Below are 72,089 nucleotides of genomic sequence, written 5' to 3' on the forward strand. Positions count from 1 at the left end.
CTGGCCTCGTTCTGTGTCTTACCAGGCCAGAGAATTTCCTCCTCCCCTCTGTCAGGTGGGTCATTAGCATTTTCACAGACAACTAGGTTCGACGGGGACAGGTGAGCAAAGCCCGCAGGTAAGTGGGGAACATGGAGACCGGGGAGATGGGTCGGAAACAAGAGGGAGTGTGGGCTATATTGGCAGAGAGAAAGGAGAGTCAGGACAAAACTGGGAGGAAAGATCAAACCAGTATCTTAGATGCCTATATACAAATGCGAGAAGTATGGGGAATAAGCAGGAAGAACTGGAAGTGCTAATAAATAAATACAACTATGACATTGTTGGCATCACTGAAACTTGGTGGGATAATACACATGATTGGAATGTTGGTGTGGATGAGTACAGCTTGCTCAAGAAGGATAGACAGGGGAAAAAGGGAGGAGGTGTTGCCTTATATATTAAAAATGTACACACTTGTACTGAGGTAGAGATGGACATAGGAGACGGAAGTGTTGAGAGTCTCTGGGTTAGGCTTAAAGGAGCAAAAAACAAGGGAGATGTCATGCTAGGAGTCTACTACAGGCCACCTAACCAGGTGGAAGAGGTGGATGGGGCTTTTTTCAAGCAACTAACAAAATCATCCAAAGCCCAAGATTTGGTGGTGATGGGGGACTTCAACTATCCGGATATATGTTGGGAAAATAACACAGCGGGGCACAGACTATCCAACAAATTCTTGGACTGCATTGGAGACAACTTTTTATTTCAGAAGGTTGAAAAAGCTACTAGGGGGGAAGCTGTTCTAGACTTGATTTTAACAAATAGGGAGGAACTCGTTGAGAATGTGAAAGTAGAAGGCAGCCTGGGTGAAAGTGATCATGAAATCATAGAGTTTGCAATTCTAAGGAAGGGTAGAAGGGAGAACAGCAAAATAGAGACAATGGATTTCAGGAAGGCAGATTTTGGGAAGCTCAGAGAGCTGATAGGTAAGGTCCCATGGGAATCAAGACTGAGGGGAAAAACAACTGAGGAGAGTTGGCAGTTTTTCAAAGGGACACTATTAAGGGCCCAAAAGCAAGCTATTCCGCTGGTTAGGAAAGATAGAAAATGTGGCAAAAGACCACCTTGGCTTAACCACGAGATCTTGCACGATCTAAAAAATAAAAAGGAGTCATATAAAAAATGGAAACTAGGACAGATTACAAAGGATGAATATAGGCAAACAACACAGGAATGCAGGGGCAAGATTAGAAAGGCAAAGGCACAAAATGAGCTCAAACTAGCTACGGGAATAAAAGGAAACAAGAAGACTTTTTATCAATACATTAGAAGCAAGAGGAAGACCAAAGACAGGGTAGGCCCACTGCTTAGTGAAGAGGGAGAAACAGTAACAGGAAACTTGGAAATAGCAGAGATGCTTAATGACTTCTTTGTTTCGGTCTTCACCGAGAAGTCTGAAGCAATGCCTAACATAGTGAATGCTAATGGGAAGGGGGTAGGTTTAGCGGATAAAATAAAACAAGAACAAGTTAAAAATCACTTAGAAAAGTTAGATGCCTGCAAGTCACCCGGGCCTGATGAAATGCATCCTAGAATACTCAAGGAGCTAATAGAGGAGGTATCTGAGCCTCTAGCTATTATCTTTGGAAAGTCATGGGAGACGGGAGAGATTCCAGAAGACTGGAAAAGGGCAAATATAGTGCCCATCTATAAAAAGGGAAATAAAAACAACCCAGGTAACTACAGACCAGTTAGTTTAACTTCTGTGCCAGGGAAGATAATGGAGCAAGTAATTAAGGAAATCATCTGCAAACACTTGGAAGGTGGTAAGGTGATAGGGACCAGCCAGCATGGATTTGTGAAGAACAAATCATGTCAAACCAATCTGATAGCTTTCTTTGATAGGATAACGAGCCTTGTGGATAAGGGTGAAGCGGTGGATGTGGTATACCTAGACTTTAGTAAGGCATTTGATACGGTCTCGCATGATATTCTTATCGATAAACTAGGCAAATACAATTTAGATGGGGCTACTATAAGGTGGGTGCATAACTGGCTGGATAACCGTACTCAGAGAGTTGTTATTAATGGTTCCCAATCCTGCTGGAAAGGCGTAACGAGTGGGGTTCCACAGGGGTCTGTTTTGGGACCGGGTCTGTTCAATATCTTCATCAACGACTTAAATATTGGCATAGAAAGTACGCTTATTAAGTTTGCGGATGATACCAAACTGGGAGGGATTGCAACTACTTTGGAGGACAGGGTCATAATTCAAAATGATCTGGACAAATTGGAGAAATGGTCTGAGTTAAACAGGATGAAGTTTAACAAAGACAAATGCAAAGTGCTCCACTTAGGAAGGAAAAATCAATTTCACACATACAGAAAAGACTGTCTAGGAAGGAGTACGGCAGAAAGGGATCTAGGGGTTATAGTAGACCACAAGCTAAATATGAGTCAACAGTGTGATGCTGTTGCAAAAAAAGCAAACATGATTCTGGGATGCATTAACAGGTGTGTTGTGAGCAAGACACGAGAAGTCATTCTTCCGCTCTACTCTGCTCTGGTTAGGCCTCAGCTGGAGTATTGTGTCCAGTTCTGGGCGCCGCATTTTAAAAAAGATGTGGAGAAATTGGAAAGGGTCCAAAGAAGAGCAACAAGAATGATTAAAGGTCTTGAGAACATGACCTATGAAGGAAGGCTGAAAGAACTGGGTTTGTTTAGTTTGGAAAAGAGAAGACTGAGAGGGGACATGATAGCAGTTTTCAGGTATCTAAAAGGGTGTCATAAGGAGGAGGGAGAGAACTTGTTCACCTTAGCCTCTAAGGATAGAACCAGAAACAATGGGTTTAAATTGCAGCAAGGGAGGTCTAGGTTGGACATTAGGAAAAAGTTCCTAACTGTCAGGGTGGTTAAACACTGGAACAAATTGCCTAGGGAGGTTGTGGAATCTCCGTCTCTGGAGATATTTAAGAGTAGGTTAGATAAATGTCTATCAGGGATGGTCTAGACAGTATTTGGTCCTGCCATGCGGGCAGGGGACTGGACTCGATGACCTCTCGAGGTCCCTTCCAGTCCTATAATCTATGAATCTATGAAAAAAACTATTTATTCAGTCAGATCTACATCCTCTCTTAAAGCTGGGGGGAGAGGTAGATATGCTGGAGGGTAGGGATATGGTCCAGAGTGACCTAGACAAATTGGAGGATTGGGCCAAAAGAAATGTGATGAGGTTCAACAAGGACAAGTCCTGAAATTAGAATGGAAGAATCCCATGCACCACTACAGTCTGGGGACCAACTGGCTAAGCAGTATTTCTGCAGAAAAGGACCTGGGGATTACAGTGGATGAGAAGTGCGATATGAATCAGCAGTGAGCCCTTGTTACCGAGAAGGCTAACAGCATATTGGTCTGTATTAATAGGAGCATTGCCAGAAGATCGAGGGAAGTGATTATTACCCCCTAATCGGCACTGGTGAGGCCACATCTGGAGTATTGTGTCCAGTTTTCAGCCTCCCCACTACAGAAAAGATGTGAACAAGTAGGAGAGAGTCCAGCAGAGGGCAATAAAATGATCAGGCAGTAGGGGCGCATGATGCATGACTTATGAGGAGAGGCTGAGAGAACTTGGCTTGTTTAGTCTGCAGAAGAGAAGAGTGAGGAGAGATTTGATAGTAGCCTTCAACTACCTGTAGGGGGATTACAAAGAGGGTGGAGCTCGGCTGTTATAAATGGTGGCAGATGACAGAAGAAGGAATAATGATCTCAAGTTGCACTGCGGCAGGTGTAGGTTGGATAATAGGAAACACTATTTCACTAGGAGGGTGGTGAAGCACTGGAATGGGTTACCTAGGGAGGTGGTGGAATCACCATCTTTAGAGGCTTTTCAGGCCTGGATTGACAAAGCCCTGTCTGGGATGATTTAGTTGGGGATTGGTTCTGCTTTGAGCAGGGGGTTGGACGAGATGACCTCCTGAGGTCACTTCCAACCTTAATCTGTGATTCTATGATTCTATAGAGACAGTTCATTTTCACAAGCACACCAGGAACCTGGATTGGGGTACCCACTGTCACCCCTCTCTCTATCCCCAAGAAGTCAGTTGTGTGACTGCTCCCCTCCAGTGATCAGTTACACAGTTCCCTTGCAAAACTTGAGTCACAGGCGGAGTGCCTGGATGGACAGATGCTGAATCAGCCATTTTGTCCTGGGCATCCTGTCTCAAGTGAACAGGGAGGAGACATTCCTGTACTCCCACTGTTCCTTTCCCAGATTCCCCCTCTGCCCTCCTCTCCAAGACAGATACCCTTTGGCTCTCTCTAGGGTGGGATCTGCCCCCTGTTCAGTTGTGAAGGGCTCACAGCTAACAGACTGGACAGCTGTCACACTGAGAGGTGCTCCTCCCCCTCCCTTCCTGAGGTGCTGTTGCCTCCTGCTGCAGTGTTAAAGGAACTCATACCCACCTCCCCGGTGGTTTCTAGGATTCCATCTCCCTTCTCTGTTCTCCCTTCTGGGACACATCTTCCAGTGCCCTCCCTTGAGCCTGCCGTGCCCTCACTCCTCCCCCTCCCTGGAGCCTCCTGCATGCCTCGACAGAGCTGGGAGCAGAAAGAGGGATGATGGGGGAGCGGCAGACGTAATACTTTGTCTCTTTAGCAATGTACATTGGAAAATTCTGGCTCCTTCTCAGGCTCAGGTTGGCCACACCTGTACCACCCAAACTGATAATAAAGCTTCCCAACACTCAGTTTGTATGTGCACTTGAGCCGAAGGCACAAGGATTTTTTGACGTCCTCTACTAGAAGCTCTATCATCTCTCCTGGCAGTGTCTTGTCTTCTTGCTCTATACCCTGCTAACTACAGAAACTTCTGCCCTGTATCTTCCCACCCAAGGTGTTCCCTGCAATTAATGATGACAGCCTTGATGTGCCTCATATGTGATTGTGTAGAGGATAATTTTACAAACCCAGTATGATAAGTGACAGGTGACTGAGGAGTTTCTGTGCTCAGGGTCGCAGCATTCACATGGCTTACGTGCTGCCTGTTTCCTTCCAGCACAGGGCATTTATTCCTCATATGGTCAGTGAAATTACAATGATAGCACCTGCTGGACTCTTCTGATTTAACAGGAGATACAAGTCGAGGATTAGAGGAATGGGGTAAAAGAGAACCATGTTTTCAAACAAATTTATACCCTTTTCTCTGTGGTTTATTCACAATACATGCTGTGTCTGCTCGAAATCAACTGCTAGAGAAGCCATTTCATCCATCTTTTTCACCTTTTTGTCCCATAGACACTGTTTTACATCAAATGTACATATGTTTAAGAAACACTCCTGAGCAACAAGGTCAAACATTCAATCAAACTTGTAACACCTTTGCTCCTTATACAGTTTCCCATCAGATCTTTCAGTTTGTTTACTTATTCCACATTACTCATACCAGCACCCCTCTTAAGATCCCTTGTATTTGCTTTGTGGTTTTTCCTCGCCTTCTGAGTCAGTTGGAGGCCACTTTGCCTCACTACACCGCTTGGTGTCACCCACAGTTAGGGAATTTGAAAGGCAACCCAAAGGGTGTGTCTCCGGACAGCAGTCCGGGTAAAGCAGTTGTCAGTTAGGGTCTCTAACCTGCAATCAGGCAAAGGAGCAAAATGTTTTGAGTCCAAGCCCTTCATCAGGGCAGGGCAGTAAAGAGTCTATGGCTTTGGCCTGTATTCAGGGTTGAGCAGCAAACAGTCAGTTATGAGCCCCTGGCCCTCAGTCAGGGCGGGTAGTAAAGGGTCTATGGCTTGGGCCTGTACCCAGGGCTGAGCAGAAAAGGAATCATTATTATCCCCAAGACCTCAGTCAGGGTGGGCAGCAAAAAGTCTATGGCCTCTATTCAGGGCCGAGCAGAAAAAGGGTCGGGCATCCTAGCTCCATTGGATGGTTGACAATTGCAGGCTCATTAGCCTAGAGAGGGGGGACTTCCACCCCAGGGCTGCAGTGGCAGGGGTAGAGAGATGTGGGCCTTCCTGACTCCATTGCATCCCAGCCCCAACAGTGGTGTGGAATTCCGCCACTGGGTCAGCTGGGAATCCAGCCAAAACACGGTGACTGGATCTCTGGCCACAACGCAATCAGACTAGGGTCTGCTGCTTCAGGCCACTTGCTACCCCCCTGTCGGTTGGCACCTGGCTCCCTAGGGGTTCCTCTGGTTCATCTGAGTAGAAGGCCAGAGGCAGTCCTAGTTGCAGACAGTAAGTAAACCACAAGAGGTACTTCTCAATGATGCTGCAAGCACTGGTGGATCATAAGGGTATGTTTCACCGTCATCAACGTGGGATGGCTGGGAAAGGTATATGACACTCGCATCTTCAGTCACTCTGGTCTGTTTTAACAGCTGCCAGAAGGAACTAACTTCCCAGACCAGAAAATTAACATTGGGGATGTTGAAATGCCTATAGTTATCCTTGGGGACCCAGCCTACCCCTTAATGCCATGGCTCATGAAGCCATACACAGGTACTCTGGACAGTAGTAAGGAGCACTTCAACTATAGGCTGAGCAAGTGCAGAATGGTGGTAGAATGTGCATTTGGACATTTAAAAGTGTGTTGGTGCAGTTTACTGACCAGATTAAACCTCAGTGAAGCCAATATTCCCATTGTTATTGCTGCTTGCTGTGCGCTTCACAATATCTGTGAGAGTAAGGGGGACACGTTTATGGCGGGGTGGGAGGTTGAGGCAAATCGCCTGGTGGCCTATTACACGCAGCCAGACACCAGGGCGATTAGAAGAGCACAGCAGGGTGTGCTGCACATCAGAGAAGCTTTGAAAACCAGTTTCATGACTGGCCAGGCTACGATGTGACAGTTCTGTTTGTTTCTCCTTGATGAAAATCTGCCCCTTGATTGACTCTACTTCTGTGTTAGCCAACCGATCTACCCCCTTCGATCACCACTTTCAGAGGCAATAAGGTCATTATTGTTTCCAAATCATGCATTCTTTATTAATTCATCACACAAATCGGGGTGTGATGGGGTCGGCGTTCCCCGCACTAGCCCAGACAGGGTTAGGCCCCAGGGGTTGACAGCGGAGGTTCCGCCTCCCTGGCAAGACTGGGCATGCTCCACGTGCTCTAGTAATATAAAGGGAGGGAGACTGGCTCATTCTGGGCTGGAGGCCGCAGGGGAAGGACCTGCCAAGGAAGCTCCTGCGGAGGGCCAGCCACAGCCTCTGACCACACCGGGAATTGCAGCCGTCCAGAGCTCACCTGCACCCTGGCGACTGTACGAGACCCTGGAGACGACTGGACCTGTCAAACACAGGGGAATCGACTTCTCATGGGAAACCGCACCACAGACTCAGGTAGGAAGTAACCCAGGGATTGTGTTGGAGTGGTACCTCCCACCCAGGGAAACTCAGGGTGTTTAGGCAGGACCTCCCCACGCTGAGTCAGTTGCAAGCAGCTACGGCACTGTTAGGGTCCTGGGTCGGGACCTGGTGGAGTCGGCTGGGCCCGGGTCCCCCTACTGGGGTAGCCACACCCCAATGCTATAGACTCTGGCCACTAGGCCACGCTACCCTGCACCAAAGGGTCACTTTATGGACTCCCACCGTTAGGTCACACTGCCCTGCAACAAAGTGAGCACTATAGACTCCAGCCGCTAGGCCATGCTGCCCTGCACCGCTCGGTGGCGCTATAGACTGTGACTGATTGTCCACACTGCCCTGGCCCCATGAGCGTGGACCATCACAGGGGGAAAACTCGCAAGGTAGCCTGGGAGGGGTGGGTGAGTAGGGAAGCACTGGGTGGGGTGGTGGAGGAGGGGAGGAGGGAAGGACAGAGCCACACTACAGTTCAAAATGTATTGAATACCAGCCTTCTGTTGCTTGAGCAATCCTCTGGGGTGCAGTGGCTGGGTGCCCGTAGCCTCCCCCTCCTTGCGTTCTTGCGTGTCTGTGTGAGGAGGATATGGAACTTGTGGAGGAGGGCAGGCAGTTATACAGGGGCTGAAGTGGCGGTCTGTGCTCCTGCTGCCTTTCCTGCAGCTCCATTAGGAGCCTGAGCATGTCAGTTTGCTCCCCCATTAGCCTCAGCATTGCATCCTGCCTCCTCTCAGTGTGCTCCTCCCTCATCTCATTGCGTTCATTTAATGCTGTCCTGGACTCTGCCATTGTTTGCCTCCACACATTCTGCTGAGCTCTTTCAGTGTGAGAGGACTTCATGAGCTCTGAGAACACCACATTTTTTTCGCCTTCTAATCTGCACTAGCCTCTGGGACGGAGACGATGGGGGGAGCATAGAAACATTTGCAGCTGCAGGAGGAAAAAAGGGAAGAGTAGCATTTAAAAAGATACATTTTAGAGAACAAAGGGAAGACTATTTCACACTGAATCAAGTCATTCACATTACATAGCACATGTGCTTTTGCTACAAGGTCGCATTTTGCCTCTTATATTGAGTGCCTACTGGTTTGGTGTGAGACATCACACATGCTTGGCTGGGCAACTGAATTCGGCTTGCAGGCAGCCATGGTAAGGCAAAGGGTTTCGGCTTCTTCAACCTTCATAACATGTGGGAATGGTTTAAAACAGCAGTGCTCTCAAGCAAAGCCCACTGGGTTTTAGGGTGAATGTGCAGCAGAATCCAACCCCCCCACACACCCAATTCTATGGGATGATCGCTTCACCCCCCTCACCCCGCATGGCTAGTATCTGGGAAGATCCCGGTCAGCCATGAACGGGCCTCCCCCCACTGTGCGGCTAACAGGGGGGATGATTTATTTTCATCCAAAGGCAAACAGCCAAAGCCTGGCCTATTTGCTGCAAGGTTTTATTCTGCAATGATTCCAGACTACTTGCTACTAGCTTGGCACGGTAAATTAATCATTAAACACACTTGCTTTTAAACCCTGTATTATATTTAGAAAGGTACACTTGGCTTCATGATCCGGGAGCCAGGCTTGGGAGGGTTGGGAGTGTATTGGCTCCTGGGTGATGAACAGTTCCTGGATGCCCGGAAGAAGGGATTCTCTGCTTGCCTGCTGTGCACTATCCTCAACCTCCTCCTCCTCCTCCTCCTCATCATCTTCCTCATCTTCAAACTCATCATACCTGTTGCATGAGACTCCCCACTTGCAGGTGTCCATGGACAGTGGTAGGGTACTGGTAGGGGCCACCCCCAGAATTTCAGACAGCTCATCATAGAACCAGCATGTACGGAGCTCTGTCCCAGAGTGACCATTTGCATCCTTTGTTTTTTTGTAGGCTCGCCTCAGCTCCTTAACTTTCATGTGGCACTACTGTTTGTCACTGTTGTAGCCTCTGTCCATCATGCCCTTGGAGATTTTGGCAAATATATTTCCATTTCATCTTTTGAAACAGAGTTCTGCCTGCATGGATTCTTTTCCCTATACAGTGATCAGATCCAGTACCTCCCATTCGGTCGATGCTGGAGATCTTTTGTGATTCTGGGACTCCATGGTCACTTGTGCTGATGAGCTCTGCATGGTCACCTGGCTGATCAGGTAGCCACGCTGGCCAAACAGGAAATGAAATTCAAAAGTTCGCGGGGCTTTTCCTGTCTACCTGGCCGGTGCATCTGAGTTGAGAGTGCTCTCCAGAGTGGTCACAATGGAGCACTCTGGGATGGCTCCCGGAGGCCAATCCCGTCGAATTGTGTGCACACTACCCCAAATTCGACCCAGCTAAACCCCTAGCTGGGGAGGAGTACAGAAATAGATTTTAAGAGCTTGTTCGTGTGGACGGGTGCAGGCTTAAATCGACCTAACACTGCTAAATTCGACCTAAAATCATAGTGTACAAGGGGGTTAGTCTCCTCTTCCAAGCAGAAAAATCCTAGCCTCTTTAATCTCTCTTCATATGGGACCCATTCAAAACCCCCAATCATTATAGTTGCCCTTCTCTGAACCTTTTCTAATGCGAGTATATCTTTTTTGAGATGAGGAGAACACATCTGTACACAGTATTCAAGATATGGGCATACCACAGATTTATATAAGGACAATAAGATATTCTCCATCATAGTTTCTATCCCAGTTTTCTGAAATCATCCACTCAATATGCAGCAGCATTCAAAAAAGCAAACAGAATGTTGGGAATCATCAAGAAAGGGATAGATAATAAGACAGAAAATATCATATTGCCTCTATATAAAGTCATGATATGCCCATCCCTTGAATACTGCATGCAGATATGGTCACCCCATCTCATAAAGCTATATTGGAATTAGAAAAGGTTCAGAAAAGGGCAACAAAAATTATTAGGGGTATAGAATGACTTCCGTATGAGGAGAGATTAATAAGACTGGGACTTTTCAGCTTGGAAAGGAGTCGACTCAGGGGGGATATGATAGAGGTCTAAAAATCCTGAGTGATATAGAGAAAGTAAATAAGGAAGTGTTTTTTATTCCGTCTCACAATAGAACAACAAGGGGCCACCAAATGAAATTAATAGGTAGCAGGTTTAAAACAAACACAAGAAAGTATTTTTTCATGCAACGTATTGTCAACCTCTGGAACTCCTTGCCAGAGGGTATTGTGAAGGCCTATACTATAATGGGGTTCAAAACAGAGCTAGATAGATTCATGGAAGATAGGTCCATCAATGTCTATTAGCCAGGATGGGCAGGAATGGTGTCCCTAGCCTCTGTTTTCCAGAAGCTGGGATTGGGTGACAGGGCATGGATCACTTGATGATAACACTGGTCTACAGCCAAAATGCTTCTGAAATAAATGTAGTCAAACTTTACTAATTCGGGGTCACTGAGAACGAAAATGATGCTTAAAAATGTTGATTGGCTCTAGTTTTCAAGATATGCTATTGCGTCAGTATATACGACCCTTGACTTGGGAATGGCGGAGGATAAGTGAGTTATAAAGGGAAGGGATCTCAATTTAAACCAGAAATGACTAAAATACATCTTTGACTGGATCTATGAATAAATCTATGACTGGGTTTGGACAGTACTTGCTTTTTAGGCAAAACAATGAATGATGCAATCTGAAGCTGGTATTGCATCATCCATGATATGAATTGCATCATGTTATTCCTAGAAGTCATGGATGATGCAATCATAACGAAGCTTACATTACTCTGCTGAACAAATTGCCCTATATCAGCTCTAGAAATCATACAGTATCGTGCTCTCTTATTTGTCAGTGTTTGATTTTGCAAAGGGACACATTTCTGTTTAGCCAAAGTGAGCAGAGATGCCTCGTACTTGTGTGAACTGCGCAGATAACTTCTGCTATGTTTGTGGTGAAGTGAGTTTTGCATCAAAAAGCACAGTATAACCACTATGGTTAAGAAAGCCTATCACCTTTATTTTGGCTGCAAAATTGGAGATCAGGACAAGAGATGGGCCCCGCACATATGCTGCAACACTTGTGCAACAAATCTTCACCAGTGGTTGAACAGGAAAAGGAAATCTATGCCTTTTGCAATGCCAATGATTTGGAGAGAGCCAACAGATCATACCAGCAATTGTTACTTCTGCATGGTGCCTCCAGTTGGGAAAGGTGTGTCAAAGAAGAAAAAGTGGACTGTGCATTATCCAAACATTCCATCAGCTATACGCCCAGTTCTGACCTGAACCATCAATGTCACAGGACCCACATTTTCTCCCATCCTCCTCCTCTGAACCACACCTCATAACACAAGGTGAACTGAATGACCTTGTCAGGGATTTGGAACTACCCAAGAGTAAGGCAGAGCTGTTGGGCTCCAGACTACAGCAGTGGAATCTCCTGGCAGGTGATGTTAGGGTTTCCACGTTCCGTGACCGTCAAAAGGATCTTGTCCCATTCTTCTTCATGAAAGGTGATCTTGTAGCCTGCAACAACATCGATGGTGTGATGGCAGCCCACAACATCGTTCATGATCCAAATGAGTGGAGACTGTTCATTGATTCATCGGAGACGAGTCTTAAAAGTGTTTTACTGTATAATGGCAATGTTTTGCCATCAATTCCAGTTGGTCATGCAATCCATATGAAGGAAACCTATGACAATATGAAACAACTTTCAAGGTGCATAAACTATGACCAACATCAGTGGCAGCTTTGTGGCAATTTGAAGGTTGTTGCCCTCTTGCTTGGTCTGCAGACTGGATACACAAAGTACTCCTGTTTTCGCTGCGAATGGGATAGTCGTGCAAGAGATTCCCACTACATCAAGAAAGATTGGCCACTCCGACAGTCATTGGAGCCTGGGAGGAAAAGTGTTCAGCATCCACCACTTGTTGAATCAAGGAAGATTTTGTTACCACCCTTACACATCAAGCTGGGTCTGATGAAGAACTTTGTCAAGGCCATTGACAAAACACAAGCAGCTTTCAAGTACCTCCATGGAAAATTTCCAAGGTTAAGTGAAGCTAAGATAAAGGAAGGTGTCTTTGTTGGTCCTCAGATTTGTGAACTTCTTTGAGATGATGCATTTGACCATGCACTGCGTGGCAAGGAAAAGACGGCATGGAAAGCCTTCCAGTTAGTGGCAATAAAATTTCTCGGAAACAACAAGGCAGACAACTACAAGTTGTTGGTGGAAAACCTCCTCAAGGCATACAGAAGCCTTGGTTGCAACATGTCACTAAAGATACATTTTTTGCACTCTCATCTAGATTTTTTTCCACCGAACTGCGGAGCTGTGAGCGACAAGCACGGCGAGCGATTTCACCAGGACATTGCAACAATGGAGAAACATTATCAGTGCAAATGAGCCCATCAGTGCTTGCAGACTATTGCTGGACAGTGACAAGAGATGCTCCATTTAATGAATACAAGAGACAAGCCAAGAAGCGCCGAGTAGACACTGAATAGGACTAAACTATGTACATAATAGTTTTTTGCCTTTTGTTTCATAATAAATTTTATTTATATAACCCTTTTGATGATTTTTAAAGTGTTACATAAACAGGACAGGTGAAATATTATCATGTAAAGCGACCATAAACACATGAAAAGACCTAGGTTTACCATTTATGATTAAAACTCTACTATCTACACAATATACATAGACATAAAATGTAAACACTTAAATATCTTAGAAACAGTAGCCAATCAGTTGTTTTAATTGTCATATTTGAATTCAGCGCATCAAAATACATAATAAATAGCACATTTTATCTCTGAAGCAGACGACTTCTCAAAAATTGTAGACCAGTGTAACCTGTCCGTTCATTCCCTTTCGGGCACCTGCCATTGGCCACTGTCAGAGGACAGGATACTGGGCTTGATGGTCTGACACAGTATGTCCATTCTTATGTTCTTATCTTCATGGCAAATCCCAAAGGAATTTAGCCTCCTTAGAAACCGAATGCTGCCCTGATCGATCTCTGGGGATGTGCTTAAGAGGGTCTCGCTACTTCCTTTCAGTTGTGTCGGAGAACTAGCCTGGCCGTGGGGGATTTGCACTGCGGCAGTTGTAGAGGCAAAACATAACAGTTTCTCACACCTGGTTGGTGAGCAGTAGCGAGTCTCGGGCTCCGGTCTTCAGACAGGAGCTGAGCAACTTCTATAGAACGAGCAGGCACCGGCCCTGGGTCGGGGCAGAGTAACAAAGATTCAGTCCCTCCGGCCCTCGGGCAGGAGCTGAGGAAAAATTTATATTCAGCAAGACCAGGCCCTGGGTCTCTGGAACTCAACCATCTCATGGTCACTGCTGTTCCAATCACATCATAGTTCCTTGACTGTGCCAGGACTTCCAATTCTTCCTGCTTGTTTCCCAAGCTTCTTGCGTTCTTGTACATGAACCTAAGATAACAAGCTGATTGCCCTGCTTTCTCAGTATGAATCAGGAGGGTTCCCAACTCATAACATCCTCCTTGTGTTTCCTCCTGGTATTCTACTTCCCCACTTACCTCTGGGCTTAGGTCCCCATCCCTCGGTGTACCTAGTTTAAAGCCCTCCTCACTAGGTTAGCAAGGGTGTCTGCAAAGATGCTCCTTCCTCTCTTCGTTAGTTGGAGCCCATCTCTTCCTAGCAATCCTTCGTCCCAGAACAACATCCCATGTGGAAGAATCCAAAGCCCTCTCTCTGACACCATCTGCATAAACACGCATTCACCTCCACAATTCAATGGTTTCTACCTGGGCCTTTTCCTTCAACAGGGAGGATGGATGAGAACACGACTTGTGAGTCAAAGTTTTTTATCCTTCTTCCCAGAGCCACGTAGTCTGCAGTGATCTGCTCAAGGTAATTCTTGGCAGTACTATTGGTGCCCACGTGGAGAAGTAGGAAATGATGTGCTGCAAGGTATCAAATCAATGCAGTGTGTGATTCTACGGCCCTGATTATTGCCTTTTGGTAGAAGTACACTGGGGATAATAAATAATAATTTTCATGTAATGCATGTAGAGGTTGTGGTTCAGAGTGAGGAAGTGACTCTACTCTCCCAGTAGGAAGGTCACCCAGAGAATCCATGGCAGAGCTTGCACTCTTTGCTCTGAGCTCACTGTTGATGCTTTATCTATAACTCATTCACGTGGGTCAAATCCTCAGCTGCTGTAAGTGGGTGCAGCCCCATGGAAATCAGGGGAAAATCCCTCACTAGAGAAATAAAGGGAGAGAGAACATCACACCTCTTTGCTGTTGCATGGAACATATGAGCCAGGTCTGAGAGACACAAATGGATTGGCAGCTAGGGAATCATGGGCGATGTTCCTGGCTCAAGACACTTCCCCTTCTGGTGCCTTAGTTTTCCCATCTGTAAAAGGGGGATACCTCCTGGAAGTAGTGAACAATAGTCTGTAAAGCATCTACCTGTGGTTTCCATGTGACACCGTGCCACAGCTCTGGAAGGGGAGTGGGCTCCAGTGTGGGGGGGGAGATAAATCTTGGGACTACATAAGAACATTGGCATGCCCATATTGGGTAAGACCAATGCTCCATCTAGCCCAGTATCCTCTTTGCCGAGAGTGGCCAATGCCATGTGCCTCAGAAGGACTGAACAGAAAATGGAAATCATCAAGTGGTTCATGTCGCCCACACCCAGATTCTGGCAAACAAAGGCTAGAGACATCATCTCTGCTCATCCTGGCGAATTAGCCATTGATTGACCTTATCTAGCTCTTATTAGAACCCTGTTACAGTCTTGGCCTTCACAAGACCAGCGTTGCTCAATTTGACTGTGAATAAATACTTTATTTTTTTTTCTTTCAAAGCTGCTGCCCACAGTTCTTCTGTTATGTAAAGGAGTAAACAACATTTCCTTATTCATTCCCCCCCCCAAATAATGCATGATTTACAGACCTCATATTCCACCTTCATCATCTCTCTTTCAAGATGAAACATTCCAGACTTTTTAATGTCTCCTCATATGGAAAATGTTCCATACCCCTTATCATTTTTGTTGCCTTTAGCTCTGTCTTTTACAATGCCCCAAAAGAGCGATGAGAGAGAGGAAGTGTTGTTCAGCCCTTCAAAACCAAAGAGACTGGATGAGTCAGGAGAAGCTGGGGCAGAAGAGAGGCAAAAGGGTGGCAGAGGGGACTCTTCACGGGCAGGACTATGGCTGTAGCAGAAAGACAGACTCCAGTTAAAGAAGAAGCCATGAGTTGCAGGAGGGACAAAGTATGCTCCAGGGACTTGTGGACAATGAAATGGAAAACATAATCCCAACTATACATATAAAATGAGGGGGTCTAAGCTATCTGTTCCACTCAAGAAAGAGAGCTTGACTTCATTGTGCATAGTTCTCTGAAAACATCCACCCCTTGTGCATCACAGAATCAGTTAGAAAGTGAAAGATAATAAGACTGAAAATATCATATTACCTCTTTATAAATGCATGCTAAGACCACACCTAAAATACTGCCTACAGATCTGGTCTTCCCATCTCAAAAAGATATATTAGAATTGAAAAAGTTATGGAAACAGGGAACAGGAATGGTTAGGGGTATGGAACAATTACCATATGAGGAGAGATTAATAAGAATGGGTCTTTTCAACTTGGGAAAGAGACGACTAAGGGGGCATATGAGAGATGTCTATAAAATCATGAATGGTGTGGAGAACATAAATAAGGAAATGTTATTTACTCTTTGTCATAACACAAAAACTAGGGGTCATCAATGAAATTAATTAACATGTCTCTATCTCAAGAAAGGGAAAGGGAGATGGAAGGAAGAAATCAGCCCCTAAATGGTGAGGGAGGGGAGGCAAAAAAAACACCCCATGAGGTTCATCTAAGAACATGGGAAAATAGACAGCCCCTGGTTGGCAGCAGTATGGAAGGTGGAGGGGACACAAGTGAGTAGGACTTCTCTGCCCCTCTCCCCCGATAGTTCCTGTCTCTGCTCTGTAGCTGCGGCTAGGGCTTGGGGCAGCCTGAACTGAGGGCTTCTTCTGCCCCTGCTGCCAGGGCAGCTTGAGCTCTTCCCCTTCCCCAGCGGCTCCTACTGGGGCTGGAGGCTTGAACTCCTGCCAGCTGTAGCTGAGGCAGCCTGGGCTCGGGGCTTCTGGCCCTTTCTCCTGAGCTGCTCCACACAAATCACATGATGATTCCCATGTTCTGTTCATTCCCTCTGAAGCACCTGGCACTCGGCACTCTCAGAAGACAGGCTACGGGGCGACATTGACCATTGGTTTTATCCAGTTTTGCCATTCTGATCTTCTTAGCTAGACCCCAGATGTTTCTGCTTCCTGCTTCCTTCTGTAACAAACTATACCCCACTCTCCTCCTAGAGCCAAGATAGATCCCAGAAGTCCTGATGGGGTCTCTCTCTCCACAGAGTTAGTAACAATGTAAGAATAAACATTACAATTTTAACATTTACCAGTGTCCCTTAAGTGACTTGCCATAAGATGTGAGAACATACTGGTTTTAGAGATGACTGGATCGCAGATGACAAGGGGAGGGGAAGACAGGAGCAAGTGAGAGGGGCAGCACCTTGGGGAGAAGACACACAGCAGGGTTGAGGTTTGACAGAAGAGGTGAGGCAAGATTACAATTTTAGGGATCCAGCTATCAGCAATTAGAAAGGTCACAACCCAGTGTAGTGTACATACACTGACTCCCCAGTTCAACACATTGACACAGCACATTAAGGACAGGAAAGCTTTTAATCTCACCGTGCCTGTCCAGGAAGTGATTCAGGGAAGAGGCCCCAGCACCATGCACCAGCCAGCTCTGCACAGAGCTCAATCTGAGAGCCAGAGCACAAGGAGGAAACATTTAGGTCTCTCTATGAGTAAGGAGCTGGAGCAGCCTGCCCCGGATCTGTCTGGTCCTCACCCCGTAAATGATGGGGTGTAGCACAGGGGGCACCAGCGAGTACACACTGGCAATGAGAACGAGGAAGTGCAGTGGTACATTTTGGCCAAACCGGTACATGAGAGAGGAGAAAAAATCTGGAACGTACAAAGCTAAGATGGCACAAACATGAGAGATGCAGGTCCCAAAAGTTTTGAGCCGGGCATCCTTTGTGGGGAGGCGGAAGATGGCCCGGAGGATCTGAGTATAGGACACGACGATAAAAAACACATCCATTCCGATCACAGAGAGAAGATCAAACAGGCCATAGTAACTACTGATGCTGATGTCAGCGCAGGCCAGCTTCACCACAGCTATATGCCCACAACAGAAGTGGGGGATGATGTTGGTTCTGCAATATGGCCACTGCCTCGCCAGGAAGGGATAGGGTAATGTGACTATGACACTACGCAGCACCACGGCCAGGCCTATCTTGGCCACAACAGAGTTTGTCAGGATTGTGGAATATCTCAGAGGATTGCAGATGGCCATGTAGCGATCAAAAGCCATGGCCACGAGGATTCCAGACTCCATCCCTGAGAAGGAGTGAATGAAGTACATCTGGGTGAGGCAGGCACTGAAACTGATCTCCCTGGAATTGAACCAGAAGATGCTCAGCATTTTGGGAAGGGTGGATGTGGACATGACCAGGTCGCTGATGGCCAGCATGCAGAGGAAATAGAACATAGGCCCATGGAGGCTTGGCTCCCTCTTCACGATGAACAGGATGGTGAAGTTCCCCAACAAGGCTATGGTGTACATAGCACAGAAGGGAATGGAGATCCAGATATGGGCTGCCTCCAGGCCAGGAATGCCAAGTAGGATGAAGGTGGAGGGATTGGTGAAGTCGGTTGTGTTCGAATCCGACATGGAGTAGGGGAGAAAGAGTCCAACTCTGACTCATAAGGGTGTCTCCTGCATTTAGTATATGCTCCCCTGACTTTCTCTGTTTTCCCAGAATCTCGGGTGATGGTCGCAGTAGAAATGCCTGAATGGAGAGACAACGTTAATATGAGACCCTGCATTCAGTAGTGGAGGCTGTTCTCATAGGAGAAGCAGATTGTGCTGAGAGAAACATTCCAACTAGAACATAACTCAGGGAAAAGACCTGGGTGCCATTGATAGGAGCTCATGATAAACACTTGCTTATTCGCAGCAGTGGACAAAACAAAACAATGTTCAGATCACTAAGATATGGGATGGAGAATAACAGGTTCATGGTACGTGTTCAGTTTGGGTCAACCAATCTCTATTAAGGGTATAGTATGTGTAAAAGGAATTTCCAAGGCAGGCTTTGAGAATGGGGGAGCACAAGTGACAAAGATGAAAGCATATGATATAGGAGATAAAATAAAAAAGGAAACTGATTTACATTCAAATGGACAGTTCTGAAGCATTACTATAGATAGACACTAAGGCTTGGTCTACACTACCCCCCTAATTCGAACTAAGGTACGCAACTTCAGCTACGTGAATAACGTAGCTGAAGTTCGAAGTACCTTAGTTCGAATTAGTTCGAACTTACCTTGGTCCACACTCGGCAGGCAGGCTCCCCCGTCGACTCCGCGGTACTCCTCTCGGCGAGCTGGAGTACCGCAGTCGACGGCGAGCACTTCCGGGTTCGACTTATCACGTCCAGACTAGACGCGATAAGTCGAACCCAGAAGTTCGATTTCCAGCCGTCGAACTACCGGGTAAGTGTAGCCAAGGCCTTAGTGGTCCAAGAGGACTATTTCCCCAAAACTGAGGAAAATTATCAGCAGAACTGATTGGGAGGAAAAATGTAGACAGAAAAATATGAATGCATACTGGTAATTCTTTGATAACAGTTTATTAGATAGCAGAAAACTGATGATTCCACAGTTAACAAAGTAAACAGCTTTGGGTAAAAACCCAGATCAGTAGCAAAGTGAAGGCAGCAAATGTCGGGGGGAGGGGGAGAAGCAATATGTAACAAAGAGGAAAAAGGGAAAATAGATAGCCAAGAACAGAAATTGGAAATTAAGAAAATTCATAAGGGACGTTAAGATGTCAGGGAAAACTCACAAAAAGGAGTTTATTATGTATATTAACATCAAGAGAAATCCTGGAAAAGTTTTATGGCAATTCCTGTGTGAAATGTAAAGTATTAAAAAATAAAGTGAAAGTTTTTGTTTGTTTGTTTGTTTTTGTTTTTATAATAGAATTGACTAGGTTAAGAAACAATGGAAAAGCTGGTATGGGATTAGATAAAAAAAAAGTCTAGAAATGTAAATAATGCCAGTCACCAACATGGTTTATGCAAAACAGATCTTGTCAAATAAACCTGATTTCATCCTTTTATGAGAGTACACATTGGTTGATCAAGGGTACACATTTGGTGGATCAAGGGTACCACGCAGATGCAACGAACCTTGATTTCTCAGAGGCATTTGATTTAGTAGTGGAAAATACTGAGTTGGTGAGTTGGAGCAGGGGAAGGATTTTACCTTTGCACATAGGATTGGTGAAATAAACTGCATCCAGTTCGGGGATCCACATTTGAAAAAAGATGTTGAAAACTTGGAGAGGGTGCAGGAACGAGCCACAAAAATTCTTGGAGGATAGAGAAAAAGCCGGACTGTTAGACTTGAAGGTACAGAGCCCTTAAATTATCAAAAATATGATCAAGTGGAGACTTTCATATGGAGAAAATCATGTAATCTACCAGGCAAAGGCTGAGCGAGTCCAAAGGGCTGGAAGCTGAAGCCAGGTAAATTCCAGCTTGAAATTAGGGCCAAATATTTAGCACTGATGGTGATTAACCATTGGGACACACTGAAAAGGGAAATGTTGGATTCTCTAATTCCCCCTGTTGGCAGATCCAGACTGGATGTTTTTCTGGAAGATCTGCTTGAAGGGTTGTTTACACTTAAAATGCTACAGCGGTGCTGCCGTAGCACTTTACTATAGACACTACTTACACAGATGGAAGGGTTCTCCCCTCAGCACAGGTAATCCCCGAGATGTGGTAGCTAGTTCTATGGAAGAATTCATCTCATACTGTCTACACCAGGGCACAGATTATCCAACAAGTTCTTGGAATGTCTTGGAGACAATTTTTTGGTCCAGGAGCTGGGGAAAGGTACTAGGAGAGAGGATGTTCTAGATTTTATTTTGACATATAAGGAGGAACTAGTTGAGAATTTGAAAGTGGAAGGCAGCTTGGGGGAAAGTGATCATGAAATGACAGAGTTCATGATTTTAAGGAATGGTAGGAGGGAGAACAGCAAAATAAAGACAATGGATTTCAAGAAGGCAGACTTGGACAAACTCAGAGAGTCGGTAGGTAAGATCTCATGGGAAGCAAGTCTAAGAGGAAAAACAATAGAAGACAGCTGGTAGTTTTTTAGAGAGACATAATTAAGGGCACCAAAGCAAACTATCCCACTGCAGAAAAGATAGGATGTATGGCAAGAGACCACAATGGCTTAACCAGGAGATCCTGAATGATCTAAAAAACAAAAAACGATCCTACAAAAAGTGGAAAAAAGGTCAAATTACTAAGGAGGAATATAAAAAAATACACCTGTACCCCTATATAACGCAACCCTATATAACACGAATTCGGTTATAATGTGGTAAAGCAGTGCTCTGGGAGGGGGGGGGGGGGGGGTTGCACACTCCGGTGGATCAAAGCAAGTTCGATATAACACAGTTTCACCTATAACGCGGTAAGATTTTTTGGCTTCCAAGGAGAGCGTTATATCGGGGTAGAGTGTAATACATATATATAGGGGCAAAATTAAAAAGGCCAAGGAATAAAATGAGATCAAAATAGCTAGAGACATAAAAGGTAGCAAGAAAATATTCTACAAATATATTAGAAGCAAGAGGAAGACCAAGGACAGAGTAGGCCCGTTACTCAATGAGGGGGGAAAGACAATAACAGAAAATGTGGAAATGGCAGAGGTGCTTAATGACTTTTTTGTTTCAGTTTTCACCGAGAAAGTTGTTGGTGTTTAGACTTCTAGCATAGAGAATGAAGGTGAAAGCGGGATAGGTTCAGATGCTAAAATAGGGAAAGAACAAGTTAAAAGTTACTTTGACAAGTTAGTTGTCTTCAAGTCACCAGGGCCTGACAAAAGGTATCTTAGTATACTCTGAAGGAACTGACTGAGGAGATATCTGAGCCATTAGCTATTATCTTTGACAAGTGATGGGAGTCAGGGAAGATTCCGGCAAACTGGAAAGGGCACATATAGTGCCTATCTATAAAAAGGGAAATAAGGGAAACCCAGGCAATTACAGACCAGTCAGCTTAACTTCTGTACTAGGTAAGATAATGGATCATATAATTAAAGAATCAATTTGCAAGATAATACGGTGATAAGTGACAGTCGTCAAACCAACCTGATAGCTTTCTTTGACAAGGTAACAAGCCCTGTGGATGGGGGGAGAAGTAGATGTGGTATATCTAGACATTAGTAGAACTTTTGATACAGTCTCGCATGACCTTCTCATTAAGAAACTAGGGGAAAACAACCTAGATGGAGGTACTATAAGGTGGATGCATAACTGGTTGAAAAACAATCCCAGAGAGTAGTAATGAATGGTTTACAGTGATGCTGTAAGGGCATAACAAGTGGGGTTCTGCAGGGATCAGTCTGGGTCCGGTTCTTTTCAATGTCTTCGTCAACAATTTAGATCATGGCACAGAGAGTACACTTATTAAGTTTGCAGATGAATCAAGCTCGGAGTGGTTCCAAGTCTTTGAAGAATCGGATAAACATGCAAAATGATCTGGAAAAACTGGAGAAAAGGATGATTGGGGTCTTGAAAACATGACCTATGAGGAAAGACTGAAAGAGCCTGGTTTGTTCAGTCTGAATAAGAGAAGACGGAGGGGGGACATGATAAAAGTTTTCAAATACCTAGAAGCTTGTTACAAGGAGGCAGAAAAAGTGTTCTCTTTAACCTTTGAAGAGAAGAGAAGAGGCAATGGACTTAAATTGCAGTAAGGGCAGTTTAGATTGGACATTAGGAAAAATGTTTCAAAAAATGCAAATGCAATGTTTGGTTATATTATCTGAAGTATAACATGCAAGTCATGGTACGTGATAGCATTCCTCAACTTCCTTGTGAACTAGGTCTCAACTGGAGACTAAGACAAAACAAATCCTGCATCTTTTCAGGGGCATAGACTAGCTATCCTTTGCGTTCTCTTATAACTCTCTGGCTCTATCATTCTATGATGTAAAATCCTAAGTGTAGACCAGGTCTTAGTCACACACAAGTTTTTCGGTTCAATCCAGAGGTAACAGAGTGAAATTTAATGGGCCTGTTTTTTACAGGAGGTCAGACTGGATGATCAAATTTAAAGTCTGAACATATAAGATTAAGAAAAGGTAATTGCTAACATAATTCCTATTGGCCTGTAGATCTCCTTGCTGCTAGGAGAAAATATGTGTTACCCATGTTGAAAAATTCTCATTATCGTTCTAGCGAGGAGCCCTAGCACCTCCAAGCTTTCCAGCAGATAAAAGTCAGATAACAGACCCTGTCCCTCTGCCCTGAAATGCAAGAGGAGGGGGTGACGGTGTCTGTGCATTAACAGACAGTTGGCTCCTGACATCTGTACTCAGTTCTTCCTCCAAGGGAGTTTTGCCTCACTGGGACCTGAGCAAAGTATAGGTGGTGGTCTCAGAATTTGGCCTTGTATTGCACATCTACTAACACCTTTCATCCTGAAGGATTCACTGTGCCACTGAAATGCACCACCTTGAGGCTGGAGTCCATCAGGTGGGATGCACAGGGGTGCACATAAAAGAGTGACATTTTGGTCAGTTATTCTTTAGCAAACTCATCACTTATTGCAAGGGCCCTGGGATTATTCCTGATTTTGCAGAGCAGAAAGGACCACAGACTTACTCTCTATCCCACCACAGCAACATTGCACAGTGTTTGTCGATCAGGTGAACTCCTCAGCAAGAGATGGGTACCTATGAATTCTGAGAAAGATGTGTCCTCCCTGGCAAGCTGCAGCAGCATCCCACCCTGAGAGACAACATGGGGATGTGCAACATTTATAATATAGCTCTGTGTAATCACAGTGGGGTTTGCTCAGCCTCTAGAGAAGAAGGGAGACTCTGAATGTAAATAGGTTGTAGACAAGCATGTCTTCGCTTCTGTGCTAATTATCCAGCTTTAGAAGTAAACAGTGATTAAGGGACCTTCCCAAAGGGAGATGAGAACTCTTGGGCTCTGTGCTCAGTCAGAGAGGAATTGGCTGCTCTGCACGTTTGTGTGCATATATTTAAAAATTATAGTTGATGAGTAAGAAAACTAGGGATAATGCCTAACTCTCCAGAGGATCTGATATCCTGTAAATTCTCAGGATAGATGGGTAGATAGTAGACAGAGAGTTCTGCAGAAATTTGACTAAAAGAAGACACAAGCAGTTAGAGCAAACACATAGGGCTGTCGCTAATGGATCAGAGATCAGTACTTCTCATCAGTAACTATCATTATACTGTGTAGCACCTTTCATTCATGGATCTTCAAAACATCTAGAAAAGGAAAGTCATCATGAAACATCCCCACTTCAATGATTGGTAAACTCATGCATGGCGAGACAAGACTTTTCCAAGGTTACATAGAGACGGACAGACAGAACCCAAATTTCCTGACTTCCCTTCCATAACCACAGTCTCTGTCAGTCAGTGACCACATGAAAATGGGGAAATGGACTCACAGTCTTTCAGGGCCTGTTCACTGGAGGGAGGGAACATGTAATAACATAAGAACATAAGAACGGCCGTACTGGGTCAGACCTAAGGTCCATCTAGCCCAGTATCCTGTCTACCAACAGTGGCCGATGCCACCGGCCCCAGAGGGAGTGAACCTAACAGGTAATGATCAAGTGATCTCTCTCCTGTCATCCATCTGCACCCTCTGACAGACAGAGTCTAGGGACACCATTCCTTACCCATCCCGGCTAATAGCCATTAATGAACTTAACCTCCATGAATTTATCCAGTTCTCTTTTAAACGCTGTTATAGTCCTAGCCTTCACAACCTCCTCAGGCAAGGAGTTCCACAAGTTGATTGTGCACTGTGTGAAGAAGAACTTCCTTTTATTTGTTTTAAACCTGCTGCCCATTAATTTCATTTGGTGGCCCCTAGTTCTTGTATTATGGGAATAAGTAAATAACTTTTCCTTATCTATGTTCTCCACATCACTCATGATTTTATATACCTCTATCATATCCCCCCTTAGTCTCCCTTTTCCAAGCTGAAAACTCCTAGCCTCTTTAATCTCTCCTCATATAGGACCCCCTTTTAATAATTCCTAATATTCTGATTGCTTTTTTGACTGCCTCTGCACACTGCGTGGAAGTCTTCGGAGAACTATCCACGATGACTCCAAGATCTTTTTCCTGATTTGTTGTAGCTAAATTAGTCCCCATCATATTGTATGTATACTTGGGGTTATTTTTCCCAAAATGCATTACTTTACATTTAGCCACATTAAATTTCATTTGCCACTTTGTTGCCCTATCACTTAGTTTCATGAGATGTTTTTGAAATTCTTCACAATCTGCTTCAGTGTTAACTATCTTGAGCAGTTTAGGATCATCTACAAATTTTGCCACCTCACTTTTTACCCCTCTCTCCAGATGGTTTATGAATAAGTTGAATGGGATTGGTCCTGGAAAGACCCTTGGGGAACACCACTAGTTACCCCTCTCCATTCTGAGAATTTACCATTTATTCCTACCCTTTGTTCTCTGTCTTTTAACCAGTTCTCAATCCATGAAAGGACCTTCCCTTTTATCCCATGACAACTTAATTTACGTAAGAGCCTTTGGTGAGGGTCCTTGTCAAAGGCTTTCTGGAAATCTAAGTACACTATGTCCACTGGATCCCCCTTGTCCACATGCTTGTTGACCCCTTCAAAGAACTCTAATAGATTAAAGGGGTAGCCGTGTTAGTCTGGATCTGTAAAAGCAGCAAAGAGTCCTGTGTCACCTTAGAGACTAACAGACGTGAGCTTTTGTGGGTGAATACCTACTTCTTTGGATGCTGCCTCTAATAGATTAGTAAGCCATGATTTCCCTTTACAGAAATCATGTTGACTTTTGCTCAACAATTTATGTTCTTCTATGTGTCTGACAATTTTATTCTTTACTATTGTTTCAACTAATTTGCCCGGTACGGACGTTAGACTTACCAGTCTGTAATTGCTGGGATCACCTGTAGATCCCTTTTTAAATATTATCGTTACATTAGCTACCTTCCAGTCATTGGGTTCAGAAGCCGATTTAAAGGATAGGTTACAAACCCTAGTTAATAGTTCCGCAACTTCTCATTTGAGTTATTTCAGAACTCTTGGGTGAATGCCATCTGGTCCCGGTGACTTGTTAATGTTAAGTTTATCAATTAATTCCAAAACCTCCTCTAGTGACACTTCAATCTGGGACAGTTCCTCAGATTTGTTACATACAAAAGCCGGCTCAGGTTTGGGAATCTCCCTAACATCCTCAGCTGTGAAGAGTGAAGCAAAGTTTCCATTTAGTTTCTCCGCATTGACTTTATCGTCTTTAAGCGCTTCTTTTGTATCTCAATCATCCAGGGGCCCCACTGGTTGTTTAGCAGGCTTCCTGCTTCTGATGTACTTAAAAGACATTTTGTTATTACCTGTGGAGTTTTTGGCTAGCCATTCTTCAAACTCCTCTTACTGCTTCTTTTACGTGGTTGTTAAGCCACGGTGGCTCTTTTTTAGTTCTTTTACTGTGTTTCTTACTTTGGGGTATACATTTAAGTTGGGCCTCTATTATGGTGTCTTTGAAAAGTGTCCATGCAGCTTGCAGGGATTTCACTCTAGTCACTGTACCTTTTAATTTCTGCTTAACTAACCTCCTCATTTTTGCACAGGTCCCCCTTTTGAAATTAAATGCCACAGTGTTGGGCTGTTGAAATGTTCTTCCCACCACAGGGATGTTGAAAACTATTGTATTATGGTCACTATTTCCAAGTGGTCCTGTTACAGTTACCTCTTGGTCCAGCTCCTGCGCTTCACTCAGGACTAAATCTAGAGTTACCTCTCCCCTTGTGGGTTCCCGTCCCAGCTGCTCCATGAAGCAGTCATTTAAAGTATTGAGAAATTTTATCTCTGCATTTCGTCCTGAAGTGAAGTGTCCCCAGTCAATATGGGGATAATTGAAATCCCCCACTATTATTGAGTTCTTAATTTTGATAGCCTCTCTAATTTCCCTTAGCATTTCATCGTCACTATCAGTGTCCTGATCAGGTGGTCGATAATAGATCCCTAATGTTATATTCTTATTAGAGCATGAAATTACTATCCATAGAGATTCTATGGAACATGTGGATTAATTTAAGATTTTTGCTTCATTTGATTCTACATTTTCTTTCCCATATAGTGCCACTCCCTCCTCCCCTGCACGACCTGTTCTGTCCTTCTGATATATTTTGCATCCCGGAATGATTGTGTCCCATTGATTGTCCTCAGTCCACCAGGTTTCTGTCATGCCTATTGTTGTCAGATGCTACCGGTGTGGTGCTCTGCTTTCTCCTATGTTGATATCACTCGGCTGCGTGCGTGTGTTCCCTCTGTGTGCTGCCCTAGCTCTGCAGATAGCTGACACAGCAAACCCGACGAGAACCCCCAATAACCACAGAGTCTAGTAAGATGCAAAGTCACATCAACTAGGTTTATTGCGACCTCGGACACAATTGCAGTTCCCCGTAGATTACTTAGTCTACTGGGCATACTACTAGTAGATGCCTCTTGGCAATGGACCCGGCTCAGTCAGTGGTGGGACTTTCCACTGCCCCCTCGTCCGGACAAAGACACCACCCCAGAGATGCATTCTTATACACAGGTACAAACAAGTTACACATCACTCCTGACGTATTGAGGTGCAACCCCTCTATGCAGCAAGGTACAACCCCTCTACGTAGTAAGGTGCCGCCTCTCACCTTGTACATGTTGGTTCAATCAAAACAACTCTATCCATCATTTTACCCTTTTGCCCCTGTCATTGGGATGGGTCGGCCTTTTCCATGTTATCTGTGGAATGTTCCGGTATAGTGTATCTTGGTACCATGTTTATACTGTAACTATGCTAAATGAATATATATTTATGCAACATTAGCCCTTTCCTTGCCAGCTTCTGTGAGCAGGGCCTGCCTCTGGCTCACAGCTTAGCTTTGCTTTATGTTAGCAAAGTCTTGACCATTACTTTAGTTCAGGCCTTAGGCCTCATACCTGGCCTCTGATACCAAGGTTTATATCTCAGGGCCTCCTCTTACTACATTCCCCCACTTTTTGTCTTTTTACGGGGAGGATGTTTACCCCTCATCCTGGAAAAGCATAATGCATGGACTAAAGATAACCCAGTGGGCTAAACACTGTTATGCGGTTACCTTCTTTTACTATCCATACACTCATGCCCCATCCGTCTGTTTAGTCTGCACATTCCCTCGTACGACTGGCAGACAGATTTTATTATTCAATTATTTTTTAGTCCCTTATGGTGGACCTGGGAATGTTAGGCCCGGGACCATGACTGAGGACTGTAGTATTATGATTGAGCCTTAGAGGCACTCCCAAATAATTAATATATATGAATTATATGGATATGGCATATATATTTTGAGTGTGTATGGGCATATATGTATACTATGTATGTGTACATATGATACCACCTTATATCCAAGCATAACCATGTTTTTCCAGTCCAGTGTTGTACTCCGGCCCTTTTACTTTGGTGACACAGATAGAAACACACTCCTATTAGGGCAATTCTAGTTATTACCTATCTTATCATTAGTAGTAGGCTGAGTGTTTTGAAATATTGGGATAGGGATTGTGATATTGTGTCCCACAGTGCTATGTATATGAAAAGTAAAACAGAAATTTCACTACCACTGAGGCCTTTATATATAAATATATTGTATTTAGTTACTACACAGTACTGTCCATTCATGTTATAGGTTACCCTTATGGCTGGTTGTCACCCTCTGGTTAGCTTCACTGGGCAGGAAATAGAAGTGGCTAGCTTTTCTGTTCCATTGGTTGCATGGCTCTGTGATACACCAGTAGTTGATGCAGATTCAGTTGTTTCTTATGGAGGCTGTCTTCCAGATAACCTGCTGAATGGACAGTAACTAATTTATCAAATATTGCTGTGTCAGGATTTAGTATTGGTACCCAGACACTGAACAAGATTGTTTTGAATAACGTGTGCCTTAGTTAGGATGCAGTGTCACTGACCCAAATTATGACTGGTATTAACAGGCAATTTGTTTACCCAATTTGTAGTTACTATGTAACTTTTTGTTTGTTTACCACTTTGTTTTTTCTTTGCCTTCACGTTGTTTGCTGCCATTTGTTTATTACTTTTTACCTGGGTGTTGGTTAAACAGTTTAGCAAGGTTATGCACATTGTAAATGTTGTACAGCAATAATACAATACAGCAATAAGACAACAGTACAACAATAATATAGTAGTACAGCAATAATGCAGTTGTTTTTACATAGTAACCAAGTTGAAGTTAAATGACGGCTTATCCTGGTCCAGCTAGTGTTTTTTAGCTGATTGTTAACTTAATTGTCCATATATGGTAGGTAGAGGTGTATTTAACCAGTCTCTTATTTATAAAGCACTTCATTTTTCTTTTCTTGATGCTTGGGGTTTTTTTCTCTATATACTGATATTTTCTGATGTCTTCAGGGTGTGATCTTTTCTGGTGTCTTTGGTCTGTGGGCTGCAACTTAAACAGCTAGTTAGTTAACATAATAAAGGGTTTTTGTTTGTTTGTTTTTGTTTTCAGTAACCCAAACTTAATACACAGTTTAACTTAGTTTGTTTACAATGTAATTAGAACAATGTAATAGGGACCAAGCCTTTTATAACACAAGCTATACTTTTGCAATTGTTGTATAAACATTCATTTTCATTTGAAGTGCATTACTAATATTTTTATACGAAATGTAATGCTTAACGGCTAAAATAAATGCTCACAATCTTCCATGAGAAGCTGTATTGCTTTCCCTTGGTGAACAATTTGTTTCAGCAAAAGAGTTAACAGAATTTTTACCAAGCGTTTTAGAGTTAATTTGCTTGTGATACCAATTTCAGTCTTGTTAACTGTTTAGAAGCACAACTTTAACAACCACTGCTTCCCATTAACATAACATAACAAAAGAAAAGCATAAAAAATTAAACCAACTATAAAATTTAACCAAAATAAATTTCAAATACAGTATTTTGAGGGTATTTGAGGGTATACTTTCATGATGCTTTGTTATGTTTGGGAGCCAAAGGTGGAAACCTGTTCAAATTGTTTGGTTAGCTTTCTGCATAAATTGTTATTTTAAAACATTTTGGTTATGATATCCGTATAACTATATTTAAAAGTGCAAACAAGTTTATAAAAAGCCCAAACAAGAAATTAACATTTTATTAATATTATCTTTAGCTTAATGTTGAGGTTTCCCCTTACATTTTTTCTTTGAATAACAAATAAAAAAAATCTTAAAAAACAAAACAAAACTGTGATTGATAAGAGAATTATTTTTGTATGCAATTGAATTATTTGTTGAGGCAAAAATATATGTACATATATTTGTAACTGAAACCTTTTTGAACTTTGCACAAAAAATTGGTGCTAATAATACTATGATTATACCCTAACCATGATTTTAAAATAGTGTGGTACCACATATACATAAATTTTAAAAGGGTATAAAATTGACTTTTGTTGCAACAAAATAAAAATAATAAAAAATAGTCACGTGACACACACAACATACAACACAAGATAACACACATGACATACAGGACAAACTTACAATTAAAAACAAATGGTGCCAGAATTCTATTAATAACTATACAAAATAAGGCAAACAAAAAAAATAAAAAGGGTTAAACATTTGAATAAACAAATTATTTCCTTATTTAAAATTTGTAACATAAATTGGTAAAAAATATATTACTATTTGCCAAATGCATTGTATTAATTTGGTAACAAGGAATTTTGCATTACTTTATATTTAACATTATTTTAAACCTCTGCTGTATGGAAATAAGAAAAGCCCATGTTTCAAATATTAGTGACTGGCTAGGATTAGAAGCAGAGAGTGCATTTCTGTTGCTTGGCAACCATATCTTCAAGAATGCATCAGCCCGAGCAGATTTCCCTTTTACGTTTCAAACAACATCCTGTATTAAGTAAAACAGTATAAAACAGACTTATTATTACAGAAAGATCGATTGTTTACGTGATTATAAGTAATAGTGTAAAGAACAAAGTTGAAATCTGAGAAATAAACAACATCACAATCTAAGTTCCATACACTAGACAGGTTTTGAATCAAACAGTGTGTCACCCTGATGGGACAAACGATCCACCAATCTTCCATACACAGGGTAGAAATCCCGTCATCCTGGGACCACAGCCCCAGTTCAGTCCCAGGTTCTAACGTCTTTCGTGTTGAGTTGTGGGGGAGTGAGGCCAAGTGATGATGTCGCTTCCACATGTTATAGCTTCTGCCATGTAGAGGGAGCTTCATTTTTCCAAGCAAAGGCCCCCAGCACAGTTAGTGGAAAAGTACAGGCACAAGATGGAGTTCAGTGTCCCAGGAGCTGGTCACATGCCCTTGGCTGCTTTCAGAACTTTAGGTACAAAAATGACTCTGTGGCTGCAGCTATGGCTCAGGGCAGCCTGAATTCTGCCATTCCACCCAGGCAGCCCAGGCTCTTCCCCTCCCCCAATGGCACCTACTGGGGTGGGAGGCTTGAACTCCTGCCAGATGAAGCTGAGGCAGCCCATGTTCAGGGCTTCTGCCCCCTTCTGCCAAGCTGCTCCACATGAATCACATCCTGATTGCCATGTTCTGTTCATTCCCTCTGAAGCACCTGGCACTGGGCACTCTCAGAAGACAGGCTACTGGGCTACACTGACCACTGGTTTTACCTAGTATGGCCATTCTGGTCTCTTATTTAGATTCCAGATGTATCTGACTCCTGCTCTAAGCCACTATACCCCACTCCCCTCCCAGAGCTGCGATAGATCCCAGGAGTCCTGACAGGGTCTCTCTCTCCACAGTGTTAGTAACAAATTGAGAATAAACAATAAATTTTAACAGGAATCTGTGCCCCTTAAGTGACTTCCCATAAGATGTGAGATCATAATTATTTTAGAGATGACTGGGTTGCAGCTGACTAGGGAGGGGAGACAGGAGCAAGTGACAGGGGCAGCACCTTGGGGAGAAGACACACAGCAGAGTAGAGGTTTGACAGAAGAGATGGGGCAAGCTTGCAATTTCAGGCACCCAGTTAAGATCAATTAGAAATGTGGCAACCCAATATAGTGTGCAAAGACTGATTCCCCAGTTCATCACATTGACACAGCCCAGTAAGGACAGGAAAGGGTTCAATGTCTCTCTGTCTGTCCAGTAAGTGATTCAGGGATGAGTCCCCTGAACATGGACCAGCCAGCTCTGCACAGAGCTCAATCTCAGAGCCAGAGCAACAGGAGAAAACATTTAGGTCTCTTTATGAGTAAAGAGCTGGAGCAGCCTGCCCCGGATCTGTTTGGTCCGCACCCCGTAAATGATGGGGTGTAACATCGGAGGCACCAGCTGGTACACAGTGGTAATGAGAATGAGGAAATGCAAGGGCACATTGTGGCCAAACCGCTGAATGAGAGAGGAGAATAAATCTGGGATGTACAAAGCTGAGATGGCACAAAGATGAGAGATGCAGGTCCCAAAAGTTTTGAGCCGGGCATCCTTTGTGGGGAGGCGGAAGATGGCCCGGAGGATCAGAGTATAGGACACAGAGATAAAAAATAAATCCATTCCGCTCACAGAGAGAAGATTAAACAGGCCATAGTAACTACTGATGTGGATGTCAGCGCAGGCCAGGTTCACCACAGCTATATGTGCACAATAGAAGTGGGGGATGACATTGGTTCTGCAATATGGCCACCGCATGGCCAGGAAGGGATAGGGTAATGTGATTATGCCACTGCGCAGCACCACGGCCAGGCCTATCTTGGCCACAACAGAGTTTTTCAGGATCCTGGAATATCTCAGAGGATTGCAGATGGCCACGTAGCGATCAAAAGCCATGGCCACAAGGATTCCAGACTCCATCTTTGAGAAGGAGTGAACAAAGTACATCTGAGTGAGGCAGGCACTGAAACTGATCTCCCTCGAATTGAACCAGAAGATGCACAGCATTTTGGGTACCGTGGATGTGGACATGACCAGGTCGCTGATGGCCAGCATGCAGAGGAAATAGAACATGGGCCCGTGGAGGCTGGGCTCCCTCTTCACGATGAACAGGATGGTGAAGTTCCCCAATACGGCTATGGAGTACATAGCACAGAAGGGAATGGAGATCCAGATATGGGCTGCCTCTAGGCCAGGAATGCCAAGTAGGATGAAGGTGGAGGGATTGCTGAAGTCGGTTGTGTTAGAATCTGACATGGTGTAGGAGAGAAAATGTCCAACTCTGAGGCATAAGGTGTCTCCTGCATGTACTGTATGTTCCCCTGACTTTCTGTGTGTTCCCAGGATTTCGGGTGATGGTCGTAGTACAAATGCCTGAATGGAGAGACAACGTTAATATGAGACACTACATGTACTAGTGGAGGTTGTTCTCATGGGAGAAGCAGATTGATCACTCTTCACACACTGAAAAATGACATTTTCATGATTCTGAGAAAATAAATGTGAACAATGACCCTACTAAATCCAATTCCATAATTTTATTCTGCTCCTTGCATTAATAATTTGTACACTTTGTGGTGGTGGGACCTTAAGAGGCACAAGCAGGAAACACAAGTGTGGATACTGCTTATCTATAATTGTTCCTTAATGCAATGCAAGCCTGGATAGGGAGTCCTTACTGAAGGAAGTTCCCCATTCATCCAGCTGCTGAAATTCAGAGAGGGCAAAAGAAAAAAAAATTTCGAAGACATGTGCTGTGAGAAACATCCCAACTAGAACATACCTCAGGGAAAAGACCTGGGTGCATTGATAATACCTCAAGAGAAACACCTGCTCATTTGCAGCAGTGGACAAAACAAAACAATGTTTAGCTCCCTAAGTTATGGGATGGAGAATAACATTTTCTGCATATGTGGTCAGTTTTGGTCACCCAGTCTCTATTAAGGACAGAAAAGTCTGGGACTCTTTAGTTTACACAAGAGACAACGATGAGAGCATATGATATAGAAGAGGAAAATAAAATTGAAACTGATTTACATTTAAATGGACAGTTCCCAACCATTATTATTGATTGACACTTAGTGCTCCAAGAGGAGTAATTCCCCAAAGTTGAGGAAAATTGTTAGCAGAACTGATTGGGGGGGAGAATGGAATTTAGAGAGAAAAATATGAATGAATATTGGTAATTATTTGATAACAGTTTATTTGATAGCAGAAAACTTATGATTTCACAGTTAACAAAGTGAACAACTTTGGGTAAACACTCAGTTTAGTGGTAAAGTGAAGGCAGCAATTAGAGGGAGGGAGGGAAGCAATATGTAACAAGGAGGAAAAAGAGAAAGTAGCTAGCCAAGAATAAAAATTGGAAGTTAAGAAAATTAGCAAATAACATTAAGACATCAGGAAAAACTCCATGTTTGGCAGGGCTATGGATCACAAAGAGGAGGTTATTAAGTATATTAAGAACAAATGAAATCCTAGAAAAGATTTATGTCAATTCCCGTGTTAAATGTAAAGTATTAAAAATAAAGGGAATGTGTTTTTTTAATAAAATAATTTATAAGGTTAAGAAAGGATGGAAAAGCTGGTATGGAATTAATTTAAAAAGTCTAGAAATGTAAGTAATGCCAATCATCATCAGGGTTTATAAAAAAAAAGAGATCTTCTCAAATAAACCTGATTTAATCCTTTTTTTGAGAGTACACATTAGTTGATGAAGGGTACACATCTGGAGGATCAAGGGAACAATGCAGATGCAATGTACTTCGATTTCTTAGAGGCATTTGATTTAGTAGTGGAAAATATTGAGTTCGTAAATTGGAGCAAAGGAAAGATTTTACCTCTGCACATGGGATTGGTGAAACAAACTGCACCCAGTTCTGGTGTCCACATGGAAAAAAAGATGTTGAAAACTTGGAGAGGGTGCAGAAAAGAGCCACAAAAGGTATTGGAGGATAGAGAAAAAACTGGATTGTTAGACTTGAACGTGTATATCTCTTTAACTTATCAAAAACATGATCAAGCGGAGACTTTCATGGGGAGAAAATCATGGGTAATATTGGGCTCTGTAATCTACCAGAGAGAGGCTGAGCAAGATCAAGGGGCTGGAATCTGAAGTCAGGCAAATTCCAGCTCGAAATTAGGGCCAAATATTTAGCATGAGGGTGATTAACCAATGTTTATTTCGGTTTTCACCAGGATGGTTGGTGGTGTTTGGACACCTAACATAGAGAAGGCCAGTGAAAATGGGGTAGGTTCAGATGTTAAAATAGGGAAAGAACAAGTTAAAAATTTATTGGATAAGTTAGATGTCTTCAAGTCACCAGGGCCTGACGAAATGCATCCAAGAGTACTCTGAAGGAACTGACTGAGGAGATATCTGAGCCATTAGCTCTTATCTTTGAAAAGTGATGGGAGACAGGGGAGATTCCAGAAGACTGGAAAAGAGCACATATAGTGCCTATCTATAAAGAGAGAGGAACCTTGAAAGGTCATTGAGTCCAGCCCCCTGACTTCACTAGCAGAACCAAATACTGATTTTGCCCCAGGTCCCTAAGTGGCCTCCTCGAGGATTGAACTCACAACCCTGGGTTTAACAAGCCACTGAGCTATCCCTCCCGCCGTGCTTCAAAGTGATGCTGAAAGGGCATAACAAGTGGGATTCTGCAGGGATCAATTCTGGATCCAGTTCTTTTCAATGTCTTCATCAATGATTTAGATCATGGCATAGAGAGTACACTTATTAAGTTTGCACATGATACTAAGTTGGGAGGGGTGCAAGTCTTTTTAGTATCGGATAAATATTCAAAATGATCTGGAAAAACTGGAGAAAAGGATGCTTAGGGGGCTTGAAAACACAACCTATGAGGGAAGATTGAAAGATCTAGGTTTGTTTAGTCTGAATAAGAGAACACTGAGGGGGGACATGATAATAATGTTCAAATACTGAAAAGGTTGTTACACGGAGGGAGAAAAACTATTCTCCTTAACCTCTGAAGAGAAGACAAGAAGCAATGGACTTAAACTGTAGCAAGGGAGGTTTAGGTTGGACACAAGGAAAAATGTTTCAAAAAAGGCAAATGCAATGTTAGGTTATATTAGCAAAAGTATAACATGCAAGTCATGGTACTACTACTCGGTGTGGGTTAGGTCTCAATTGGAGTTATGTGTCCAATTTTGCACACCAATTAACAGAAAGGATGTAGAGAACCTGGAAAAGATCCATAGGCAAGTAACAAATGTTATCGAAGGGATGGAATGTAAGCCAGACAAAGCCCTGAAATGCAAAGGAGGGTGTGACAGTGTCTATGCATTAACACACAGTTGGCTCCTGATGTCTCTACTCAGTTCTTGCTCCAAGGGGAGTTTTGCCTCACTGGGGCCTGAGCAAAGCACGGGACGTGGTCTCAGAATTTGGCCTTGTATTGCACATCAACTAACACCTTTCATCCTGAAGGATTCACTGTGCCACTGAAATGCACCACCTTGAGGCTGGAGTCCATCAGGCGGGATGCGCAGGGGTGCACAGAAAAGAGTGACATTTTGGCCAGTGATTCTTTAGTAAACTCAGCACTTACGGCAAGGGCCCTCAGATGTGTCATGATTGTGCAGAGCAGAAAGGACCACAGCCTTACCCTCTATCCCACCACACAAACGTTGCATAGGGTTTGTCGATCAGGTGAACTCCTCATCAAGAGATGGGTACCTGTGAATTCTGAGATGGAAGTGTCCTCCCTAGGAATTCTCCTCAGGTATCCGTGACCCATAGCTCTCTAAACCCAATATTTGCAGCATCTTCCAATTCCAAGAGCCAACAAACTGTGTGCACAGTTTATAATATAGCTCTGTTTAATCCCAGTGGGGTTCGCTCAACCTCTAGAGAATAAAGGAGGATCTGCATGTAAACAGGCTGTAGACAAGCAACTATCTACTTCTGTGCTAATTATCCAACGTTAGGAGTAAACAGTAATTAAGGAACCTTCCCAAAGGGAGATGAGAACTCTTGGGCTGTGTGCTGAGTCAGAGAGGAATTGGCTGCTCTGTACGTTTGTGTGTATGTATTTAAAAATTATAATTGATGAGAAAGAAAATTAGGGATAATGCCTAATTCTCAGGATAGATGGGTAGATAGTAGACAGAGAGATCTGGAGAAACTTGACAAAGAGGAGACACAAGCACTTACAGGAAACACATGGGGCTGTAGCTAAGGGATCAGAGATCAGTACTTCTCATCACTAACTATCATCATACTGTGTAGCACCTTTCATTGATGGATCTTCAAAACACCTAGCAAAGGAAAGACACTATGAACCATCTGCATTTCATTGATCAGTACACTGATGCATGTGGGGACCAAGGTCACACTAAGAATGACTGACAGAAGCCAAGTTTCCTGACTTCCTTTCCATAACCATGGTCTCTGTGTCAGTAAGTAACCACATGACAACAGGGAAATGGAAACATGGTCTTGCGGGGCCTGGTCACTGGGGGGGAGGGTGACAGAGTTCCCTGGGGTGCAACCTGGAATTGGGGACAGCCGAGCCCTCTGACATGCCAATCTGGGCCCCCTCACACTGTGAGGCTGTGATAAGCTGCAATACTCTCATATCTTGTGTTTACACAGCTATACAAAGACAGGGACACACATTGTTCCAGTTCCATGAATGATTTCAGATGCCATCCATGAAACAACAATAGAGAGGCTCCTGCCAGTTCGCCTCAGCTCCCCAGCCTAGGACCCAAGAGCTGTACCATGTTACCCTGGCCAAAAGCCTGCCCAGTATCAGTTTATTTCCCAGTTTGCCCCTCCCTCAATGTGGAGAGGACAATACAACAGCCTAAGGGACATGATTCAGACCCGGGTCTGGGTTTGCAGTGGGATAGCAAGTCTGGCTCAAACCAGGCAGGTACTGAAGTCCCAGGCTGCCAGGGCAGGAAAGCAGGGGCAGAAGTAGTCTTGGCACATTGGGTGGTAGCTCCCAAGGGGGGTTCTGTGATCCAACCCGTCCCAGTTATTATACCACGGCTTGTGTTAGAAAAGTTTGGTTTGTTCAATATCCGTTGTGTCTTTCAACTCCTTCCTAAACCTTAACATGTATTTAACTGCTGGTTTTCCTTTCCTTTCCCCACAGTGTCTCCTTCAGTAGGGATCTCAGTCTAAGGCCTGGTCTACACTAGTCGGTTATTTTGGAATTAGCAGAGTTTATTTGAAAAAAAAAAAAAAGATTCTGTCCACACGACCAAACCTTTTTTTTCCATTTCAAGAGCTCTTTAATCTGATTTCTGTACTCCACCTTGGCAAGTGGAGTAGCGCTTAAATTGAGATCGCAATCCCGGGTTAAAGGTATTGTGTACTCAATTCGACATTATTGGCCTCCGGGAGCTATCCCAGAAAACTCCCTTGCGACCGCTCTGGACAACACTCTGAACTCCGATGCACTAGCCAGGTGGGAAGGAAAAGCCCCGGGAACTTTTGAATTTCATTTCCTGTTTGCTCACCATCAGTAGAGGTGACCATCAGCACAGTCCACCATCACAGGTGACCATGCAGAGTCCACCATCACAAGAGATCACTTACAATAGCCATGTATGGCTTCTTGTTGATTACTCCAGCATGTACAAAAGCTTTCTCCCAAAATCATGCCTGTTTCACCTTTTCATAGGTTTCCCATCAGAACCAAATGTTTTTGTCATAAGATTTGCCATTAGCAACTAACTTTGCATTGTGAGATTTAACAATGACATGAAATCTTTTATCACAGGTAGGCATTTCCAAGTATTGTTATTGTGATGGTGCCACCCATAAGGCTTTATGGAAAAATGATTTTATAGGACTAGGACGTGTTTTATACATATGCTCTGTAATATATCTCTGTAAAGGTCATGATCTAGTGAATCTATTGATCCTATTTGTATGCATGTATCATTTTTGTATTGACTATTGGCTGCATACTCGTTTAATTCTAAGTAGGCTGTATTGAAGTAGTTGGTCAGCGTCCTAAGACTATTCTCAGTAAGTGCCCCATCAAGAAACACTTAAGCCAACAAGGAACTTGGCGACACCAATCCACATCTGGGCTTTCCCAGGAATGTGGCTTGGCTAGTAAGGAACTCAGTCATGCATACACATGTGACTTGCCCAGTTGACTCCAGAACTCCATCTTGGAGCTGGACTTTGCATACAAGAGAGGAGGGAGTCTCCACCCACAAGAGGAAGTCTATTTAAGCCAAGGGGAGACCCCCTCCATTTGTCTTCAACTGGCTAAAGAGAGAGCCTCACCACCCCCAAAGATACCTGAAAGAGACTGGAACAAAGGACAGTGTCTGCAAGGGGTGGGAGTGATTGCTGGACCCAGGCTAAAAGGAAATCAATCTGTAAAAGGGAGCATTCTGGAACTGGTGGGGCTCTTATCTATATTCAGTTTGATTAGACATAGGTTTGCGTGTTTTATTTTGTTTTGCTTGGTGACTTGCTTTGTTTTGTCTGTTACTACTTGAAACCACTTAAATCCTACTTTCTGTATTTAATAAAATCACTTTTTACTTATTAATTAATCCAGAGTATGTGTTAATACCTGGGTTGGCAAAGAGCTTTGTATATCTCTCTATCCGTGTTATAGAGGGCAAACAATTTATGAGTTTACCCTGTATATGCCTTATACAGGGTAAAACAGATTAATTTGCGTTTAGATTTCATTGGGAGTTGGGCATCTCAGTGTTGAAGACAAGAACACTGGAGACCACTCAGTTCCGGATTTGCAGATGAGCCCCAGCATGGTCTGAATGGGAGGTACTGGATCTCATCGCATGCTGGGGAGACGAGTCTGTTATGGCAGAACTATGTTCCAAAAAATGGAACCCAAATACGTCCACTAAAGTCTCCAGGGCCATGACGGAAAGAGGCTACTCCAGGGATACAGAGCAGTGTCGTACAAAAATCAAGGAGCTCAGGCAAGTGTACCAAAAAGCCAGGGAGGCGAACGGGTGCTCTGGGTCACAGCCCCATACATTCCGCTTCTACCATGAGCTGCATGCAATTATGGGGGGTGATGCCACCACTACCTCACCACTGTCTGTGGACTACTGCAAGGGGTGAGTTGAGAAGTGGAGTGGAGAAGGAACTTCTGGTGAGTTATAGCCTGATTGGAGCCAAGCGGTGGGCGACGGGGGAGGGAACCCAGCCGCTCTGAGCTGTTCGTGTTTAGTTTAAAGGGCTCATCCCTGCTCACAGCCTCATCGGAGCCACGTGGTGGGTGCGCGCTGTGTGCGTGTGTGTTCTGTGAAACAATCATCCCAGAGAGCCTGCAGGCCCTCCTTTTTTATGGCAAGCCCACCAGGCATTGCTTGCTATGGGAAAGGGGGCCCAGCAGTTTGAAAGCATTGAAATGAATGTAGAAGAAGCAGAACCCTGTATGCCCCTAGGCCGCCTGCAAGCTGAATTCTGTTGCCCGGCTGTGTGTGATTTCTCTCAGACCAGAGTTCCTGAAGATGGGAGCGTCATGCACTTTTCCCAGCCAACCCACGTTGATGACGGCGAAACATCCCTTGTGATCCACCAGTGCTTTCAGCACCACGGAAAAGTACCCCTTACGGTTTATGTCCTGGCCGCCCCCGTGTGCTGGGGCCAAGATAGGGATATGGGTTCCGTCTATAGCCCTGCCACAGTTAGGATAACCCCAGCGCATTAAAGCCATCCACAGTGGTCTGCACATTTACCAGAGCCACTGCCCTTGATAGGAGCTGGTCAATGATTGCGTTGGCTACTTGCAGCGCAGCAGCCCCTACAGTAGATTTGCCCACTCCAAACTGATTCCCGACTGATCGGTAGCTGTCGGGCGTTGCAAGCTTCCACAGTGCTATGGCCACTTGCTTCTCAGCTGTGAGGGCTGCTCTCATTTTGGTGTCTTTGCGCTTCAGGGCAGGGGACAGCAAGTCACAAAGTTCCATGAAAGTGGCCCTACGCATCTGAAAGTTTTGCAGCCACTGGGAATCATCACAGATCTGCAGCACGATGCGATCCCACGAGTCTGTGCTTGTTTCCTGGGCCCAGAATCAGCATTCCACAGCATGAAACTGGCCAAACGTCACCATGATCTCCCAGTCACCACATGCCGTGCTTCTAGGAACGTCTGTGTCCATGTCCTCCTCGGTATAGTAATCGTACTTTTGTCGCTTCCTTGCCCAGTTTTGCAGGTACTGCACATACTGGTGGATAATGTGTGAGGTATTTACAGTGGTCAAAACTGCAGTGGAGATCTGAGCGGGCTCCATGCTTGCTATGGCGCCTGCATGGGTAATCCAGGAAAAAGGGTGTGAAACGTAAGGGAGCTGTTCAGTTCAAGATGGCCAATAAAGGCAGTAAATGTTTGTCTTCTGTAGCTTTCACAGCGGCGGGAAGCTCGCTGGAGCTGCAAGAGCGGGACAGAAGAGTTTGCGGCGGAAGCTTTGCGGCTCATTTCACGATGGCAGAAAAATGGTGGGGAATTGTTGCCTTCTATAGCTTCCGTGGGAGCCCAGGACAGACAACATGGAGAAATTAGGTAGTGATGCAAGAGCGGGAGAACAGAGTTTGTGGTGGAAGCTGTGCTTCTTGGTTCACGGTAGCTGAAAAAAAGGCGGGAAATGGTTAGATAAAAGAGTAGATAGAAAGACGAGAGGACATGCGAGGTGGATTCATAGTACCAGGAGACTGGCGGGGCACTGTACTGCATCATCTCCTGGAAGTATGGTGTCTGCTGTAGCTTTCACGGAGGGAGGAGCGAGTGACGACACACACCCAGAAACACCCGCGAGAATGTTTTTGCCCCATCTTGCACTGAGAGCTTAACCCAGAATTCCAATGGGCAGCGGGGACTGCAGGAACTATGGGATAGCTTCCCACAGTGCATCGCTCTCACATTCAATGCTAGCCTCGGTACTGTGGACGCACTCTGTGGAATTCACGTGCTTTAGGGAGGACACATAGCACAGAATGTATAAAATCGCTTCCAAAAATTCAAATAGAATAAGTTCTAATTAATTTCGTACTATAGACGTACCCTAAGATCATCTTTGGGTTCTTGGTTTGCCAGTGTCCAGTGAGATAAAGATGTAAGCAGACTTCCCGTGCTGGCTAGGCCCCTCTGGAGCTGCTTCAAAACCCAGGGTATGGACATGCAAAAAATCCATCTCTTCTTCACCTTGGTCACTGACTACTGTGGAGCAAGAGTACCAAATACACTCTTTAGATTTTGAATATGTAAGTCCCAAGTGTTGCAAAACTGTAATTATAGTGTACCCACAGGTGTTCTTTTAAAGTTCTGTGTACCTTTTAATGCTGTGTAGATCAGCCCTCTTTGTATCTGTGCACATTGTTAACCATTCTGCTTTTCTAACTGGGGATATCTCAATAGAGATATTCATCAATGCCATGAGACACTGTTCCTCAGTTTCCAATTCCATACAGCAGACCAGGTTTATCATAGTTTCCCTGCTGTGATAAGCTTTGAGCCTGTTTACTGGTATTAGCTGAGAAGCAGTATCCCCTAGGGATTCTTGTTTACTACTCCTAGAGTTAGACCTGCAATAGAGGCTCCCTATGGGATGGGGAGCAAGCAGACTACGGACACAGTGTTGGTATATAATACTCTAAATGCTCTTTATTGATGACAAAAAAAGCCTTACTCACTCCACATTCACACCCCAAACATACTATTCCAGAGTCCAAAGGTCCGAATGGTCCTGATGGCCAGTCGAGATTCCCTCCGATCATAACTTCATAAGATACGGAGACCTGGTGAAAACCACATCTCTATCCACATGGGGCTCTGGATCAGTAAACGACTCTGATTTGTGGAAATCATAGGCAACCATTTATAGTCCATTCTGTCGTGTCATCGGTTCTTTGCCTTTGTTTCCTAGGACTTTTACCCACACAATTACAAAGAGACAATCGTGGGAGGGCTGCCAGGCTCCAAGGGGTGCCATTTCCTCCAATTCTTACACTATTTTATATCAGTCCCGCTGGTGTTGTTTCCTTTTCTGCATCAATGACCTATAACTTATTTAATGGATATATATATATCACAATATATATAGTGGACTTTTTCCATGGGCATAACCCTCGGTTGGGAAGCAGTACCAGTGAGGGCTAGCCAACATGCAAAGTGACCTTACATCCTTACCTCTTGTCATAAACAGATAGTTTAGGGTTAATGCCTCTTTTACCTCTAAAGGTTTAATAAGTTCACCTAGCCTAGCTGACACCTGACCAGAGGAACCAATGGGAGGACAAGATGGTTCAAAGGGAAGGAGGGAAGTTCCCTTTGTCTGTCAGTTTTCACTTTGGACCGGAGTGGGAAAGTTCCAGAATTCAGCCTCTTATTAAGTAGTGAGTATTAGTGAAGGAAATAAATAGGTTTATGTTTATTTCTTTGTAACCTGTCTTGTGCAATTAGAAGAATAGTCAAATTGGGTATTTGGGTATTTTTTGTGTAAGTTTTTGCCCAGGGGAACATCCTCTGTGTTTGGAATCTGTTGTCTGTGAGAGTAGCTGGTATGCTAATCTCTCCCAGAGGTTTTTCTTTTACCTTTCTTTTCTTTAATTAAAAGCCTTTTTAATAACGTGATTGATTCTTCCTTGTTTTTACATCCAAGGGGTTAGATCTGGATCCACCAGCAGTTGGTGGGAGAAAGAAGGGGGGATGGTTAATTTCTCATTGCTTTAAGATCCAACCGGTTTGGATCTGTGTTCATCAGGGAATTGGTGAAGAGTCTCTCAAGGCTACCCAGGGAAGGGAATTAGTGCTTGGGAGTGGTGGCAGCCAGACCAGATCTAAGCTGTTAATTGAGCTTAGGGGTTCACATGCAGGTCCCCGACATCTGTACCCTAAAGTTCAGAGTGGGGAAGTGTAAACGTCCGGTGCGGGGGTCGGGCCCTTTCAGGGGCCGTCGGGGGCCAGGCCGCCTCACTACACGGCCTGGATCGGTCTCAGGGTTCCGCCCCTCTGGCAGGGACTAGGCCAAAGGTACACGGCCTCTGCAATGAGCTCCTGCTCTCCGTCAGGGTCCGGCAGTAACTCAGGCCCGGGCTCCGGTCCTCACTGCCGGAGCTGGGGATTACAAAGTCAGTCGAGCCCCCGCGCTAGCTCAGGGCGGGGCAATAAACAATAGTGCGGGTGCTCAGCTCCGTGGATCAGGAGCTGAGCCCTGACAAACTCAGGGCGTCCTAGGCCCTTATTCAGGGGAGGGCAACCCCCAATAGTCCAGGGCGCTCAGAACCTTCCTTCAGGCTGAGCAGTAAAGTCAGGGGTTCAGGCCCGGCCCTCAATCAGGGCGGGGCAGCACACAATAGTCCAGGGGGCTCAGAACCTTCCTTCAGGCTGAGCAGTAAAGTCAGGAGTTAAGGCCCGGCCCTCAGTCAGGGCGGGGCAGCACACAAGGGTTCACGGGGCTCAGAACCTTCCTGAGGGCTGAGCACACACACAATTAGTAGGCCCAGGCCCTTAGTCAGGGCGGGGCAACAAACAATAGTCCAGGGCTCAGGACCTTGCGTCAGGAGCTGAACACTAACAGAGTCAGTAAGCCCAGGCCCTTAGTCAGGGCGGGGCAACAAACAATAGTCCAGGGCTCAGGACCTTGTATCAGGGGCTGAGCAGTAACAGAGTCAGTAAGCCCAGGCCCTTAGTCAGGGCGGGCAACAAACAATAGTTCAGGGCTCAGGACCTTGTATCAGGAGCTGAGCAGTAACAGAGTCAGTAAGCCCAGGCCCTTAGTCAGGGCGGGCAACAAACAATAGTTCAGGGCTCAGGACCTTGTATCAGGAGCTGAGCAGTAACAGAGTCAGGACGCCCCTAAGCCCTTAGTCAGGGCGGGGCAACAAACAATAGTTCAAGGGGCTCGGGTCCGTGGATCAGGAGGTGAGCACTGGCAAACTCAGGACGCCCCAAGCCCTTAGTCAGGGCGGGGCAACAAACAATAGTCCAATTGCGATGCCGGAGCGCTGGCTGGAGGGGGAAGCTGCCACCCGTAAGTGGGGTGGCAGGGGGGACACAGGCCCACCCACTCCACTGTGTCCCAGCCCGGGGCCCTAAGAGCGGCAGTCAGTCTGCCGCTGTGTCGGTGGGGTCCTGACCGCAACACACCGACATTGGCTCCTCTGTTGTAGCCAGACTGGGGTCAGCTACCCCCGGGCTACTTTCCATTTCCCCCTCCATTGGTACCTGCTCATCGCTGGGCTCGGCAGCGGGGTCCCACACCATGGGTTCCTCAGCTCGCAGAGGGTCGTCTGGGTCAGGCTGCTCCTCCGGTCTCGGGTCAGGGGGGCGCTCGGGCTCCCCCTCGAGGTACCGTGCCCGGGGCAGGCTCGGCCACTCCACTTTGGGGTACCTTGCTCGGGGAAGGCTCGGCCAATCCGCATCGGGGTACCTGGCTCTGGGGAGGTCCGGTCGGCCGGCGTCCGGGTATCTGGCTCTGGGGAGGCTCGGTCCGTCCGCGTCCGGGTACCTGGCTCTGGGAAGGCTCAGTCTAGCCGGAGCTCGCACCGGCACGTCTGGCCTCTCCGGCCGCTGGGCTCCAACTGAGTGCTGGGGCCTGGCTTTTATACTTCCTGTCCCGCCCCTTGACTTCCGGGGGGCGGGAACAGGTGGCGGTGGCTCCGCCCACTTGGGTGCCAATTCAGGCTCCTCTCCCTCAGGGGCCGTCGGGGCCCAGGCCGGAGCTTTCTGTGCTCCCTTCTCCCTCCGTCCTTCCCTGGCCCTCCCCTGTTGCTGCTTGCTGCTCTCCTTGTTGCTGCCGCTGCTGCTGCGTGAGTGAGTGCGGAGGGGGGGGCCTTGCCGGCCTGCCCCCCCCCCTCGCCCTCGCCTCCGGAGGGAGAAGCATCGGCCCCCCAACGCCAACACCGATACCATCTGGGGGCCCACCTGCCTGCTTGCTTGCCTGCCTGGCCGGTTGCCCGTGGGCTTCGTGGCATCCTTCCGGGAGTTCTGGCTGGCCTGGCGGGGGCAGCGGCGCGCCTTTCCCTCGGCGCGGCGGTGGTGGGATGTGGGGAAGGTCCGCGCGCGGCTCTTCTGCCGGAACTACGCCCGGGGCGCCAGCCGGCGGCGAGATGCGCTGATAGGGCAGTTGGAGCGGGAGGTCTTGGAGCTGGAGAGGCGTCTGGCCTCCGGCCCCGAGGATCCACCCCTCTGTGCGGCGTACCGGGAGAAGCGGGAGGAGCTCCGGGCCCTGGAGGACCACCGGGCCCGGGGCGCGTTTGTTCGATCCCACATCCGTCTCCTTCGGGAGATGGATCGCGGCTCCCGCTTCTTCTACGCCCTGGAGAAACGGAGGGGGGCCAAACAGCATGTCACCTGCCTCCTGGCGGAGGACGGCGTCCCCCTCACAGATCCGGAGGAGATGCGTGGCAGGGCCAGGGCCTTCTACGCCGCTCTTTTCTCCCCGGATCCGACCGACGCCGAGGCCCGCAGGGTGCTCTGGACCGGGCTCCCGACGGTCAGCGCGGGCGACCGAGACCGGCTGGAGCTGCCTCTTTCTCTGGCCGAGTTCTCGGCAGCCCTCCGGCTCATGCCCACTAACAAATCTCCGGGCATGGACGGGCTGACCGTGGAGTTCTACCGCGTGTTCTGGGCAGGGCGGGGTCCTCCCTCTCTCGTGCAGGCGAGCCGTGCTCGCCCTGTTGCCGAAGAAAGGGGACCTCCGCGATTTACGAAATTGGCGTCCCGTCTCGCTCCTCAGCACGGACTATAAGGTCGTAGCGAAGGCCATCTCGCTGCGGCTGGGGTCCGTGCTGGCGGACGTGGTCCACCCCGACCAGACCTACACCGTCCCGGGCCGGAGCATCTTTGACAACCTGTACTTGGTCCGGGACCTGTTGGAGCTGGGACGTAGAGATGGTCTGTCGTTCGCCCTCCTGTCTCTGGACCAGGAGAAGGCGTTCGACAGGATGGACCACGGGTATCTCCTGGGCACTCTGCGGGCGTTCGGCTTCGGGCCCCAGTTTGTGGGCTTTCTCCAGGTGCTGTACGCTGAGGCGGAGTGTCTGGTCAAGCTCAACTGGACCCTGACCGAGCCGGTCAGCTTCGGGCGGGGAGTACGGCAAGGGTGCCCCCTCTCGGGCCAGCTGTACGCTCTGGCGATCGAGCCCTTCCTCTGCCTCCTCCGTCGGAGGTTGGCAGGGTTGGTGCTCCGGGAGCCGGAGCTGCGGCTGGTCCTGTCGGCGTACGCCGACGACGTGCTCCTCGTGGTCCAGGACCCAGCGGATCTGGTGCGGGTGGAGGCCTGCCAGGCCGTTTATTCGGCCGCCTCCTCCGCCCGGGTCAACTGGGTCAAGAGCTCTGGCCTGGTGGTCGGGGACGGTTGGCAGGCGGTCTCCCTCCCACCCGCGCTTCAAGCCATTCGGTGGAGCGCGGGTCCGCTGCTCTATCTAGGCGTTTATCTTTCCGCCACGCATCCTTCTCCGTCGGAGAACTGGTTGGATTTGGAGGCCAGGGTGCGTGGGCGGTTGCGGAGATGGACGGGACTACTCCGGTGTCTCTCCCTGCGGGGGAGGGCACTGGTGCTGAACCAGCTCATCCTGTCCATGCTCTGGCACCGGCTCAACACCCTGAGCCCGGCCCCGGAACTCCTAGCCAGGCTCCAGAGGATAGCCCTGGAGTTCTTCTGGCCTGGACTGCACTGGGTCTCTGCAGGGGTTTTGAGTCTTCCCCTGGAGGAGGGGGGACAGGGCCTGGTCTGCCTTCGTAGCCAGGTCCATGTCTTCCGCCTCCAGGCCCTGCAGAGGCTCCTTTACGGTGCGGGTAGTCCGGCATGGGGCACGTTAGCGCACGCCTTTCTCCGCCGCCTCCGAGGACTCCGATACGACCGGCAGCTCCTTTTTCTTCACCCGAGAGGTCTTCCGCGAGACCTCTCGGAGCTACCGGTCTTCTACCAGGACCTTCTCCGGACCTGGAAGCTTTTCTCGGCGACCAGGTCCACTGTGGCCACCGAGGGTGTGGATCTCCTCGCGGAGCCCCTGCTGCACAATCCCGATCTCCGTGTGCAGGTGGCGGAGTCACCCTCGGTGAGCCGGAGGTTGGTCCTGGCGGAAACCACCAGGGTCGGAGACCTCCTGGACTACACCAGAGGGGACTGGGTGGATCCCCGCGCGCTTGGTCGGCGCATGGGGCTCTCCACCCTCGCGACCCCTCTGCGTGTACTCCAGGAGGTGGGCGCTGCATTGTCACCTCTTGCTCTCGGCTTCCTGTGGCGGGCCCTGCGGGAGGGCGCTCCCCGCCCACCCCTCACCCCGGGCCCTCCGGACCTTTTTCTCGGGCCCTTGTTTCGTGAGCCCCCCCGGCTCCCCCGTTCCCATAATCCGAGCCGGCTGCACACTTTGCAGCTGGTCCGGTTTCGGACCGCGTCCAGAGACCACCTGTACACGCTCGTGCTCCACACGTTGCATCACCTCACCCTCGTGTCCCGCCCCAACACCAAGTGGAGGGACTATCTGCTACCTGTGGAGGGTGAGGAGCCCCGGTGGGCCAGCCTTTATTCCACCTTAGTTCCGAGGCCCGCCGGGGACATTGGTTGGCGGCTCCTTCATGGGGCCGTGAGCACGGGCGTGTACTTGGCGCGGTTCACCCCTATTCCTGAGGCCTGCCCATTTTGCGGCATTAGGGAGACCCTGGCGCACGCTTACCTTGAGTGCGCCAGGCTGCAGCCCCTTTTCCGGCTTCTCCAGAACCTCTTGTTGAGGTTCTGGCTACACTTTTCCCCGCACTTGTTTATTTATGCGCACCCTGTCCGTGGCCCCACTAAGTCGCGGGACCTCCTCGTCAACCTCTTCCTGGCCCTGGCCAAACTCACCATCTATAATACCAGGGAGAAGATGTTGGACGAGGGGGTGCTCTGCGACTGTGGGGCCTACTTTCATACCTCTTTGGTCTCACGTCTCCGGGCGGAGTTCCACTGGGCAGCGTCCGCTGGCTCCCTTGCCACCTTCGAGGAGCAGTGGGCGCTGTCCGGGGTTCTCTGCTCGGTGTCCCCATCTGGTTCCCTGATTTTAAACCTATGACCGTCACCTCGCTCCCTGTTTTTTTTTATTAGTTGTCCCACGTAATCATTTGGTACTGGGTCCAGTGGTCCCTCCCGCTAGTCTGGGGGAGGGGCCTTTCGTAGTGGGCGGCTGAGCCCGCCCACTTCCCGGTTCGCCAATACGGCCTCACTACAGGAAGGAACCCTGACACCTCTTCAGACCCTTGAATACCAAGTACTCAATGATGATCTTGAACTGAGATCCCTACTGAAGGGGACACTGAGGGGTAAGGAAAACCAGTAACTAAACATATGTAAGGTTCAGGAAGTAGTTGAAAGCTAAAATGCATTTTCAACCATATATATAGTGATTTATATATCCATTTAATATGTTATAGGTCACTGAGGCGTGGTATAAATGATGCATGCATGAAATGAAGCCACTCAGTGTAATATACATAGAATGACTCCCCAGATCATCACATTGACACAGCACAGTAAGGACAAGGAAGGGTTTGATCTGCGTCTGTCTGTCCAGTAAGTTTGTGACGAATTGGGACTATTCTTAATGTTTCCTCTGAATATTGTAGGGGTGGCTCAGTTTCCCCTATACATTTCTTAAGTCTCTAGGTGGTGGGATAAAGGCCAGTGTGCATAAATGGCCAACACTCAGTCTTCTGGCAACTAATGGCTGGGGCCCTTCCCCGCTTGTAAGGTGATAGCTAAAGGTGTTGTAGAACAAAGGAATGGGGTGACCTCCTGTCCTTGAAAGGAACAAAGGAGAGGAGAAGGGGCAGGAGGGGAAGTCAGTTTGGAGCTGGCTGGGGACGTGGACTGGGCACAAACGTGGGTGTCCGTCTGGCTCACTGCCCCCCAAAATGGACTCGGCTTAGGGGTCCTATTCTCTGTACCTACAAGCTCTGTTTTAGACCGTGTTCCTGTCGTCTAAATAAACCTTCTGTTTTACTGACTGGCTGAGAGTCATGGTGAATCGCAGGAAGCCAGGGGTGCAGGGGCTTGAGCAAGAGCACAAGGAGAAAATATTTAGGTCCCTTTATGAGTAAGGAGCTGGAGCAGCCTGTCCCGGATCTGTTTGGTCCGCACCCCGTAAATGATGGGGTTTAGCATGGGGGGCACCAGTTGGTACACACTGGTAATGAGAATAAGGAAATGTCGTGGCACATTGTGGCCAAACCGCTGAATGAGAGAGGAGAAAAAATCTGGGATGTACAAAGCTGAGATGGCACAAAGATGAGAGATGCAGGTCCCAAAAGTTTTGAGCCGGGCATCCTTTGTGGGGAGGCGGAAGATGGCCCGGAGGATCAGAGTATAGGACACGGTGATAAAAAACACATCCATTCCGATCACAGAGAGAAGATCAAACAGGCCATAGTAACTACTGATGCTGATGTCAGCACAGGCCAGCTTCACCACAGCTATATGCCCACAATAAAAGTGGGGGATGATGTTGGTTCTGCAATATGGCCATTGCCTCGCCAGGAAGGGATAGGGTAATGTGAGTATGCCACTTCGGAGCAGCACAGCTAGGCCTATCTTGGCCACAACAGAGTTTGTCAGAGTGGTGGAATATCTCAGAGGATTGCAGATGGCCACATAGCGATCAAAAGCCATGGCCACAAGGATTCCAGACTCCATCCCTGAGAAGGAGAGTACGAAGTACATCTGAGTGAGGCAGGCACTGAAACTGATCTCCCTCGAATTAAACCAGAAGATGCACAGCATTTTGGGTACAGTGGATGTGGACATGACCAGGTCAGTGATGGCCAGCATGCAGAGGAAATAGAACATGGGTCCCTGGAGGCTTGGCTCCCTCTTCACAATGAACAGGATGGTGAAGTTCCCCAAGACGGCTATGAAGTACATAGCACAAAAGGGAATGGAGATCCAGATATGGGCTGCCTCTAGGCCAGGAATGCCAAGTAGGATGAAGGTGGAGGGGTTGGTGAAGTCGGTTGTGTTAGAATCTGACATGGCGTAGGAGAGAAAGTGTCCAACTCTGAGACATAAGAGTGTCTCCTGCATGTACCATATGTTCCCCTGACTTTCTGTGTGTTCCCAGGGTCTCGGGTGATGGTCACAGTAGAAATGCCTGAATGGAGAAACAACATTAATATGAGACACTGCATGCACTAGTGGAGGCTGTTCTCATCGGAGAAGCAGATAGATCACTCTTCACACATGGAAAAATTACATTTTCATTATTCAGAGAAAATAACTATGAACAATGACCCTACTAAATGCAATTCGATAATTTTATTCTGCTACCTGCGTTAATAATTCCTGCACCTTATGTTGGGGGAAACTTAAGAGGCACCATCAGGAAACACACGTGTGGATAGTGTTTATCCCTCATTGTTTCTTAATGTAATGAGAGACAAGATAAGGAGTCCAATCTTAAGGGAGTTCCCTATTCATCCAGTTCAAAATCAGAGAGGGGAAAAAAACAAATTTTTGCCAAGACATGTGCTCAGAGAGACATCCCAACTAGAATATATCTCAGGGGAAAGAACTGAGCGCCATTGATAGCAGCTCAAGAGAAACACCTCCTCATTCGCAGCAGTGGACAAAACAAAACAATGTTCAGATCTCTAAGATATGGGATGGAGCAGAACATGTTTTGGATATTTGGTCAGTTTTGGTCTCACAGTCTCTATTAAGCATACAAGAGTCTGGGACTCTTTAGTTAGTTTGCACAAGAGACAAAGAAGGGAGCATATGATAGAGGAAAGGAAAATAAAAAATGAAACTGGATTACATTCAGATGGACAGTTCCCAACCAGTACTATTGATAGTGCTCCAAGAGGACTAATTCCCCAAAGCTGAGGAAAATCGTCAGCAAAACTTATTGTGAGGAAAAATTTAGACAGAAAAATATGAATGAATCTTGGTAGTTCTTTGATAACATTTTATTAGATAGTGAAAAACTAATGATTCCAGAATCAACAAAGTGAACAACTCTGGGTAAAAACTCAGTTTACTAGTAAAGTGAAGCAGCAATTAGAGGCTGAGAAGCAATATGTAACAAAGAGGAAAAAGGGAAAATAGTTAAGAAGAATAGAAATCGGAAGTTAAGAAAATTGATAAGGAATGTTAAGACATCAGGGAAAACTCCTTGTTTGGCGGGGTTATGGATTACAAAAAGGAGGTTATTATGTATAGTAAGAACAAAAGAAATCATAGAAAAATGTTATGTCATTTCCTGTGTTAAATTTAAAGAATTAAAAAATAAAGGGAAAGGTTTATTTATAAAAGAATTGACAAGATTAAGAAACAATGGAAAAGCTGGTGTGAGATTAGTTTAAAAAAAATCTAGAAATGTAAGTAATGCCAGTCACCAACAGGGTTTATGCAAAACAGATCTTGTCAAATAAACCTCATTTCATCTTTTTATGAGAGTTCAAATTGGTTGATCAAGGGTACACATTTGGTGGATCAAGAGAACAACACAGATGTAAAGAATCTTGATTTCTCAAAGGCATTTGATTTAGCAGAGGAAATCATTGAGTTGATGAGTAATGGGCTTTGTAATATACCACAGAAAGGCTGAGCAAGAGCGAAGGGCTCAAAGCCAAAGCCAAGGAAATTCCAGCTCGAAATTAGGGCCAAATATTTAGCAGTGAGGTTGATTAACCATTTTTTATTTTGGTTTTCACCAAGTTGGTTGGTGGTATTTGCACACTTAACATAGAGAATGCCAGTGAAAATGGGGTAGGTTCAGATGCTAAAATAGGGAGAGAACAAGTTAAAACTTACTTGGACAAGTTAGTTGTCTTCAATTCACCAGGGCCTGGCAAAATGCATCCTGGAATACTCTGAAGGAACTGACTGAGGAGATATCTGAGCCATTAGCTATTATCTTTGAAAAGTCATGGGAGATTCCGGAAGACTGGAAAAGACCACATATAGTGCCTATCTATGAAAAGGGAAATAAGGGAATCCCAGGCAATTACAGACCAGTCAGCTTAATTTATGTACCAGATAAGATTATGGAGCAAATAATTATGGAATCAATTTGCAAACATCTAGAAGATAGTAAAGTGATAAGTGATAGTCTGCATGGATTTGTCAAGAACAAATCATGTCAAACCAACCTCATAGCTTTCTTTGACAGTGTAACAAGCCCTGTGGATGGGGAGAAGCAGTAAATGTGGTATATGTAGACATTAGTACAGCTTTTGATACAGTCTCACATGACCTTCTTATTAAGAGTTTGCAATTCTAAGGAAGGGTAGAAGGGAGAACAGCAAAATAGAGACAATGGATTTCAGGAAGGCAGATTTTGGGAAGCTCAGAGAGCTGATAGGTAAGGTCCCATGGGAATCAAGACTGAGGGGAAAAACAACTGAGGACAGTTGGCAGTTTTTCAAAGGGACACTATTAAGGGCCCAACAGCAAGCCATTCCGCTGGTTAGGAAAGATAGAAAATGTGGCAAAAGACCACCTTAGCTTAACCACGAGATCTTGCATGATCTAAAAAATAAAAAGGAGTCATATAAAAAATGGAAACTAGGACAGATTACAAAGGATGAATATAGGCAAACAACACAGGAATGCAGGGGCAAGATTAGAAAGGCAAAGGCACAAAATGAGCTCAAACTAGCTACCGGAATAAAGGGAAACAAGAAGACTTTTTATCAATACATTAGATGCAAGAGGAAGACCAAAGACAGGGTAGGCCCACTGCTTAGTGAAGAGGGAGAAACAGTAAGAGGAAACTTGGAAATGGCAGAGATGCTTAATGACTTCTTTGTTTCGGTCTTCACCGAGAAGTCTGAAGGAATGCCTAACATAGTGAATGCTAATGGGAAGGGGGTAGGTTTAGCAGATAAAATAAAAAAAGAACAAGTTAAAAATCACTTAGAAAAGTTAGATGCCTGCAAGTCACCAGGGCCTGATGAAATGCATCCTAGAATACTCAAGGAGCTAATAGAGGAGGTATCTGAGCCTCTAGCTATTATCTTTGGAAAATCATGGGAGATGGGAGAGATTCCAGAAGACTGGAAAAGGGCAAATATATTGCCCATCTATAAGAAGGGAAATAAATACAACCCAGGAATCTACAGACCAGTTAGTTTAACTTCTGTGCCAGGGAAGATAATGGAGCAAGTAATTAAGGAAATCATCTGCAAACACTTGGAAGGTTGTAAGGTGATAGGAAACAGCCAGCATGGATTTGTGAAGAACAAATCATGTCAAACCAATCTGATAGCTTTCTTTGATAGGATAACGAGCCTTGTGGATAAGGGTGAAGCTGTGGATGTGGTATACCTAGACTTTAGTAAGGCATTTGATATGGTCTCGCATGATATTCTTATCAATAAACTAGGCAAATACAATTTAGATGGGGCTAGTATAAGGTGGGTGCATAACTGGCTGGATAACCATACTCAGAGAGTTGTTATTTATGGTTCCCAGTGCTGCTGGAAAGGCATAACGAGTGGGGTACCGCAGGGGTCTGTTTTGGGACCGGCTCTGTTCAATATCTTCATCAACGACTTAGATATTGGCATAGAAAGTACACTTATTAACCAAACTGGGAGGGATTGCAACTGCTTGGAGGACAGGATCATAATTCAAAATGATCTGGACAAATTCGAGAAATGGTCTGAGTTAAACAGGATTAAGTTTAACAAAGACAAATGCAAAGTGATCCACTTAGGAAGAAAAAAATCAGTTTCACACATACAGAATGGGAAGAGACTGTCTAGGAAAGAGTACGGCAGAAAGGGATCTAGGGGTTATAGTGGACCACAAGCTAAATATGAGTCAACAGTGTGATGCTGTTGCAAAAAAAGCAAACATGATTCTGGGATGTATTAATAGGTGTGTTGTGAGCAAGACACGAGAAGTCATTCTTCTGCTCTACTCTGCACTGGTTAGGCCTCAGCTGGAGTATTGTGTCCAGTTCTGGGTACCGCATTTTAAAAAAGATGTGGAGAAACTGGAAAGGGTCCAGAGAAAAGCAACAAGAATGATTAAAGGTCTTGAGAACATGACCCATGAAGGAAGGCTGAAAGAATTGGGTTTGTTTAGTTTGGAAAAGAGAAGACTGCGAGGGGACATGATAGCAGTTTTCAGGTATCTAAAAGGGTGTCATAAGGAGGAGGGAGAAAACTTGTTCACCTTAGCCTCCAAGGATAGAACAAGAAGCAATGGGCTTAAACTGCAGCAAGAGAGGTCTAGGTTGGACATTAGGAAAAAGTTCCTAACTGTCAGGGTGGTTAAACACTGGAATAAATTGCCTAGGGAGGTTGTGGAATCTCCATCTCTGGAGATATTTAAGAGTAGGTTAGATAAATGTCTATCAGGGATGGTCTAGACAGTATTTGGTCCTGCCATGCGGGCAGTGGACTGGACTCGATGACCTCTCAAGGTCCCTTCCAGTACTAGAATCTATGAATCTATAAACAAATTAGGGAAATACAAGCTAGATTGACCTACTATAAGGTGGATGCATAACTAGTTGTAAAACCGCTCCCAGAGAGTAGTTATCAATGGTTCACAGTGATGCTGGAAGGGCATAACAAGTAGGGTGTTGCAAGGATCAGTTCTGGGTCCCGTGCTTTTTAATATCTTCATCAATGATTTAGATCATGGCATAGAGAGTACACTTATTAAATTTGCAGATGATACTAAGTTGGGAGGGGTTGCAAGTTTTGGAGAATTGGATAAACATGCAAAATGTTCTGGAGAAACTGGAGAAAAGGATGATTAGGGGTTTTGAAAAGACGACCTATGAGGGAAGACTGAAAGATCTAGGTTTGTTTAGTCTGAATAAGAAAAGACTGAAGGGGGACATGATAACAATTTTCAAATACCGAAAAGCTTGTAACAATGAGGGAGAAAAACTGTTCTCCTTAACCTCTGAAGGGAAGACAAGAAGCAATGTAAAAAGTAAAAAACTTAAACTCCAGCAAGAATGGATTAGGTTGGACATTAGGAAAAATGTTTCAAAAAAGGCAAATGCAATGTTTGGTTATATTAGCAGAAATATCACATGCAAGTCATGGTACGTGATAGTATTCCTCTACTCGGTGTGGGTTAGGTCTCAATTGGAGTAATGTGTCCAATTTTGCACACCAATTAACAGAAAGGATGTAGAGAACCTGGAAAGGATCCATAGGCAAATAACAAATGTTATGCAAGGGATGGAATACAATCCGTATGAGCAAACCAAATAAACTAAGATGTTTACTTGGAAAAGAGGAGATTAATGGGGGACAGGATAGTGGTCTTCAAACATGTGAAAGGCTGCCATAAAAAGGTGGTGGAAAGTTATTCTGTCTTACCACAGAGGGGCAGGACAAGAGGCAATGGGTTCAAATTTCAGCATAGCAGATTTAAATTAAATTTCAGGAAAATCTTCCCAACTTTAACTACAGGAGACCAATGGAACAGACTCCCAGAGAAGTCATGGAAGCTCCCTCTATGGAGGTTTTCCATAGATGTGTGAATAGCCATCAGTCTTAGATGACTAAGACAAAACAAATCCTGCATCTTGTCAGGGGGATAAACTAGCTGTCCTTTGCGTCCACTTATAACTCCATGGCTCTATAATTCTATGATGTAAAATCTTAGTGTAGACCCGGCCTTAGTCACACACAAGTCTTTTGGCTCAATCCAGAGGTAACTGAGTGAAATTTAATGGGCCTGTGTTTTACAGGAGGACAGACTGGATGATCAAATGGTCCCTTCTGACCTGAAACCCTATGGATCTATTGATAAAGAAAGTAGATCAGGCATTTCTATTTAATGTGTCTCATAACATGAACAAGGGAACATTTAGTTAAATTGAAAGTCTGAACATATAACCTTGAGAAAAGGTAATTGCTACTGTAATTCATATTTGGCCGGTAGAACTCCTTGCTACCAATATTATTGGAGCAAAGAGCATAGAAAAATGGGCTTTACAAATGGATTGGCCATTGGAGGTGGTGCTGGTGGCATCACCTGTAGTTAAGGCTGTCTGACAACTTCCATTAGAAGACCTCTTTTTAAGTTGCTTATAAGTTTGCCAAATTTTACGTGTTTAGACTGAAAGTTCTCATGCTTGGTATCTGTTTCAATCAGAATTGTTTTTTTTCAAGTTTCAGGCATAACAGCCAACTTTTCGAATGAAGTTAGGAGAAAGTATGTGTTACCCATGTTTTAAAAAATCTCATTATTTTTCTAGTGAGGAGCACTAGCACTTCCAAGCTTTGCAGCAGATAAAAGTCAGGTAACAGCCCCTGTCCCTCTGTCCCATTAACAGACGGAGCCCTGAAACGCAAGAGGAGAGGGTGACAGTGTCTGTGCATTAGCACACAGTTGGCTCCTGATGTCTCTATTCAGTTCTTGCTCCAAGGGGAGATTTCCTCACTGGGGCCTGAGCAAAGCATGGGCTGTGGTCTCAGAATTTGGCCTTGTATTGCACATCTACTAACATCTTTCATCCTGAAGGATTCATTGAGCCACTGAAATCCACCACCTTGTGGCTGGGGGTCATCAGGTGGGATGTGCAGGAGTGCACAGAAAAGAGTGACATTTTGGCCAGTGATTCTTTAGCAAACTCACCACTTATGGCAAGGGCCCTGGCATGTTTCATGGTTGTGCATAGCGGAGAGCACCATAGATTTATTCTCTATCCCACCACACCCACGTTGTAGTGGGTTTGTCAATCAGGTGAGCTCCTCAGCAAGAGATGGGTACCTGTGAATTCTGAGACAGAAGTGTCTTCCCTGGGAATCCCCCTCAGGTAGCCGTGTTCCACACCTCTGTCACCCCAGCATCTGCAGCAGCATCCCACACCAAGAGCTGACACAGGGGTGTGTACAGTTTATAATATAACTCTGTGCAATCCCAATGGGGTTCACTCAGCCTCTAGAGAAGAGAGCATCTGAATGTAAACAGGCTGTAGGCAAGCATGTATCCACTTTTGTCCTAATTATCTATCTTTATGAGTAAACAGTAATTAAGGGACCTTCCCAAAGGGAGATGAGAACTCTTGGGCTCTGTGCTGAGTCAGAGAGGAATTGGCTGCTCTGTACGTTTGTGTGGATATATTTAATAATTATAGTTGATGAGTAAGAAAACTAGGGATAATGCCCAACTCTCCTGAGGATCTGATATCCTGTAAATTCTCAGGATAGATGGGTAGATAGCAGACAGAGAGATGTGGAGAAAGTTGACTGAGAGGAGACACAAGCACTTACAGCAAACACATAGGGCTGTCACTAAGGGATCAGAGATCAGTACTTCTCATCAGTAACTATCATCATACTGTGTAGCACCTTTCATTGAGTGATCTTCAAAATATCTACCAAAGGAAAGTCACTATGAACCATCCCCATTTCACTGATCAGTAAACTGAGCCACGGGGAGACATGACTTGTTCAAGGTCACATAGAGACAGACTGACAGAACACAGTGTCCTGACTTCCCTTCCATAACCACGGACTCTCTGTCAGTAAGTGACCACATGAGAGCAGGGAAATGGAAATACGGCCTTGCAGGGCCTGTTCACTGGGGTGGGGTGGTGACAGAATTCTCTGTGGTGCAACCTGGAACTGGGGACGGCTGAGACCTCTGGGATACCAATCTGGGCCCCCTCTCACACTGTGAGGCTGTGACAAGCTGCAAGAATCTCAGGTCTTGCACTTACACAGCTATACACAGACAGGGACACACCCAGCTGCATTTACATGAATGATTTCACTAGCCATCCATGAAACAACAATAGAGAGGCTCCAGCCAGTTCCCCTCAGCTCCCCGCCCTAGGACCCAAGAGCTGTACCATCTTGCCCTGGCCAAAAGTCTGACCAGTATACGTTTATTTTCCAGTCTGCTCCTCCCTCAGTGTGGAGAGGATAATGCATCAACCTGAGCAGATTTCCCTTTTACACTTCAAACAACATCCTGTACTAAGTAAAAAAATATATAAAACAGATTTATTAATTACAGAAAGATCAATTTTAAGTGATTATAAATAATAATGCAAAGAAATCTGAAAAATAAACAACATCACAATTTAAGTTTTATACACTAGACAGGCTTTGAATCAAACAGTCTGTCACCCTGATGGGACAAATCCAACAATCTTCCATGTACAGGCTAGAAACCCCTTCAGTCTGGGACCACAGCCCCAGTTCAATCCCAGGTCCTAACGTCTTTGGTGTTGAGTTTTTTGGGGAGTGAGGCCAAGTGACGATGTCGCTTCCACATTTAATAGCTTCTGCCATGTAGAGGGAGCTTCATATTTTCAAGCTAAAGCCCCCAGCACAGTTACTGGAAAAGTACAATATGGAGTCCAGTGTACAGGAGCTGGTCACATGCCCTTGTAAGCTCTCAGAACGTTAGGTACAAAAACAACATATGAATACAAATAGTGTAATCATATTCAGCAAATCAGACCTTTTCCATTGATATCTCACATGACATATATTAAATACTTTCTAAAAATCATATTAATAATCATATCACCATGGCAAATATGGGGGTGACTGGGTGTTGCTTTGGGGCACAGAATGTCACCTCTCCCCTTAGTTACTGCAGAAGTGTTATTCAGTGACTGATGCAGAAGCAGTGTGTTCAAGGCTCTCTTTACTTTTTCACCATACAACGCCAAAGTTGTAGGGTTATTCACAGGTGTTCTAGCAAACTTCTGTGTACCTTTCATCACTTTATAGATCAGCATAGTGATCACAAAAGTCAGCAAGTGTGTTTTCTATGCAGCATTGTTAAACATTGTGCTTTTCCAACTAGTTGTAACTCAATCCATATATTCATCAACGCCATGAGGTGTTGTGCCTCAGTTTCCTCATCCAGACAGCAGGCCAGGTTTATTATCATTTCCCTCCTGTGACAAGTTTTGAGCCTGTGAACAGGTTTTCTCTGAAAAGCAATAGACACATAAGGCTTCTCGTTGATTGCTCCTAGCATATCCAAACGCTTTCTCCCTAAATCATGCATGTCACCCACGAAAGCTTATGCTCCAGTACATCTGTTAGTCTTAAGGGTGCCACAGGACTCTCTGTTGCTTTTTAAGGAAAAGTTATTTACTTATTCCCATAATACAAGAACTAGGGGTCACCAAATGAAATTAATAGGCAGCAGGTTTAAAACAAATAAAAGGAAGTTCTTCTTCATGCAGCACACAGTCAACTTGTGGAACTCCTTACCTGAGGAGGTTGTGAAGGCTAGGACTAGAACAGCGTTTAAAAGAGAACTGGATAAATTCATGGTGGTTAAGTCTATTAATGGTTATTAGCCAGGATGGGTAAGGAATGGTGTCCTAACCTCTGTTTTTAAGAGGATGGAGATGGATGGCAGGAGAGAGATCACTTGATCATTGCCTGTTAGGTTCACTCCCTCTGGGGCACCTGGCATTGGCCACTGTCGGTAGACAGGATACTGGGCTAGATGGACCTTTGTTCTGACCCAGTACGGCCGTTCTTATGTTCTTATGTATGTTCTTATATTCTTATGTAAACCTGATATTCTATGATTCTGTGATTCTATGAGAGTTGGCATTGATATGTTGACAGAGTGGCAAAGCCCGATGCCAATTAGGATGGAAGAATCCGATGCACTTCTACAGGCTACAGGCTGGGGGCCAAATGGTTAAGCCTAATTCTCTGTGATTCTATGATTCTAAAAATACAGAGTTCATTTTCACAAGCACGTCAGGAACAAATTCCTGATAAATTGGGACCTGGATTGGGGTACCCTCTCTCACCCTCCAGGTGGTCAGTGACACTGTTCCCTATCAAAACTTGAGTCACAGGCCGAGTGCCTAGATGCCTAGATGCTGAATCAGCCATTCTGTCCTGGGCATCCTCTCCCAAGTGACCAGTGAGGAGACATTCCTGTACTCCCACTGTTCCTTTCCCATATTCCCCCTCTGCCCTCCTCCCCAAGACAGATACCCCTTGGCTCTCTAGGGTGGGATCTGCCCCCTGTTCAGTTGTGAAGGGCTCACAGCTAACAAACTGGACACCTGTCTCACTGAGAGGCGCTACTCCCCTCTCCCTTCCTGATGTGCTGTTGCTTCCTGCTGCAGTGTTAAATGAACTCATACCCACCTCCCCAGTGGTTTCTAGGATTCCATCTCCCTTCTCTGTGCCGCCCTCTGGGACACATCTTCCTGTGCTTTCTAGCATTGGGTATGTCCCTCATTTAGCTGCAATCCTGACATTTTTCTCCCTGATAGGTAACACACACTTCTCCCTCCCTGAGGAGACTCTGCCTTCAGCTGCAGTGCAGGCGCTGCTCTCAACCAGCCTGCTCTTGGAACCATGCAGCTTCCCCCCGCTGCATAGGAATTAAGGAGACTCAATCTCATTCCTTCAGCAGCTCCTGGGACATTCCCTCTTCCCCTCTGAGGTTCCAGCAGAACAATCCTTGTTGTAGGCAGACACTTTAACAGCCTAAGCTCCATGAAAAAATGTCATTATCAATTAGCATATTAATAGGGTTATCCTCTACTGCCCCAGGGGTGGCCAACCTGTGGCTCCGGAGCCACATGCGTCTCATGAGAAGTTAATATGTGGCTCCTTGTATAGGCACCAACTCCTGGGCAGGAGCTACAGGCGCCAACTTTCCAATGTGCCGGGAGGTGCTCACTGCTCAATCCCTTGCTCGGCCACAGACTCTGCCCCCACTCCACCCCTTCCCATGCCCTCCCTTGAGCCTGCCATGCTCTCGCTCCTCCCCCTCCCTGGAGCCCCCTGCATGCCACAAAACAGCTGGGAGCAGGGAGAGGGATTATGGGGGAGCTGCTTACGTATTACTGAGGCTCTTTGGCAAGGTACATTGGTAAATTCTGGCTCCTTCTCAGGCTCAGGTTGGCCACACCTGTACTACCCAAACTGATAATAAAGCTTCCCAACACTCGGTTTGTATGTGCATCTTAGCCATGGCACAAGGATTTTTTGACCTCCTCTACTAGAAGCTCTGCCATCTGTCCTGGCAATATGTCACTTTCTTCCTCTATCCCCTGCCTAACCACAGAAACTTCTGCCCCTGTGTTTTCCCACCAAGGTGTTCCCGGCAATTAATGCTGACATCCTTGATGTGCCTCATATGTGATTGTGTAGAGGATAATTTTACAAACCCAGTATGATAAGTGACAGGTGACTGAGGAGTTTCTGGACTCAGGGTCGCAGCATTCACATGCGCTACCAGCTGCCTGCTTCCTTCCAGCACAGGGCATGTATTCCTCATGCCGTCAGTGGAATTACAATGATAGCACCTGCTGCACTCTTCCGTTTTTACAGGAGATTTGAGTCAAGGATTAGAGGAATGGGGTAAAGAGAACCCTGCTTTCCAACAAATTAAAACCATTTTCTCTGTGGTTTATTCACAACAGATGCTCGTGTCTGCTCAAAATCATCTGTTAGAGAAGCCATCTCACCCACAGTTTTCACCTTTTTGTCCCATAGACACTGTTTTACATCATCTGTACATATGTTTAAGAAACACTCCTGAGCATCAAGGTCAAACATTCAGTCAAACCTGTAACACCTTTGCTCCTTACACAGTTTCTCATCGGATTTTTCAATTTGTTTACTTATTCCACATTACTCGTACCAGCACCCCTCTTAAGATTCCTTGTAGTGGCTTTACAGTGGTTCCTCCCCCTCTTGGTCAGTGGAAGGCCACTCTGCTTCACTACACTGCTTGGTATTGCCCACCGTTAGGGAATTTGCTGGGCAACCCAGAGCCTGTTTCTCTGGCCAGCACACTGGGCAGAGCGGTAGTCAGTTAGGGTCTCTAGCCTGCAATCAGGGCAAAAGAGCAAAAATTTATGAGTGCCAGACCTTCATCTGGACAGGGAAGAAAAGAGTCTATGGCTTGGGCCTGTATTCAGGGCTGAGCAGCAAACAGTCAGTTTTGAGCCCCTGGCCCTCAGTCAGGGCGGCTGGTAAAGGGTCTATGGCGCTGGTATATACCCAGGACTGAGCAGCAAAAGAATAGTTATTATCCCCAAGTCCTCAGACAGGGTGGGGCAGCAAAAAGTCTATGGATCAGGCCTGTACTCAGGGCCAAGCAGAAAGAGGGTTGGGCATCCTAGCTCCATCGGATGGCTGACAATTGCAGACTTCTTAGCCTAGAGAGGGGGGACTGCCACTTCAAGGTTTGGTGGCAGGGGGATGCTGGCCTTCCTGACTCCATCGCTTCGCTCCCCTAAGAGTTGTGTAGAATTGTGCCCCGGGGTCACTTGGGAATCCCCCTGAAACACATTGACTGGGTCTCTGGCCACAACACAATCAGACTAGGGTCGGCTGTCCCAGCCCACTTGCTACCCTCCCATCTGATGGCACCCGGATCCGTAGGGCTTCCTCTGGTTCAACTGAGTAGAAAATCAGAAGCAGTCCAAGTGGTGCCTTGGTCATGGGGTGGCTCCAGCAGCTCTGGCCAGTCCTGTAAACAGCTCAGTGGGAATCCACTGCAGTCTCCCAACTCAGGAGAAGACAGGAGGCGTCTCTTTCCTTCGGTGGCTTCAGCCTAACAGATCCCCCAGACCCGCCCTTTATAATTCCTGTTCCACAATCTGACTTCCAGTGGGAGGGCTGAGCATGTCCTGACTCCACCCACTAGGGCTCATAGAGTGGTATCTCCCGCTCCAGCTCAGTGGGAGGACACTCTGCTCCGTTAAATGCCTACCTTTCCCTCTATATGTTTCAGGGGTAATCTGAAATTGTTTCAGAATCATTCTTTTGAATTTTCAATAATCTAAAGAATCCTCAATTGGCATTTTATATCCAGAGTTTTACCAGTTAGCTTTGCAACTAAAGTGGGCATCTTCTGGCCATCAGGAATCTTATGATTCGCAGAAAGTCTCTCAAAGGGGAGTAGTGAGTTGGAGCAGGGGAAGAATTTTACCTCTGCACATGGGATTGGTGAAAGAAACTGCATCCAGTTCTGGGGTCCACATTGGAAAAAAGATGTTTAAAACATGGAGACGGGGCAGAAAAGAGTGACAAAAATAATAGGAGGATAGAGAAAAAGCCAGATCATTAGACCTGAAGGTGTATATCTCTTTAACTTTTCAAATAGATGATCAAGCGGAGACTTTCATGGGGAGAAAATCATGGGTAATAATGGGCTCTGTAATCTACCAGAGAAAGGCAGAGCAGGACCCAATTGCTGGAAGCTCAAAATTAAGGCCAAATATTTAGCGCTGAGGGTGATTAACCACTGGGACACACTGAGAAGGGAAGTGTTGGATTCTCTAATTCCCCATGTTGGCAGATCCATACCGGATGTTTTTGTGGAAGATCTGCTTGAAGGGTTGTTTACACTTAAAATACTACAGCGGTGCTGCCATAGCACTTCAATCTAGACACTACTTGCACAGATGGAAGAGTTCTCCCCTCAGCACAGGTAATCCCCGAGAGGTGGTAGCTAGGTCGATGGAAGAATTCATCTCATGCTGTCTACACCGGGGCACAGTTTATCCAACAAGTGGAATGTATTGGAGACAACTTTTTGTTCCAGAAGCTTGAGAAAGCTACTAGGAGAGAGGCTGTTCTAGACCTCATTTTGACAGGTCTGGTTGAGAGGAACTGGTTGAGAATTTGAAAGTGGAAGGCAACTTGGGGGAAAGTGATCATGAAATGATAGCGTTCACGATTCTAAGGAATGGTAGGAGGGAAAACAAGAAAATAAAGACAATGGATTTGAAAAAGGCAGACTTTAGCAAACTCAAGGAGTTGGTAGGTAAGATCTCATGGGAAGCAAGTCTAAGGGGAAAAACAATAGAAGACAGCTGGCAGCTTTTCAGAGAGAGATTAGTAAGGGTTCAAGAACAAACTATCCCACTGCATAAGAAAGATAGGAAGTATGGCAAGAGACCACAGTGGCTTAAACAGGAGATCTTGAATGACCTAAAAAACAAAAAAAGGATCCTAAAAAAAGTGGAAACAAGGTCAAAATACAAAGGAGGAATATAAACAAATAACACGTGTATTTAGGGGCAAATTAGAAAGGCCAAGGCACAAAATGAGATCAAACTAGCTAGAGACATAAAGGGTAACAAGAAAACATTCTACAAATACATTAGAAGCAAGCAGAAAACCAAGGACAGGGTAGGTCCATTACAAAAGGAAGAGGGAAAACCAATAACAAAAAATGGGAAAATGGCAGAGGTGCTTAATGACTGTTTTGTTTCGGTTTTCATCAAGGAGGTTGATGGTGTTTGGACACCTAACATAGAGAATGCCAGTGAAAATGGGGTAGGTTCAGATGCTAAAATAGGGAAAGAACAAGATAAAAGTTACTTGGACAAGTTAGACGTCTTCAAGTCACCAGGGCCTGACTAAATGCATCCTAGAATACTCTGAAGGAACTGACTGAGGAGATATCTGAGCCATTAGCTATTATCTTTGAAAAGTCATGGAAAAAGGGGAGATTCCAGAAGACTGGAAAAGAGCACATATAGTGCCCATCTATAAAAAGGGAAATAAGGGAAACCCACGCAATTACAGACCAGTCAGTTTAATTTCTGTACCAGGTAAGATAATGGAGCAAATAATTAAGGTATCAATTTGCAAACATCTAGAAGATAATAAGGTGATAAGTGATTGTGAGCATGGATTTGTCAAGAACAAATCATGTCAAACCAACCGAATAGCTTTCTTTGCCAGGGTAACAAGCCCTGTGGATGGCTGGAAGCAGTTGATGTGCTATATCTAGACATTAGTACGGGTTTTGATAGAGTCTCGCATGAGCAGAGGCACAGGAGGCAGCAAACAGGGCTGCTAACAGGGGAGTTTGAGTGGGAGTCTCATTGGAGGAGAAGGTATCTGTACTTGCGTCTGTCTTTGTAGTGCTTGTGTGTGTAGAGGCCTGTAGGGGAAGGGTGCTGGGAGGGACGCCGAGCCCTGATTAGGGGGTGGGGCTTGGCTGCATAGGGGGCCTATAAAAGCGGCCGCCCAGCCAGGCAGTGGCACAGCTGCGAGCAGCGGCACAGAGCTGCTAACAGGGGAGTTTGAGTGGGAGTTTGCAGGGGGAGGTCAAGGGGGAGGGAGGAGGGCACGGTGTGTTGTGTGCTCTGTGTCCCCAGGTGCTGTGGGCAGAGACCGCAGCAGCCATGAGCCAATCAGCGGTGAACAGAATGCAGATGATTGCATGTGGAAGCTGTGGTATGTATATGGTGCTAGCAGGGGAGCCCGAACAGAGGTATGTTTGTATGAAGTGCCGCCTAATAGAGTTGCTGGAAGAAAAGATTAAGGGGTTGGAGATGCAGGTAGATACCCTGGTAGAGTGTAGAAGGGGATTTGAGCAGTTGATGGAGGAAAGGCAAGGAGGGGCTGAAGGGGAATGCTCAGGGGTGCAGCTGGAAGCAGAGGCTGAGGACTGTGAGGGGGGATTATCAGAGGGAGAACAAGGGCAGTGGAAGCATGTGACCGTGAGAAGCAGGCCAAGGAAAAGGAGGGCTAGTGAAGGGGAAATAGAACTCAGGAACAGGTTTGGGTGTTTGGATAAGGAGGAGAGGGGCAGCAGGTGGTGACTGAAGGTGGGAGGCTGAGGAAGAAGAGAAGAGCAGCTAGTCCCATAGAGAGAGGGGAAGAGTTGATGGAGACAACACCAAATCTGGGCCCCAGGACGATTCAGGAAGGCACAAGGGGGAGTATAAGGGAAGATAGAAACGGACACAGGTTAGGACCAGAGGATGGATTAGTAGATCGCACTGTCGCCAGGCGACGGCAGGTGTACGTGATTGGGGACTCCTTACTGAGGAGATTAAACAGGCCTGTGACCAGGGCGGACCCAGAGAACAGAAGGGTGTGCTGTCTACCGGGCGCTAAGATACGGGATGTGGACCTGTGGCTGAAAAGGATCCTAAAAGGAGCAGGTAAGAACCCCTTGATAATCTTTCATGTAGGAACGAATGACACGGCTAGGTTCTCGTTAGAGAGAATCAAGGGAGATTATGCCAGGCTGGGGAAGACGCTCAAGGAAATCGAGACTCAGATCATCTTTAGTGGGATTCTGCCTGTTCCTAGAGAAGGGCAGCAAAGGGCTGACAGGATTGTGAGGATAAATAGTTGGCTAAGAGAGTGGTGCTATAAGGAGGGCTTTGGGATGTATGGCCACTGGGAGGCTTTCGGGGACAGACAGCTGTTCTCACGGGATGGACTTCACCTGAGTAGGGAAGGAAATAGACTTCTGGGAGGGAGGCTGGCTCATCTCATCAAAAGAGCTTTAAACTAGGAAGTTGGGGGAGACGGTTGGGAGATGTACAGTTAATCTCCACGCCAGATTCCAACATTAAAAAGGAGGGTGATGAGATAAGAACAGATACAGCCAGGGGCATGGGATTGGACATAAGAAGGAGAGGGGGGATGAACAGTAAGGGGTCTGTAACAAATTGCATTACTAATGGGAGACAGGCTATACGGCATAGATTAGGATGTTTATACACCAATGCGAGAAGCCTAGGTAACAAAATGGAGGAATTGGAGCTCCTGGTCCAAGAAATGAAACCAGATATCGTAGGAATAACTGAAATGTGGTGGAACGGTAGTCATGACTGGAGTACAGGTATGGAAGGGTATGTGCTGTTTAGGAATGACCGGAACAAAGGTAAAGGTGGGGGGGTGGCATTCTATGTCAATAATGAGATAAGCTGTAAAGAAATAATAATTGATGGAATAGATAAGACGGAGTCCGTCTGGGCAATACTCACACTGGGTAAAAGAACTACTAGAGCCTCCCCTGGGATAGTGCTTGGGGTATGCTATAGACCGCCGGGATCAACCCAGGATATGGATAAAGAACTATTTAATGTGTTTAGGGAAGCAAATACTAATAGGAACTGTGTAATTATGGGGGACTTTAATTTCCCAGATATAGATTGGGGAACAAATGCTAGTAGCAATAATAGGGCTCAGATGTTCCCAGATGTGCTTGCTGATCAATTCCTTCATCAAGTAGTAGCTGAACCGACAACGGGGGAGGCCATTTTGGATTTGGTTTTGGTGAGTAGTGAGGACCTCGTTGAGGAAATGGTGGTAGGGGACAACCTGGGCTCCAGTGATCATGAGCTAATTCGGTTTAAACTAAATGGAAGGATTAACAGAATTAAATCAAAGACTAGGGTTTACAATTTTAAAAAGGCTAATTTTAATAAATTAAGAGGACTGGTAAGGGAAGTGGATTGGGCAAACATATTAATGGATCTAAAGGCAGAAGATGCCTGGGATTATTTTAAATTAAAGCTGCATAAGCTGTCGGAGGCCTGTATCCCGAAAAAGGGAAAACGGTTAGTAAGCAAGAGATTTAGACAGAGTTGGATGAGCGACTGTCTCAAAGGGGCGATTAGGAAAAAACAGAAAGCGTACAAAGAGTGGAAGAGGGGAGGGATCAGTAAGGAAACTTACCTTATGGAGGTCAGAGCATGTAGAGATGGAGTGAGAAAGGCCAAAAGCCGTGTAGAGTTGGACCTTGCGAGGGGAATTAAAAGCAATAGTAAGAGGTTTTACAGCCATATAAATAAGAAGAAAGCAAAGAAAGAAGAAGTGGGACCGCTGAAGACTATAGCTGGAGAGGAGATTAAGGATAATCTAGGCATGGCACAATATCTAAATGAATATTTTGCATCGGTGTTCAATGAGGCCAATGAAGGGATTAGGAATATTGGCAGCATGACAGAGGTGGATACTGGAGGGGGGATTACCGTATCCGAGGTAGAAACCAAACTTGAACACCTTAACGGGACTAAGTCAGGCGGACCGGATGATCTTCATCCAAGAATATTGAAGGAACTGGCGCGAGAAATAGCAGGCCCCTTAGCGATAATTTTTAATGAATCTTTAAACTCGGGGGTGGTACCGTTGGACTGGAGAATAGTTAATGTGGTTCCTATTTTCAAGAAAGGGGAAAAAAAGTGACCCGGGTAAATACAGGCCTGTCAGTTTAACATCTGTAGTGTGCAAGGTCCTGGAGAAAATTTTGAAGGAGAAAGTAGTTAAGGACCTTGAGGTCAATGGCAATTGCGACAAATTACAACATGGTTTTACCAAAGGCAGATCGTGCGAAACCAATCGGATCTCCTTCTTTGAGAAAGTAAGACTTATTAGATAAGGGAAATGCGGTGGACCTAATATACCTCGATTTCAGTAAAGCGTTTGATACTGTACCGCATGAGCAATTATTGGTTAAATTGGAAAAGATGGGGATCGATATGAAAATCCAGAGGTGGATAAGGAACTGGTTAATGGGGAGACTGCAGCGGGTCGTATTGAAGGGTGAACTGTCAGGTTGGAGGGCGGTCACCAGTGGAGTTCCTCAAGGTTCGGTTTTGGGACCCATTTTATTTAATCTATTTATTACTGACCTCGGAACCAATTGTAGGAGTGGGCTAATAAAGTTTGCGGATGACACAAAGCTGGGAGGTATTGCCAATTCGGAGGATGATTGGGATATTCTGCAGGGAGACTTGGATGACCTTGTAAATTGGAGTAATAGTAATAGGATGAAATTTAATAGTGAAAAGTGTAAGGTGATGCATTTAGGGATGACTAACAACAATTTTAGTTACAAGCTGGGGACACATCGGTTAGAAGTAACCGAGGAGGAGAAAGACCTCGGGGTCTTGGTAGACCGCAGGATGACTATGAGTCGACAATGTGACGTGGCAGTGAAAAAAGCCAATGCGGTCTTGGGATGCATTAGGCGAGGTATATCTAGTAGGGATAAGGAGGTGCTGCTTCCGTTGTACAAGGCACTGGTGAGACCACATTTGGAGTATTGTGTGCAGTTCTGGTCTCCCATGTTTAAAAAAGATGAACTCAAACTGGAATGGGTACAGAGAAGGGCCACTAGGATGATCAGAGGAATGGAAAACCTGTCGTATGAAAGGAGACTCAAGGAGCTCGGGTTGTTTAGCCTGACCAAACGAAGGCTGAGGGGGGATATGATTGCTCTCTTTAAATATATCAGAGGAATAAATACTAGGGAGGGAGAGGAATTATTCCAGCTCAGTACTAATGTGGACACGAGAACGAATGGATATAAACTGGCTGTGGGGAAGTTTAGGCTTGAAATTAGACGAAGGTTTCTGACCGTCAGAGGGGTGAAATATTGGAACAGCCTTCCGAGGGAAACGGTGGGGGTGACGGACCTGTCTGGTTTTAAGATTTAGCTAGATAAGTTTATGGAGGGAATGGTTTAATGGGATAACGTGAGTTTCGTCAAAGGAACAGCGTGCCATCGCTGGTAAATGGTATAATGGCCAATGAGAGTCTGGCTGGAGAATCTTGCCTACATGCTTGGGGTTCTACTGATCACCATATTTGGGGTCGGGAAGGAATTTTCCTCCAGGGTAGATTGGCAAAGGCCCTGGAGGTTTTTCGCCTTCCTCCGCAGCATGGGGCAGGGATCGCTAGCTGGAGGACTCTCTGCTAATTGAAGTCTCTAAACCACAGGATTTGGGAACTTCAACAGAAGAGTCAAGGGAAAGGGTTGGGACGGCTTTGTGGCCTGTGTCGTGCGGGAGGTCAGACTAGATGATCATGATGGTCCCTTCTGACCTTAAAGTTTTATGAGTCTATGAGTCTATGACCTTCTCTTTAAGAAACTAGGGAAATATAACTTAGATTGAGCTACTATAAGGTGGATGCATAACTGGTTGTAAAACCGCTCCCAGAGAGTAGTTATCAATGGCTCACAGTGGTGCTGAAAAGGCATAACAAGTGGGGTTCTGCAGGTATCAGTTCTGGGTGAGGTTCTTTTCAATGTCTTCATCAATGATTTAGATCATGGCATAGGGAGTACACTTATTAAGTTTGCAGATGTTACCAAGTTAGGAGGGCTTGCAAGTCCTTTGGAGAATAGGATAAACATTCAAAATGATCTGGAAAACTGATCTGGGAAATCTGGAGAAAAGGATGATTGGGAATCTTGAAAACATGACCTATGAGGGAAGACTGAAAGAACTGTGTTTGTATAATCTGGAAAAGAGAAGACTGGGGGGGGGCATGGTAACAGTTTTCAAATACCTAATAAGTTATAACAAGGAGGGAGAAAAGGTGTTTTTCTTAACCTCTGATGAGAAGACAAGAAGCAATGGACTTAATTTGGAGCAAGGGCAGTTGAGGTTGGACATTAGGTTGGGGGGAGGGATAGCTCAGTGGTTTGAGCATTGCTCTGTTAAACCCATGGTTGTGAGTTCAATCCTTGAGAGGGCCACTTAGGGATCTAGGGTAAAATCAGTACTTGGTCCTGCTAGTGAAAGCAGGGGGCTGGACTTGATGATCTCTCAAGGTCCCTTCCAGTTCTGGGAAATAGGTATATCTCCATTTAAAAAAAAAAAAAAAAAAGTTAGTAAAAACTTCCTAACTGTCAGGGTGATTAGGAACTGCAATAAATTGCCTAGGGAGGTTGTGGAATCTCCATCAGGTTAGAAAAACACCTGTCAGGGATGTTATAGATGGGGCTGGTCCTTCTATGAGTGCAGGGGAATGAACTTGATGACCTCTTGAGGTCCCTTCCAGTTCTATGAGTATATCATATAGCTATATCTCTCTGGGGTGTGGATTTTTTTGCTGTTTCAAAAAATGGAAATGCAATGTTAGGTTATATTAGAAGTATAACATGCAAGTCATGGTACGTGATAGTATTCCTCTACTCTGTGAGGGTTAGGTCTCAATTGGAGTAATGTGTCCAATTTTGCTCACCAATGCATAGAAACAATGTAGAGAAACTGGAAAGTAATCATAGGCAAGTAAGAAATGTTATGCAAAGGATGGAATGCAAGCCATATGAGCAAGCTGAAGGAACCAGTATGTTTATTTAAACTTGATTTAAAGTTCCTGTGTATTTAAAGGCCCCGCCTCTTCCTGTTGAGGCCACGCCCCCTGTTCAGGACTCGGGTGCACCAGTAAGTCCTTTAAGTTACTTTCACCCATGCATACAATGCAACTCCTCCACCTTTTCTTCCTGAACAGTTTGTACCCATTCATGACAGTGCTCCAGTCATGTGAACTGCAACTAGACAAGCCATTTACAAGACAAACTTTGCCTCTCTACAAAGGAAAAAGGACACTAAACTATCTATACTGCGACATGCCACAAGCAGCCACAACAGTAGTTCCCTTAACCCACCCAGCAATATTGTTAATCTTTCCAGCTATACTCTTAGCCCAGCAGAAGAGTCTGTCCTATCTCGGGGCCTCTCCTTTTGTCCCTCCAGACCCATGAAGATGATACGGTTCTGCGGTGACCTAGAATCCTACTTTCGACGTCTCCGACTCAAAGAATATTTCCAACATACCTCTGAACAGCATACTAACCCACAGAATCCTCCCTACCAGCACTACAAAAAAAAGGATTCTGCGTGGACTCCTCCGGACGGTCGAAACAACAGACTGGATTTCTACATAGATTGCTTCCGTCGACGTGCAAAGGCTGAAATTGTGGAAAAGCAACATCACTTGCCACATAACCTCAGCCATGCAAAACACAACGCCATCTACAGCCTCAGAAACAACCCTGACATCATAATCAAAAAGGCTGACAAAGGAGGTGCTGTCGTCATCATGAATAAATTGGAATATGACCAGGAGGCTGCTAGACAGCTCTCTAACACCACATTCTACAGGCCATTATCCTCTGATCCCACTGAGGATTACCT

The 72,089-nt window shown here is 45.6% G+C and overlaps 1 protein-coding gene and 2 pseudogenes across 1 annotated transcript; all 3 read right to left on the reverse strand.

The window, feature by feature from the left end:
- Positions 1-17,157: 17,157 nt before the first annotated feature.
- Positions 17,158-18,156, reverse strand: LOC135972542 (olfactory receptor 52E4-like; annotated as a pseudogene).
- A 13,615-nt stretch (positions 18,157-31,771) lies between these two features.
- On the reverse strand, positions 31,772-32,769 carry LOC135972544 (olfactory receptor 52E4-like; annotated as a pseudogene).
- Positions 32,770-49,495: 16,726 nt separating this feature from the next.
- Positions 49,496-50,494, reverse strand: LOC135972545 (olfactory receptor 52E4-like). The gene has a single exon (XM_065550854.1). It carries the CDS (start codon positions 50,492-50,494, stop codon positions 49,496-49,498), a length of 999 nt encoding a protein of 332 aa, XP_065406926.1.
- Between the last annotated feature and the right edge of the window lie 21,595 nt (positions 50,495-72,089).

The sequence above is a fragment of the Chrysemys picta genome, chromosome 1, assembly GCF_011386835.1.
Source record: "Chrysemys picta bellii isolate R12L10 chromosome 1, ASM1138683v2, whole genome shotgun sequence".
NCBI classification, from domain to species: Eukaryota; Metazoa; Chordata; order Testudines; family Emydidae; genus Chrysemys; species Chrysemys picta.

Bases quoted from the DNA above. Each gene is read 5' to 3' on its own strand.
- LOC135972545 (XM_065550854.1), bottom strand. From the start codon at position 50,494: ATGCAGGAGACACTCTTATGTCTCAGAGTTGGACACTTTCTCTCCTAC.